Raw genomic sequence first — 72089 nt, 5'->3', positions numbered from 1 at the left:
CAATGGTAACAAATCCAAGGGAGTAAGTGGATTAAAACCATAAACAAGCTCAAAAGAAGAGTATCCACTAGATGAATGCATAACCCTATTATATGCAAATTTTATGTTTGGTATGCATTCCTCCCAAGACTTTAAATTTTGTTTCACTAAGGCTCTCAAAAGTGTGACTAAGGTCCTATTCACTACTTCTATTTGGCCATCAGTTTGGGGATGGCAAGTAGTAGAGAAAGTAGTTTAGTTCCCAATTTTCCCTAAGGAACCTTCCAAAAATGACTCAAGAACTTGACATCTCTATCACTCACAATGGTTCTAGGTATACCATGTAACCTAACAACCTCCCTAAAGAATAGATTAGCAACATATGTAGCATCATCATTTTTGTGACATGGGATAAAATGAGCCATTTTTGAAAACCTATCCACAACAACAAAAATTGAATCATGACCCCTTTGTGACCTAGGCAATCCCAAGACAAAGTCCATGGACAAATCAACCCAAGGATGCTTAGGCACGGGTAAAGGTGTGTTTAGCCCATGAGGCATCACCTTAGACTTTGCTCTCTTACAAGTCTCACATCTAGCACATAGTCTCTCAACATCTTTTCTCATGTGGGGCCAAAAGAAATGCTCCCTAAGGACATCTAGTGTTTTGCCAACACCAAAATGCCCCATAAGGCCTCCACTATGACTCTCATTTACATGCAATTTCCTCAAAGAACTTTTAGGCACACACAATCTATTTTCTTTAAACAAATATCCATCATGCCTAAAGTACTTTTGGAATGCAGATTTCTCACATGCATGGAATATGGCAGCAAAGTCATCATCATGCTCATATAATTCTTTAACATACTCAAATCCCAATAATTTAGAATCAAGAGTAGTAAGAAGATTATACCTGCGGGAGAGTACATCAGCTACCACATTCTCTTTGCCCTGCTTATATTTCACAACATAAGGAAAAGACTATAAATTCTACCCATTTAGCATGTTTCCTACTCAACTTATGTTGGCTTTTGATATACTTCAAAGACTCATGATCATAATGTATGACAAATTTCTTAGGCCATAGATAATGTTGCCATGTCTCTAATGCCCTAACTAATGCATACAATTCTTTGTCATATGTAGAATAATTCAATATGGTACCATGCAACTTTTCACTAAAGTAAGCAATTGGACGTTTCTCTTGCATGAGAACAGCTCCAATTGCTACTCCTAATGCATCACATTTAATCTCAAATGTCTTGTCAAAATTAAGCAAAATGAATAAAGGTGCAGAACACAATTTCTCTTTAAGCATGGCAAATGCATGTTCATGTTCTTTACCCCAAACAAATGTCACATTCTTTTTGACAAGTTCATTTAATGGAGCAGCCAATGTACTAAAGTTAGGTACAAATCTCCTATAAAAACTTGCTAATCCATGAAAGCTCCTAATTTCAGATGCATTTTTAGGTGTTGGCCAATCTCTAATTGCCTTAACCTTTTCAACATCTACTTCAACACCTTTGCTACTCACAACAAATCCCAAAAACACAATTCTTTCTAAGCAAAAAGAACACTTTTTCACATTTGCATATAATTTTTCTTTTCTCAACACATCAAACACAAGTTTCAAATGATGCAAATGATCATCAATGTTTTTGCTATAGACAAGAATATTATCAAAGTAGACAACAACAAACTGTCCAATAAAAGCTCTCAAAACATGATTCATAAGCCTCATGAAAGTACTAGGGGCATTAGAGAGACCAAAAGGCATCACTAGCCACTCATATAAGCCATGTTTTGTTTTGAAGGCAGTATTTCATTCATCACCAACTCTCATTCTAATTTGATGGTAACCGCTCTTCAAATCAATCTTACTAAAAAAGCAAGAACCATGCAATTCATCCAACAAATCATCCAATCTAGGAATAGGGTGGCGATACTTTACAGTGATTTTATTCATAGCTCTACAATCCACGCACATCCTATATGTTCCATCCTTCTTTGGCACGAGCAAAATAGGAACCGCACAAGGACTCATGCTCTCACGGACATGTCCCTTAGCCAAAAGCTCATCTACCTGTCTCTGAAGCTCCTTAGTCTCAGCTGGACTACTCCTATAGGCTGGTCTATTAGGAATTTGAGCACTAGGAATGAAATCTATTTGGTGTTCAATACCCCTAATAGGTGGTAAATCCGAAGGTATCTCATCCGGAAACACATCTTGGTATTCCTGTAAAAGAGACACAACAGAAGAAGGAAGATTGGGGTCAAGGTCAGAAACATTTAAATAATTCTCCCTATACATGAGAATGCACAATGGCATCCCACCCCTCAAAGCTCCTCTCAACTCCCTTCCCCCAACATACAAGCTCATCTTTTTCTCTCTTCTCTCCTTTTGTCCTGAGCCCTGTCACACCTTACCCCTCTGTAAGGCATAACATGATCCCGTAAAATACCTAATGAACTACTGAACTTCACCTATCGATAATTCATTAAGTACACTACAAGGGATTTTAAAACTATTTTCTTGCATTTTGGAAGTGGTGAGCATTTAGGTAGGAATTAAAGTCATTTATTCAAAGCTTATAAACTAGTAAAAATTTTGTCCATTTTAATTTTACAGCAAATTTTATAAAAAATTTGACAGAGTTCTGTCTGTATTTTGAGAAAGCAGTTCTTCAAATACCTATGAAAAACACTTCCAATAATTTTACACAACTCTCAACTACCAAATAATTTCAAGTCAACTCAAAATTTTGAAAACAAACTATTTCAAATAATTCCATCAACATAGTATGCACAAATTAAATTTACAGATATAAAATCCAAAAATAATATTATTACAATTTATTATACAACTGCTCACTTTACATTGATACTTATGACATTACAGTATTTACATCAAAATAATTACAATGGTATAAAACAATACCCATACAAAAGGGATCAAAAAGTTCTTGTCAATCCCGCAGCTCACTCTGCTGCTTTCTCCTTGCTCTTATCTGCGACAGTAAATTAAACTATCGCTGAGTATAAAAATACTCAATGGTGAACAATAAAAATTCAAAATACAATACATAAATTATTCATTGACAAAATACAATTTAAATATTTCTCAAATTATCAAAACTCATAATAACACAATTTAGTCAAATAATTTAATAAACACAGTGTTGCCAATTCATACACAACTTAAGCCATGACACAAAATTTTCGATCAATGCCGCGTTGTACACCACGACAAAGCAATCTACAACCCCACTAATCGAAATAAATGAGGGAGGTGGCTCACTAGCTAATAAGTACTCATCCAATCTACAACCTCAACTGGTAAACCAGAGAGGGAGGAAAATAATCGATCTCACCCCATAAATGGAGGAGGAGTAATGTGATACTGTCATGCTAAGTGTGAACACAAAATCAATTCAAAACAATTTATTCAAATAATTCATGAGAAATCCAATAAATTTCCAAAGTCATAATTTCATTTTCAAGATGGCAACACAATTCATAATTAACTTCAAATTTTCATAAATCACACTAAATCAATTTTTCAATGACAAATGGCTCAAATAAGGTTTATTGTGCACAAACCTGATGTGAGTCGCCTCTAGGCCTTGACTCAGTCTCTCAGAACTTCCAAGTCTTTTTCAGCTGAAACACAGAGTTTCACAGTGTTTCAGTACCATAACTTAGCATAAATCCAAAAATAAATTTAACTTCACTTTTACCTAGCACAAATGTGCTAAACTCGACGTTCTTGGAAATTTTTGTGTTTCGGGTTACTATTCACTACTCTATTCAAGTCAAATTGTTGACTTTCTAAGGTTTAATAGGTATGGGAATTCCAACTTCACCCACATACCACATTTTGGTCACCAAACTTGTTGGTTTTGGTCATTTTCTCAACACTTAAGTCTTTTAGGCAAAATGGTCAATTTTCAACTTTTGGTGTCTAGGTTGCACTGTTCCATTGGTTACTTTTCTGTTGAAATTTGGCAAAACTTCCTCAATAGAAAATGTTCCCTATTGTCTTAAGTTTATTCTCCTTTTTGAATCACTCCAATTGGAGTTTTGTAGCTCAAGTTATATCCAAATTATGGTTACTGTTCATGCTGCAGAATTTAGTTCTATAGATTTATTGATCCAACTTCGTTCAGCAATTTGATCAAGTTAAGTCCATAATTTGATCTAATTTTCTTCATATGAAATGTTCTATTATGTCTTAGGTTTCCATCGGTTTAAGAATCACCTAAATCGGAGTTTTCTAGAGAGATTTATAGCCATTGAAACTTTACTGTTCATATGGTAAATCTGCAGTTCTGCAGATTCAGTGAGTCAACTTTGCTCACTAATTTGATTGGGTTAATGGCATAATTTGGGTTTGTGTTCTCCATAAAAGTTTTAGGTCTATATCTCATATAACTACTGGTAAAATTTCAGGTCGTTTTGACTTGCCTAGCTCGAGTTATGACCAAATAAAAAAACACTATTCATTTGGTCAGTTTGTGCAGGGTAGTCTGTAATTTTTCAACTTTGGTCAATTTGTTCACCAGGTTTTAGTCACTTTTTGGGCATACTTCCTAAATGAAAATTGTGTCATTTAGTGCCTATTTTCATCCTTAATTGGTCCCATATCAATTGGACTTGGAAATTTTTATTTTTGATCCTTCAAAGTTGACTTAGTCATGCTGCAGCAGCATGACCACACTCCCTCTAAATTTGACTTTAATTCCAACACTTCTAACACACTTAATTAGGTCACAAATGACCATTTCTCACTTCACATTAGGTCAAAGACACCATTTATGAGTTTTTCACATTTTTAGTCTCTAAACCCTAATGTCCAAAACCCTAAGTTTGTCCAATCTTCACAATTCATGTAATCTAAATATACAATTCACATATATAACATCTATTCACCAAGATTCCATGTTTAACCTAACTAAATACCATTAAAACCTTAAGGTTCCATGGCTGCCACATTCTCTCTTCCCTTATTTAAGCATGATTTCCATTATTTCTAATGCAATTTCACCACACATAAACTTAAATTCATGAATTCAATAAGAATCTAAACTTGAAATTGCACTTACCTCAATTTGAATTTGAATTCTTTAATTTCCCTCTTCTTTTCTTCTTTCTTTGATGACCAAGTTCCTTCTCAAGTGACTAAATTAAGTTTTTGTGAAGCAAGTATGGAAGGATTTGAGGTTTCATGGTGGTTTCAAAGCTTGAAGACAAGCTTTAATGAAGTTTGCAATGGTGTGGGAGAGAGAAGAATGGGAGGAGGCAACAAGGAAAAAAAAGATGACCAAATGAATTTTCCTTTTTTTTTTAATTTATTTTTCTATTAGTTCTTTAATTTAATTCTCGATTCTGAAATTTTCTTTTCTCCTATTTTATTTGACAGTTAGGTCAGGAGTCAGCTCTCGGGGTCAATTGACCAAATTACCCCTCGCTAGTTCATCCTGGTTTGTAATTAATTTTATATTTCTTTCGGCTCCTTGACCTAATTATTTGACTGGCTTAACAGTTCTTTTCGTGATTTTCTCTTTTCCACTGTGTTCGTAATGGTTCTAAGGACCGCGGTATCACATTTTACTGTTCGAAATTTGAGTTTAAAACGACTTCACAGTCGTTCCCGATAAGGTCACCCATCGCTGTGACTCTCGTCTCGTTTAACTTCTTATGTTCTGTTTTTCTTATTCATACTTAACTAATTGACAATTACTAATTATTTGTGTTTATGGCTTGTCTAGTTGTCTTAAGTGTGGTTCTAATCTCCTTAATTGTCCGGACTGACTCCGATCACCGGAACAGTGAAATATACCAGGCTATACAAATGGGGGTGTTACAAGCCCTCTCCCTTTTCCATTACACTCACTTTCTTTTCTTTCACTTCTTTCTTTTTCTCTTTCCCATCACTCTTTTCTTTACTTTCTTCACTCTTGTGCTCGGCCTCTCTTAATTTTTCTCTCCAACTCTCTTTTCTCTCCTCAACAGCCCTCAATATTCTCATTTGGTCCTCATGTGCTTGTGATGGTAACAAGGGCACCAAGGCATGTGTGCGGCCACCTTTCTTCAAATTATAGTGATTCTTCCTCCCATCATGAATCACATACCTATCATACTGCCAAGGCCTACCTAGCAAGATATGTGTAGCTATCATGGGCACTACATCACATAAGACCTCATCATGGTAGCTCCCTATAGTGAAAGGCACCACTACTTGCTTAGTTACCTTCACTTTGTTACAATCATTTAGCCATTGTAACCCATAAGGTTTAGGATGCTTAAGGGTAGGCAATCCTAATTTCTCCACAAGTAAGGAACTAGCCACATTGCAACAACTACCCCCATCTATAATCATGCTATAAAACTTCTCCTTCACCACACACCTAGTATGAAAGATGTTTTCCCTTTGCAACTTATCACTACCCACAATAGGTTGAGCACTCAAGGTCCTCATGGTAACCAATGCAAAGTCATACCCATCGGATGGCTCTTCAACGAGCACATCCTCTTCATTTTCATTCCCCTTAACTAACATCAAAGGTTCGACCTCATTTTCTTCCTCACTCTCTACCTCCCCATCTTCCCTAATCACCATGACTCTCTTGTTAGAACATTGTGAAGCATAATGCCCGTATCCCAAACACTTGAAGTGCTTCACATCTCTAGTCCTAGTAGTGGCAGTACCCCCCTTCTCCTTATCTTTACTTTCTACCTTTTCTTTCTCCATCCACTCTTCTTTCCTAAACTTAGGAATTTCTTTCTCACCCTTAGAAGTCTTATCTACATTTGGTTTCCAAGGGGCCTTTGGAGCTGAATGGAAACCACTACCATACTTCAAAGCTCTCTTCATCTTCAATTGTTTTTCTATTTTAATGGCTATGTGCACCAACTCAGTCAAATTAGTGTAAGAGTGCAACTCAACAATATGTGCAATCTCCATGTTAAGACCAGCTAGGAAACGTGCCATAGTAGCCTCTAGAGGTTCATCTAATTGTGCCCTTGCTAAGGCTATCTCCATTGCCTTATAGTACTCCTCTACACTCTTCCCTCCTTGTGTCATCCTTTGCAACCTTTGGTGGAGTTCTCTAAAGTAGTGTTGGGGAACAAATCTCTCCCTCATTGCTTCTTTCATAGCCTCCCAAGAAGCAATGGGTCTAAGACCTAAAGTCCTTTTCCTAACCATCAATTGGTCCCACCACACAATAGCATACTCCTTAAACTCTACGGCTGTAAGCTTCACCTTCTTTTCTTCACTATAGTTATGATACTAAAAAATTAGCTCAACTTGCCTTTCCCATTCCATGTAAGCATCCGGATTCTCCTTCCCATGAAAGGGAGGAATTTTCATCTTGATACTACCCACATTAGTGTCTACCCTCTCTTCTGGGCCTCCATATCCATAATCACCATATCTATACTCCCCAAATCTAGGCAACCTACCTCCTCTTCTACCTCTAGCTCCCCTGCCCCTAGGTGGTCTATAACCCTTACCACCATAGTTATAGTTCCCAACCTCAAATTCTTCTTCTATCTCTTCCTCAAACTCTTCCTCAACATGCACTTCACCCTCAAGGTTCTCCACTCTTGGTTCCCCTATATTTCTCACTTCTTGCCTTATGTCCCTAGCATCATCTCTACCCCTTGCTCTTTCTTCCCTATCCCTTCTCATCTCCTCCAAAATCCTATTCATGTTATCCCTCAATGTATTCATGCCCAAGGTCAACCTCTCAAATTGTGCAGCCACGGCGTCCCTATACATAGCTTCATCAACTAGGACTCTCTCCCCACTACTACCAGTTTCATTTGACATGATTTTGAGTTGCAAGAAAATAAGTTAGTAGGAAATGGCTAACCCTCTTTAGGTGTTTCACACAAACAGATGGCTTTTACCCTTTAATGCACTCACACCCTCAAGCCTTTTACCACTCACTTCTTCTTGCTTGGTTCCCTTGGAACTAAGATACCAATGGCAATTCAAAAACTCACAAATTTTAAACAAAATGATCAAGAACGACAAGGAACAAGACGTGACACAAGAACAAGCAATGTGACACTGGGGTCAAAATAAGATATAGACACCAAATGAAGAGTTAGTAAACTGGAATGAAGACAACCTAATGAAATGATATCAAGCTCAAATATCAAATTTCATAATCAATGTAGCACATATACCAGCAGTTCACATAATTTACCAAAAATATGCTCCAATTTTGGTTCACCGCACAAACGACTATATTTTGATCTGAAATTTGGTACACACTGGAAACCCAATATGGACTAACTATTGGTAAAATTTCAGGAGCTTCTGAGGGGGTTTACTATGTAAGCTAAATTTGATCAGGTCAGTCGCAAAATTTTAGTTCAGTAAGAGAACAGTGTCAAATGACCCCCAAAATTGATATGGGAACTACTGAAATGGGGTATAAAAAGCCTGTAAATTTTCAGAGTTTTTCTGGGTTGGTTTGATATGTGAACTAAAAATAGTCCAGTTTCTCTACAAAATTTGGTTCGATAGGCAAATAGTGGTGTTTTCACCCCAAATTTGGTATGAAGAACAATAATTATACCCAAATGATTCTGGTGAAATTTCAAAACCAAATTCAAACTTTAACCCTACGTTTCTATAATTTCTCCTAATTCAACAATGGTAAGAAATCACAATTTCCAGCACAAATACCACAAACTCCAATAGTGCAGCAGATATATCATCAAAATTGCACTGCTATCAGTTACTAATCATGTCAATTCCCAATTTCAGTCATCAATTCATCAATCTCTTGTAAATCAAAATTACTGCAGTAGGCTCAACATGCTTGATATTATGCAAGAGTTCAAAGAAATTAGCTAGCACAAAGATGGTATAAGCTGGAATATAGATTAAACCCTAAGACAAAACTAAAATAAAAAACAGATTTCAAGAAAATTCTCTAAAACCCTAGATGAAGATTTCAGCAGCAAGTATTAGAAACAGAAATGAAAAGCATGGAAGATAAAGAAAAACAAAAACCCTAGAAATGTTTTCTTTGGCAAAATGCCTTAGAAGCTTAAACCAAACAGAAAAATCAACTTAAGGAATATAAAGAATGAAGGATACTTACTTGATTTGATGCCCTAATGCTCTGATACCAATATGATAAACACCCAAATGAACATTGCCTAAGGATGCAGACCTCTAATGGAACCCAAGGATCATCAACACCAAAACAAGTTTTCTTTGAACAAAATAAGATGCAATCTCTATAGAAAAAGAAGCACCAGAATATATATTTCAAAGAGGAACAGATCAAGTGTCAACACAATAACCTAACTTGTGGGAGATTACATTGATCATCAAGTAAAATAGGCAAGTGATCAAGTTGCTTAAGTTCTAGTTCTTCCAGAAACTAGCAAGAAAGAAAACTCAAACTCTTTCTAAGGGAGGCTCTCATCTATAGCAAAAAATGAAAAACTTAAGGAAGAAGATGGTATTCTCTTCCTTATAAACCTAGGGTTACATAAACACAAGCTAAAATTGTTAAGACAAAAGTTACAAATAATTGTGCCATGTTGGCTATCCTAATAAGAATAGTAAGTGTATTAATTATAAAGACAAAAGATGGCAGCAGCATTAATTGCAAAAGGGCAGAAGGTGGCAGCAATTAATCCCTCTTTGTGGCAGAATATTGGGGCCCACTTGGTCAAAAAGTAGCTCTCTTTAATTCAAATGAATCAATGAGCTCCCTCCACGTGGCTTGAACCCTACAAACACCTAGGTGGCATGAGGCATGTCCAAGGTGGCATGAGGCATGTCCAAAGTGGCTGGTGACGTGGCAATGGAATCTGACGTGGCAATGGAATCTGACGTGGCTGGTGACGTGGTAATGGAAGCTCCAGCTTGGCACATGGTGATCCACTTAGATTCTTGGAGCAAGCAAGTTAGGCCTTCCTTATGCAGCTCCCCTCCTAAGCCGAAAATCCTTTTATGGTCCATGAGCATGCTTTGAAGTTGCTTAGCTCTCGCCCTAGTGATTGCCCCTTTGAAGGGTGGTGGTGCTCCATGATGATCCTCATCAGGTATACGTTTTTGGTGGAAAGGGCAGGACTCTGAACTCTTCTGCACTTTCACATGATATTAGGCTTGCGGAGAGACTTTGGACCACATCATGCAATCTCTTTGAAGAGATGAAACTTGCTTTCGAGGATAAAGAGGACAATTTTCATGAATGACTGGAAAAAGATAGAGGGGATTTTTATCAAAAGGGTGTAATAAAAAAAATAAATTATACTAAAAAATGGTGGGTTTGAGTTTAATTACCGAAAAGGGGTAAATTATGTTGAGGTGAAAGCGCTGAGGGCGGAACGCTAATTATAATAGCGTTTCAAGGGTCCGGACGCTATTTATAATAGCGTTCACCATTTAAAGAAAATAAAATATAAATATTATTTTAATAAATAAAATTATAATAATTAAAATTATATATTATAATATTTTTATTATGAAAAATTATTATTTTTATTTAAAATTAAATTAAAATAAATAAAATTATAATAATTAATATTATATATTATAATATTTTTATTATGAAAAATTATTTTTTATTTAAAATTAAATTAAAATTTAATGATATAAATAATTAAAATAAAAAAAATTAATTAAAAAATTTAAAGAAAAGTTGGATTTTCTTTAAAATTTTTAATTATTTTATTTTATATTTTAAATAAAATATAAATATTATTTTAATAAATAAAGTTATAATAATTAATATTATTTATTATATTATTTTTATTAAAATTTATTAATTATTTTATTAAAGTTGGACGTTAATTTATTAAAATATTATTATTAAAATAATATTTTTATTATAAAATTTAAAATAATTAAAATTTAAAATTTAATGATATAAAAAATTGAAATTAAAAAAATAATTAAAATATTATTTTTTTTAATTTCAATTTTTTATATCATTAAATTTTAATTTAATTTTAAATAAAAAATAATTTTTCATAATAAAAATATTATAATAAATAATATTAATTATTATAATTTTATTTATTAAAATAATATTTATATTTTATTTAAAATATAAAATAAAATAATTAAAAAATTTTAAAAAAAATCGGACGCTATTTACAGTGGCGTATAACTTTTCTTTCAATTTTTTAATTATTTTATTTTATTTTTAATTTTAATTTTTTATATCATTAAATTTTAATTTAATTTTAAATAAAAAAATAAATTTTCATAATAAAAATATTATAATATATAATATTAATTATTATAATTTTATTTATTAAAATAATATTTATATTTTATTTAAAATAAAATAATTAAAAAATTTTAAGAGCGTTCAACTTTTTTTTATTTTTTAATTATTTTATTTTTTTTTATTTTAATTTTTTATATCATTAAATTTTAATTTAATTTTAAATAAAAAAATAATTTTTCATAATAAAAATATTATAATATATAATATTAATTATTATAATTTTATTTATTAAAATAATATTTATATTTTATTTAAAATATAAAACAAAATAATTAAAAAGTTTAAAGAAAAGCTGGGCACTATTATAAATAGCGCTCAGCTTTTTTTTTAAAATTTTTAATTATTTTATTTTGTTTAAATGGTGCACGCTATCATAAATAGCGTTCGTACTCTCAAAACGTTATTATAATTAGTGTCTTACCCTCAGCTCTTCCACCTCAGCATATTTCACTTTTTTTTTGTAATTAAATTCAAACCCACTATTTTTTTATATGATTTTTTTTATTACACATTTTTATTAAAAATCCCAATATAGAGTGTGCTTGCACGATGAGTAGGTAGATGCATGCTTGCAACAGTTAGGAGCTCATGGGCCAATAAACTGTTTGGTGAGATGAGTTACTGTTCTGTAGTGGTTTCATGAATGAATATTTTCATATTCTGTGTGGAAAAGCGATAGCTGGAGCTGCAGCATATCATAGTAGAAAGTCCTTAACTTATAAATCAAGCCTCTCTAGTCCAAATCAAAGAGCCAAGTTATGTTGGGAATGTCAAGATTTACATGTTGAGTTTGAAGTTGTTAATTGAGGATAAATTTTAATAACTTTCAAATATTACACAGTAAAATTCCTCTAACTTTCAATTATCAGTTTTTCAGTTAGACGCTGATCTGGACAGTTTCAACATAGAGCTTAGTCAATATTTCTCTTTTTTTTTTCTTAAGTCATGTGTAAATTGAATTATTTTTCTCTTTATAAACAGAATAATTTTTCATACGTAAATAGAATAATTTTACACTTTATATAAGAGAGGAGAGAGAAATATTGACTAAGTGTCGTACGGAAGCTATTGACATCAATTTCTAATTGAAAAATCAGTAATTAAAATTCAAAGAGATTTTACTATATAAAATTTAAAAGTTTAAAAGATTTTATATTACATTTTAAAGTTAAAAAACTATACTTCTATAACTATATAAGTTTAAAAATAATTATTAAAATTTATCCCGTTAATTGATGGTAATTGCTTGTTATGTTTGTTAGATAAGCTAGTATAGGCTATTATTAGGGTGACCAAAGTCAGCTATGAGATATATATATATATATATATTAAAACAATTTACTGTTCTGAGGAATAATGCAATTCCATTGGCGATTTTGTTGTTTTGTCCAACTTTGTGCTTTTTTTTTCATTCCTTCATTAAATGCTGCTGTTTTATTTTTTTTTTCCCCTTTCCTGTACGTGCAATTCCTTCCCTATTCCCCATTTGATGTGCTCTCTTCACAAAACGACGTTGTTCCAGACTGCTAGTTGCCATTTCACAGGTTCCTTCTTCCTTCATTGCCAATTTCTTCTTCATTTGTTTTTATTGTTTTCCTTAATCTCATATCAGCAATTTATATTTTGCTCAGAAAGCATCTGCTTCTTGGTTTTGCTCCTTCAAGTGGGTTTTTCTCCTCGATTTGATGGGTAATAATTAATTATCTATTCCTTTCCATTTGCAAATTTTATATCTTCCATTTTTTTTTAATTATCAATGATTGCATGCCAAATAGTGAAATCATCATGCCAAATCGTAAACTCACTATTCTTCTTTTAGGCCTGCTTTTAGGGTAATTATGTTTACCCCCACGCTTTGGTACAGTTTGTGCATGTTTTAATAATTTCTTTGTATGGTTGTATGTCTTTTAATCTTTCTTTGTTTTTCTATTTATTATTTCAGTGTTCCTTTTGTTTCCTGTCATTCAGTTTTCCTTTTCTCTCTTTAATTATGGGTATGTGATGTATTTTTTTCTTCTTCTTTGTTATAGTTAATTTTATATCTTTTGTGGATTTGTTTCTCATGGTGTTTTTTTTTTGTTTATTTCCAAAATTATCTTCTCATAATTTTAGTTTTACCTTTGTTCAATCTGCTGTTCTTCGTTTTGATGGAGGGTTGAAGGGTCTTATCATTTTGAGTTTTTACACTAATTTAACATAGGAATCAAATATAATACAATTTTACACTAAGCATCATTTTCCGACAAGGACTCACTCCTGAGAAATTATGAGTATTTCTAGCAATTATAAGAATTATTTTTAAAGAGTTTCTGATATTGAAGGCCATTCAGCTGATGTCCAACTCGTTGTTCCCTTATGAACTTCAATAGATTGTTCATGGCAAGTCTGAGGTATTTCTTTTTGTTTCATTTGTTTCTTTCTTAGGTTAGAATTTAGAGCCTGGTATGAAAGACTGGTGATGGTGGTTTTGGGAATTTTAAGTGGTACGAAATTCACTTGACAAATTTTTTTTTACTGAACGAGCAGAATGAAATCAAATTGTTTTGAATCACTTATCGATATAAAAAAGAGAGCTATTTGTCACTCCAAGGCTTCATTGGTTTGCCCTGGAAGTGGAATGTGTATCCTCAAAGCTGAAATAGGACTCTGTTCTGTCCTTTGGGAAGGAACTAAGTGCATTCTAATTGAACTTGGGAATGAAACGCATCTATTTTCGGTATAATTTTGAAACTTCCATTATGTTCAGGCAAAATGAAACAAGAAGGCAAATATGGGAATGCATTCATTTATATTTTAATTACATTTTCAAGGGAAACGTAAGTTCTCATATGTAAATTTTGTTTCTCGACCGACCCTAGCAGGTCTCTTTCTCATAATTTATTGGATTTGGAGGTTTAATAGGTAGTAATTTTGGGAATATCATGTTTAATGGTGATTGATGTTGCCCATCTGAATTTTCTTCTTGATTTCCCACCCCTTCCCATAAACCCCTTTTAGTTAATAATTGTGGACAGGTAGTAGATGATCATGCAAAATTTGAAATGCTTCTTCTTCTTTGTTATAGTTAATTTTATATCTTTTGTTAATGTGTTTTTTATGGTGTTTAATTTATTTATTTCCAAGATTATCTTCTCATAATTTTAGTTTTACCTTTGTGCCAAGTGAGATCTATTAGAGTTCTATTGCATCTAAAGTAAGCTAACTTGTACAAAGCTGCTTTTTGCAAGTGATTATAATCAACCAGAAGTATGGAAGAGAGGAAAAATTTATGAAATGGTAACATGGCAGCACATAAGGAAATGGACATCAAACATGAGAGGTTTCTTGGTTGCAGCACTAAGCACATAAAATACCTGGCTTGAACTGCAGTTGGGGCTCATAGAGATTTAATACAGCAAAAGTCATAAATTTTCTGCAATGGCTCAATCAAAGATGAATTTCATTTCTAATTCTTTCTTCCACTTTTTGTGTGATTGGATATCCTATTTCCATATTTCTTTTGTTAGAAATTCTTGGTATATATTTGCTTATCTTTCAATAGATGAAAAGAAAATTGGGATCATTGAAAATTCCTGTTGTGGATTAGAAATTATTTTAATAAGTAGAATTAAGAGATAGATGTTACATATTGTAGGAGAAAGAAGAGAAATAATGATAAACAAGTAGGGGGCTCGGGTAGTTAGTAATTGGAGGGAAATATTGTTAGCTTGGAGGGGAAGATTAGTTTTGGATAACTGAATGGGTTAGCTGGCTAGAGGCAGTTATGCCAGCTCTGTATAAAAGGGAGAATCCCTTTTGCATTCTGATATCTAGTAGTTGAATCAATAACAGAATACTTCTCATCTTCAATCTCTACTCTCTTCTCATCTTTAACCTCTATTTTCTTTTCTCATCTAGTCTAATTCTCCTATTTTTCATCTCATTTCTAAGTTTCTAGGAATAATGTCTCTAGGTTGTTACCTAACAATTTGGTATCAGAGCCTTGTTTCAAAGGGGATTAGCTCAAATCTGAGGGTATTGAGGTCGCAATAATGACCAAATCTGGAGCAGTTATTCAAGATGCAACTAGGATGGCTGAGATGGAAGAGCAAATTAGGGTTTTGCAAGCAACTGCGAAGAAAGATAAGGAGGAATTAAGGGAGGAGATTAAGCAATCTGCAATTGAGAACAAAAACATTATTTTGGAAGAATTCTGATCCCTATTTGGTGCTGTTATGGTGGATAAGGGCAAAGGCGCTAGCTCAGGAGATAATGATGAGGTTGGAAACTCAGTTGCCTCTCTTGGATGAAAGGGGATTCTGCCTAAACCTAAAGAGAATGGGAATCAGCCAAACAGAGATCTTAATGGCACTGGATCTACAGCTGAAACTGAAGGTATGTCCAAGATTTTACCTAAAGTTAAGCTAGTCACTTGTGATGGTAAAGAACCTAGGGCTTGGCTTAGGATGTGTATTAAGTATTTTGAGTTGTATGGGGTTCCAAAAGATCAGATGGTGGGAATAGCCAGCTTGTTTTTAGTTGACAGTGCAAATGCTTGGTATCATAATTGGGTGAAAGGGGAAGGATCTCATTCTTGGACTGATTTTGAGAGGGATCTTTGTGTATGATTTGGGGAGGAAGGTTTAGGAGATATAATTAAGGAGTTTATGAAAATGAGGCAAGAAGGGTCACTTGAGGAGTATCAAGATAAGTTTGAAGACATAAGAGTTAGACTGGAGAGGGTTATGCCAAATTTAGGGAAAGCCTATTTTTTGTCTGGTTTTATTGGAGGGTTAAGAGATGATATTAGGCCTATGGTGAGGATGATGAGACCCACTACTCTATCCCATGCCATTGAGACTGCCAAATTTCAAGAACAACTCTTGAATTGCAATAAAAAACCTAATTCCTACCATAGATCTTATCAAGGAAATTTCAAAACCAATTCTTTCACTTCACCGGCATCTTTTTCTTCTAAACCTAACCTAAACAACCAAAATTTTTCATATATACCTAGACCACCTAATTCAGAGAATGTTAATACCCTAAAACAACCTTTCACTACTCAGAAAAACCTTCCCACTGCTAGCCAATCTTCTATTAACCAACCTGCAGTTAAAGCTAATACTAATATCACTACAAATTCCAATACCATCAGGCAGCCAAGGCCTTGTTTTAAGTGTGGAGATAAATATTTCCCTGGGCATCAATGCAAGCAACAGAAATCAGTAATGGCAATACAAGGTTGTGAGAGTGATGGAACAGTTTTTCAAGTGCAAGGACAGGACATGGAAGATGGTGATGAAGTATGGCATGATGTTGGAGAAGGAGAGGGAATAGGTTCTACATAGGAAATGACATTATCTGTGTATGCAATTGAGGGCAGATAGGGGACTGAAACTGTGACACCCCTTACCCGTGTATAGTATACCCGAGTAAGTAATGCCACACGGTGTACTGGCACACTCTAATATACCTTACTTAATTTGTGTCATGCTTTTGAAGCTAATTTATGAAATATGATTTATTTAAGCCATTTATCGAAATTATTATTTATTTGGGGTTCCGAAAATTTTAAAGGAAATCCGGCGGAGTACCGGCTAAAAATGGAGAAAACAGTTCTTCGGAACCTGTTTAAAAACACTTCCAAATAATTTCCAAACAATCCCAACCTCAATTTATCAACAAATTCTCAACAACATTTCAATTCCAGTTCTCAATCATCCATCACATGTGATGATCACATATAAATCACAAGTAAACATTTACATTTCCATTCACAAGCACAATTTTCATAATTTACATAAACATCAATATACATTACACAAGTTTAATTACATATGAGAAAACAAAATTAAGTTACAAAATGTCAAAATGACACCTAGTGTCCTACCAATGCACAGCAGAAGTTGAGGTGACACGGACACTGAGCAGAACTGCCGGATGGACTCACCCAGTCTGTGGTCTACTGGGCTCACGGTCGGTATCTCCAGTACCTACGCGTGGCAAAAGCAACGCGCTAAGCAATAATGCTTAGTGGTGCAATAATATAATAAAAGAAAATAGCAAGAATTTAAATGTGTAGTGAATGTATATGTTTCATTTGCTTGGTATTTGTATATTATTTACTTTGTCCACTTTTATTCATTTGGTTGCCCCAAGTAACCTACACTAGACAACTGGACTGGATAACGGGTAAACTGGCACTGGGTATCTAATACCTCGGGCCGTCACACCATCGGTCGCATATGCATCACCCGGTGTGCAAATGCAAGCCTACCAAGTCAGAATAATCTCAGGCACAAGGCCAAGTCTCAATACAAAGTCAGAATGGCTAAACGCCATGAAATCACGGAATGGCATATTGCCATGTGCAGTACTGCTAATTGGACCCTATTGGCATGCCAAACTATCCAAACCAATCTTGTTAGGTATACTAGGGCATTTGAAACTTTTAAATTCTTCAATTTGTGAATTTCATGTTTTGGTGTTACTATTCACCTCATTGGTCAACAAAAATGTTGACTTTTGGATAGAAAATATGTACATTGACTTTGGCACTCCCAACATACCACATTTTGTGTTTAAAACTTGTTGGCATTAAGTGTTAATACCATTTCAAGTTTAAACCAACACAAGCAGAATTTTCAGTTTTGATGAGTCAACTTCACTGTTCCATTGGACACTGTTACTGTGAGAATTTGAAGAAATGTAAAACATGAAAGTTGTTCCTTATTTTGTCTAGTTGAATTTCTTTTTTTGAATCACTCCATTTGAAGTTTTGTAGCTCTAGATATGGTCCAAAAACCACAGCTGGCTGGATTTTCCATTCTGCAGAAATTACCATATCTACAGTGCATGAACAGTGACTGGAACCACTTGTTTGGATGGGTTCTGGCCATAATTTGGGGTAGGTTCCTTCATGAAAGTTGTTTCTCTATGTCTTAACTTGTTGTTGTAAAAATTTCAGGTCAATTGACCAAATCTACAGTGAGTTATGGCCAAATACTGTTCATTTGGTCAATTCTGCAGAATCAGTGCAGGGTGTCCGGATTGGGGCCAAGTTTTGGTCATCTTGCTTTGGTCTTTTGGGCATGGTTTCTTCAGCAAAAATGTGCCATTATAAGCCTAGTTTCATGTTCAATTGGCCAAACACCAATTGGACTAACACAGCCCAAGTTATGGCAGTGCAAATGGACTGAATTTTCACCCTATGTCGCTATCCTAGGCGACTGCAACCTCACTTTGGAATCCTATTTTTCAGTCCCTTTATTGGTCAAATTACCTAAAATGGTCACTAATTGACCATTAAAATGCTCTCTAATAATTTCCTAAGCCAAGTCACATTTTCACCTTTCCAAACCCTAATTCAAATTCATGGTTTATGCCATGTATCTTAGTAGCTACAAATGCATTACTCATATGTTTATCACTTCAACATGGTTTCTATTTCACTCTAAGCTCATCAAAACACTTCCCCCTATTCCATAGCTAGGGCAGTCGAAATTCAAGATGTTATACACATAAGTTTTTGTTAATTTAAATCACAATTCTTACTAGTTTCAAGTCCCAAACCATGAAAATAAAGAGTTTAATGGATATAGGTGCACTAACCTCAAGTGGCAGAATTTTTCCAAGTCCCAAACTTCAATTTCTTTCCTCTTGTTGGCTGCCAAGAGCTTGTTTAAGATGTGGGGTAAAGCTTTAATGAAGAGAAGTTAGGGTTTTGTGGTGTAAACAAGGGAAAAAATCAAGCTTTTGATTGAAGATTAATGGAGGGAGAAAGGATAGGGATTTCGGCTGGAATGGGAAAGGGGGTGGCTGCTGGTTCTTTGATGAATTTAGTCTTCAATTTGTCTCTTTATTAGTTAGTCAAATAAGGGCTTAATTGTGATTGGTTGGAAATTTTAAATGACATCACATTGATGTCATTATTTGCATTATTTTGCATTTTCTTTTCTTTTCTTTCACTACTCATTTCCAATTTCATTTTTAGTAATGTTTCTTCATATTTTATGTCATATTAATTATTTACTCAACTGGACAAGTCGGCCAAAAATCACCTCTGAAGGCGAAATGACCAAAATGCCCTCCGTTTGGCTTAACGGGTCAAAATTGTCTGTACCGATTGAAAAATTTTTCTAGGTATTTTCTTGGCATTCTAATGCCATAGGAACCTCAATGACCCTTCTCTGGAGTCCCAAAAATTATTTTATAATTTTTCCCCCGAGTCTAGGGCTCCTCGTTGCGAGAACCGCAACTTCCCTCCGGTTACCCATCGCTTGGGCACCGGCTAGTTTGACTTGGTTGTATTTTATTTCTAAAATTTTTACTAAGTGTTTCTTATTAATATTTGAGTTAATTATGGTCCCTCTCTTAAGTTTAATTATTTTTCCGGACGTTCTAGCTGTCCGATGACACCCACCGAATAAAGAGGGATGTACTGAGTGGTTAATGGAGGGTGTTACAGAAACAATAAGAGTTTTGGGCAAGCATAAGAGTAGAGAATTATTGATTTTAATTTACAGTGGTAGCACCCACAGTTTTCTAGATGTTAAGGTAGCAAGAGAATTGAAGGTGCTTTTGGTGGATATCGATGTTTTTGGCGTAACAGTGGCTGATGGAAGGAAAATTTTAAGTACCACCATGTGCCCTGCTTTTAACTGGAAGATTCATTAACATTCTTTCAATTTTGATTTTAGGCTGTTGGAAATGGGGAGTTTTGCTATGATATTGGGTGTGGATTGGATGAAGACTTTTAATCCCATATTATTTGATTTTCAAAATTCTTCAGTTAGTTTTCACAAGGCAGGAGTGAGGATAGTATTGCAGGTATTACGATTTAATTTCTCGGTCGCAATTGAATTGTGTGAATGGTGATCAATTGGGACATAAATATGGAGGATTTCCAAACTCCATTATTTTCTATTCAATTTTCTCACCGCCATTTTCCGTTACTCGGTGTCTTTGCTCGCAAGGTCTCCTAGCTTGTCAATTTTCCACCGAATTGCATTTATTCTTGGATAGATATCATGGTATTTTTCAGGACTCTAAGGTCTTGCCACCATTCAGAAGTCATAATCACTGTATTCCCCTATACCTTCTGCCCAACCTGTTAATATTAGGCCATATAGGTATCCTCATTTCCAAAAAAATGAAATTGAAAAGTTAGTGAAAGAGATGTTGGATAATGAGGTTATACAACCTAGTACTAGTCCTTATGCATCTCCAGTCCTTCTTGTTAAAAAAAAGGATGGTACTTGGAGATTTTGCATTGATTATAAAAGGCTTAATGACCTTACCATTAAGGACAAATTCCCGATTCCCATAATAGATGATCTTTTGGATGAACTTCATGGTGCTACAATCTTTTCTAAGATTGATTTAAAAGCTGGGTACCATCAGATAAGGATGAATCCTCCAGATGTTCACAAAACAGCTTTTAGAACACATCATGGGCATTATGAATTTACTGTCATGCCTTTTGGCTTGACCAATGCCCCTGCCACATTCCAAGCATTTATGAATCATATATTTCAACCCTTCCTTAGAAAATTTGTTTTAGTTTTCTTTGATGACATTCTGATTTATAGTTCTTGTTGGGAAGATCACTTGAAACATTTAGAAGTAGTTTTTAAGGTGTTGCAGCAGCAAAAGTTGTATGCTAAGCTTAGTAAGTGTTTTTTTAGGAAGATGGAAATTGATTATTTGGGGTATATTATTTCTGGAAAGGGAGTGTCTATAAATCCAGCAAAGACACAAGCAATGGTATCTTGGCCAGTTCCAAAATCTGTGAAGGAATTGAGGAGTTTTTCGGGGTTGACTGGGTACTATAGAAAATTTATGCATCATTATTGATTAATTAGCAAATCACTTACTGACATGCTAAAAAAGGATGCTTTCTTTGGGATGATAAGGCACAACAGGCCTTTGGGCACCTTAGAGTTGTTATGTCACAAGCTCCAATATTGGCCTTGCCTAATTTCTCTAAACCATTCATAATAGAAACTGATGCAAGTGGGACTGGTATGGGGGCTGTCCTACAACAAGAGGGGCATCCCATTGCCTTTATTTTTAAGGCACTTGGTCCAAAAACAAGGTCATTGTTAGTGTATGAAAGGGAGCTACTGGCCATCACTTTTGTTGTTACAAAGTGGAGGCATTATTTGGAGTAGGGCCTTTTTTTCATTAAAACTGACCACAAAAGTATTAAACACTTACTTAAGCAGAGGTTACATACAAATTTACAACTTAGAGGGGTTTCTAAATTGCTAGGGTTGCAATACAGAATTTTATATAGAAGAGGAGTTGAAAATAAAGCAGCTGATGCCTTATCTAGAAGGCCTGCAGATCTGGACAACACTCTATTGGCCATTCATCACTCCTCTCTATAGCCCACTTGGATGTCACAGCTGCTGCATAGTTATACTGATGATGCTATAGCTACTGAATTGATTTCCCATCTTTCCATTGATGACAAAGCCCATCCTGGTTCTTCATTCAAAAATGGGTTATTATTCTATAAAAATAGGCCGTATGTAGGTAGTACAGGCCTTTTAAAGGAGCATCTATTAGCTCTTTATCACAATTCCCACTTGGGAGGCCACTTTGGTATCAATGCCACATATCTAGCCTGCTATGTTAAAATCAGTGATAGAATGGGTGAGAAGTTGTGACACTTGTGCAAGATGTAAGGCTGAAACCTGTACTACACCAGGATTATTGCTGCCTTTGGATGTCCCAACTCAAGCTTGGCAGCATGTCACTATGGACTTTATGGAGCAGTTGCCAAAGTCCAAGGGCAAAGACACCATCCTAGTAGTAATCTGCAAGTTCACTAAATATGCTCACTTCTTAGCACTGCAGCACCCTTTTTCAGCTTAGATGTTGCTAAATTATTTCTGGAATCAGTCTTCAAGTTGCATGGTTGTCCTGTGACAATCATTTTTGATAGAGATAAGATCTTCACTAGCCTTTTTTGGAAAGAACTTTTTAAGATGTTGGGAATTAAGCTAGCTTATAGCACAACATACCATCCCCAGATAGATGGACAATCTGACAGGTTAAATCAGAGCTTGGAAGGGTATTTGCGGTGTCTTTGTTATCAACATCCCCATTCCTGGTTCAAATGGTTATCCTTAGCTGAATGGTGGTACAATACAAGCCATCATTCTACTTTGAAAATGTCTCTTTTTGAAGCTTTGTATGGGTGTAAGCCAGCTCCACAGATATTTCTACCTTTGGGAACTACTTCAGTAGGTGCTGTGTCTGATTTTGTTCAAGAGAGGCAGCGTATGTCTCAAATTATTAGGGACAATTTACTGATGGCCCAAAATAGAATGAAACAATATGCTGACAAGAAAAGATCAGAAAGAAGTTTTGAAGTTGGGGACTGGGTCTATCTCAGACATGTAGTATAGTGCACCTTTTGGCTATGCGGGAAAGTTTTAAGTTGGCTGCTAGGTTTTATGGTCCATTTCAAGTAATAACTAAGGTGGGATCTGTTGCCTATAAACTTCTGTTGCCTGATAAGGCCACTATACACCCTGTCTTTCATGTCTCACTTTTGAAAAAGAAGGTTGGGCAAGGGGCTGTTATTTTCCAAGATTTGCCCTCTTTTCAAGATGACATGGTAGTGGTAGCCTCTGAGCAAGTCTTGCAAGTCAGAACTAAAACCAGGCAGAACCAACAAGTGCTGCAAGGGTTAATTAAATGGCTTCACTTGCCTGCAGAAGAAGCTACATGGGAGGACAAGTCTTTTATTTAGACTCAATTTCCTATATTTCAATCTTCTTGGAGACAAAAAGATTCTAGGAGGGGAGGTATTGTTACGTATTGTAGGAGAAAGAAGAGAAATAATGATAAACAAGTAGTGGGCTTGGGTAGTTAGTAATTGGAGGGAAATATTATTAGCTTGGAGGGGAAGATTAGTTTTGGATAACTGAATGGGTTAGCTGGCTAGAGGCAGTTATGCCAGCTCTGTATAAAAGGGAGAATCCCTTCTGTATTTTGATATCCAGTAGTTGAATCAATAACATAATACTTCTCATCTTCAATCTCTACTCTTTTCTCATATTTAATCTTTATTTTCTTTTCTCATCTAGTCTAATTCTTCTATTTCTCATCTCATCTCATTTCTAAGTTTCCAGGAATAATCTCTCTAGGCTTCTACCTAACAATAGACATTTGTGTTATGATGTTTGGAGTGATGGCAAGGGTATTCAATCTTTATTTTACTGGTAAGTACGTCTCTGATATGCAAAATCAAATCTCCTTGTTATAATGAAAAAATTGTATTTGCTGACTTGACTCCTTATTCCCCTGGATTATCTGATTGTTGGACATTTGTGATGGAAAGGTAGCAAACTTGTAGAAATGCCCAAGGGCTGTTCTACAATAACAATTAATGCATCAAATATCTTGTACTAGTGTGTATTGCAACTCCGTCTATTTGCATATTTGACTCAAATAAAAAATATATATTTTATTATGTTTAAAATATCAATGCTATGTGCATATATAGTAAAGAGATACACATCCAATTACTGAATAGAAACTGTTCAATTGCAGTGATATACCCATCATAAATGCATTGAAGACAGATGTATGAGTGGCAGAGTTTGATGTATGGTCAAATTCGACCAAGGATGGCATACATGTTCAAGTTTAAGTCAAACTGTCCGTTAAAATGATTTTAGCCATTATGAAAAAAAAAAAAAAAAAAAGATTTTAGCCATTAGTTTTACCTGAAAAGACTAAAAAAAACCATTCACGATTAAATACCCTTCAATACTTCCAACCCTTTCACTCTATCGGTATCCCCACCTACCACAAAGCTCCTTGTGTCCTAATCTTTCTAACGCTCAGTATTCTCCAATCCTCTCTGCTTCTTGCTCATCTCTGCCATGAATCAGTGCAATCATCTGTGTATTCTTCTTTATCTTCGCTCTCATCCATTTGATTGAATGATAAGTCTACATTGATTTTGCAAGTGGTTTAGTCTTTATAGACAATTACAAAGAATTGGCAATGGGTATACTCTTCGTGATGCAGAAGTGGTCTCGCCGGGTTTCTACTATGCTACCTTGGTTAGTTATTCCTCTTGTAGGATTGTGGGCTCTTCCACCGCTTCTGGCACCTGCTATTCGATTTGAGATCACCTCACCTATGATCGCTTGGGTTTTTGTGCCTTTGGTAACTCTGTCTGCTTGGCGTGTGCGGATGAATGTGCAGTCAAGATTTGGTAGAAAATGGCAATTGGGTTGGTGGGTCTATTGCAGGGAAATCGGTGGAAGAACGGGAATAGGTATTTTGGGGGCGATGGGAATTATTTTGCTGAGAAATCTAATTCAAGTATTGTCATGTTTGCATGCAAGCTGTTGACATGTTTTTTCTTGAGTATTAGGTGGATTTGGAGAAAGAATTTTAGAATTAGTTCATCAAAGGATCATTCTTTCTTTTGATGCAGATCATAGGGGCGTATGTAGGAAGAAATATTAGCTAATTTTTTTTTTAATAATAAAAAAATATAAATTAATGATTAATTTTCTACGATTATTCAATGGATGAATTAATAAATTGAGGCATTAATAAATAAAAATTAATGGATATCAGTTCCATTGGACGCGAGTGAATAGAGTCGCTCATCCAAAATTTTTCCTGTTTTACCTGGTTTGATGTTTTGGAGCTTCAACTGAAATAGGTAAGTAGTTTATGCAAAAAGAAAAGTAAGATTTTGCTCTTCTAAATGTTGAGTTGATGAGTTTCATTTCATCTCCATTTTAATTCTGAATTTGCCCAATTAAAATGATGAGAGCTAGCTTGTGAAAGTGGAGTTAGGATGAAATGGAAGTGAATTTTAGAAAGTATAATGCTACGTAGATATGGGATTTTCTTGGTGTGCTTATGCTGTATTCTTTATTTGAGTTCCAGTGTCTCATGGCGTGTATAATGATTTATTCAGTTTCTGATTTTTTTTTGAGCTAGTCATTGTGCACTTGTTGACTGTTGTTATGAACTTGGTGGGATTCACAATTTATGTGCCTTTGCCCATTTTGATTTCTCATTGCTTTTAATTTACCTGAGCTCTGCATGTTCCATGACATTTCTCCTATTTCTTTGCACAGTGCTGATTTTAGATTAAAACTTGAGGTTTATGTTTGAAAATGCCTTCTGTTTCATTTCTTCAATCTTTTATCTTGTACACTTGATATAATTTCTTTCTACCTATCTAGTTCTCAACATCTTGAGGACTAGCACTGTTTTAAATAAATTTTAAGCCTCCTAGAAATGGGGAATAGAATATGTGGTTCTCAATTTTACTTTCAAAGCTGTCTATTATTTATGGCAGCAATTTGTTAGGGTTTTGAAGCCCTAACAGGATTTAGAAAGAAAAGAAAAAAGAAACAGAAGAATAGAAAGAAAGAGCAGAAATGAGAGAATTTGGAGTAGGAATAATGAGAATTTTATTAGGATTCTTGACAATGTTTCAAATGTTCCAATACCTGTTCGTTTGGCTGTATTTATACAGCCTGTCAACTAATGCCAGCCGTTTCAGCTAAAATGGTGTATTCGCCTAAAAAAAAATAATTTCAATGTCCTTACTAATTCAACTTTTGACTCTAATTTCAATATTTAAGTTTGATCAAATTTAGCATGTAGTTTCAGTTTCAATTTTAACTCAAATTTAATCAAATTCTCATTTTAGTTTTGAAGTTTAAATTTCTCAATCAAATCTTAATTTTAAATTAAACTCCTTTTTTAATTTGGAATTTAATTTTTAATTTCACTTTCAATTTCAATTTTAATTTAAATTTAGTTTTAGTAAAAGAGGAGAGAGAAAAAAAAAGCTCTAAAAGTAGCCATTGATTTTAAGGTTCCAATTCTAGCTATTAGATTTAGGTTTTCTTAAAAATACAAGAAAAAGGTACTTTTTAATCCTGGTCCTCAAATATTTTAGGAATTAATTTCGGATCATTTAATGAAATGTTTGTTAAAGAAAAGAAGAAAAAAATTTGGACTCCCTAATCTTGATCGTTGAATCTTTTTGTAAGGATAAATTTTTAACCCTTGAATAAAAAAGACAAAAAAATAAAGTAGTCCTCATTTGATCTCAACCATTAATCTTTTTATCTTTTTTATTTGGGACTGTTAGATTAAAAGAAAAAGAAACAAAATTGTCTAAATTGATCTTGGCCTTTTATTTTTTTTTTTATTTTAATTTTTGATCATTAGATTTAGGAATTTTCATAAAAGCTCTTTTGCCATTTCCTATCAATGCTGTTTCACCCAAAAGCGCAAATAGCCTTTTTCTAACCTAAAGCAGGATGCCACTTAGCTCCATCCTCACCTCCTGTGATGCCATCACGGAGACAACAACTCCATTCAACCCAGCTCTCCCTCAACGTCAGCCACCATGCCCTCTCATGCTTTTTGAATCCTACTCGCCTCCAGATCATTTTGAATCCATCACTAGCAATGCCAGTAAGGACCCATAGCTTTTGAACATCTACTTAATTGGTCGACTTAGGGACCCATTTTGGCTTAGCTTATTTCCTTTGGTCAGACCCATCAGCGACGCAACCTCGAACTACTACGTGTTGCAGATTGCGTCCTTTTCCCAATAGCTTTTGAGCACAACAAGTTTCTGCTGAAACTTGCACCCATTACTCCACACGACGCAGCTCAAACGATGCTCTCCATTTCAATAGGTGACTGCTGCCCTGCCTTTACACATAGGAGTTCATTTGAATCTCCTCTTCAGAAGTTTAAAAACTGCTTTTAAATATTCTTGTAGGTAAAAATCATGTTTTGAGCCCTTGATGTTGATATGAGTGCCATTCTATGATTTTAATAATTGTTCGTAGTGCTTCAATGCACAAAAGATTATATTTCTTTGTTTGTTAATGGAAATTATTCCTTCTTTATCTTCGCTCTTATCCATCTGATTGAATGATTAGTCTACATTGATTTTGCAGGGGGTTTGGTCTATATAGACAATTACAAAGAATTGGCAATGTGTATACTCCCTGTGATCCAGATGTGGTCTCGCCGGGTTGCTACTATGCTGCCTTGGTTAGTTATTCCTCTTATAGGATTGTGGGCTGTTTCACCGCTTCTGGCACCTGCTATTCGATTTGAGATCACCTCACCTATGCTCGCTTGGGTTTTTGTGCTTTTGGTAACTCTGTTTGCTTGGCGTGTGCGGATGAATGTGCAGTCAAGATTTGGTAGAAAATGGCAATTGGCTTGGTGGGTCTATTGCAGGGAAATCAGTGGAAGAATAGGAGTGGGTATTTCAGAGGCGATGAGAATTATTTTGCTGAGAAATCTTATTCAGGTATCGTCATGTTTGCATGCAAGCTGTTTTAGAGTTAGTTCATCAAAGGATGATTCTTTATTTTGATGCAGATCATAGGGGCATATATAGGAAGAAATATCAGCTAATTTTTTTAATAATAAAAAATATAAATTAATGATTAGTTTTCTGTGATTGCTCAATGGATAAATTAATAAATTGAAGCATTAATAAATAAAAATAATGCATATAAGTTCCGTTGGACTCTAGTGAATAGAGTCGCCCATCCAAATTTTTTCGTGTTTTACCTGGTTTGATGTTTTGGAGCTTCAACTTAAATAGTTAAATAGTTTATGCAAAAAGAAAAGGCAAATTTTGCTCTTCTAAATGTTGAGTTGATGAGTTTCATTTCATCTCCATTTTAATTCTGAATTTGCCCAATTAAAATGATGAGAGCTAGCTTGTGTTTTTCTTGGCTCAATTTAGTTAAAAAATTTATCCCCAATATATTTAAAATTTAATTTTAAGTAATTAAAAAGAACTTAAAAAGAATTAAATTATGATCGAGATATATAAAACACCTAGGTCTAGTTGTCATATACGTCATTGGCCCCTATATATTTAAATGTTATAATCGTCATTTATTAATATTTTTTATTAGTCTAAAAAAGTAAAAATTTTAATGAACTAATATTTTAATAATTTAAAAGTTTTTTCAATGGCCAAATTAAACAAAGAATCAATGAGTCCATATTCTAATTTTTTAAAATTAGTATTTATTGATTGACAAAATTAAAAAAATTAGCGGCCCTATATTTTTAAAATTTTCCTTTAAGACATAAAAAATATTTTAAAAAATTCAAATTGTAATTCAATACACATAACACCTAGCTCTAAATATTGCATCTATCTAATACCAAAGTCGAGAATTAAAAATGAGCAACAGTCTCTCCAAAATTTTAATTTTTAATTTAGAAGACTTTAAATGTGGGTATGCTCTTAACTGTTTCTCACATTTAACCTTTATAAAAATATTAACAAAATTTTAAAAGGTGGATTTTTTTATTAGCCACATTCAATAAAAAAAATTTTACGAACCATATTTTAATAAATTAAAACTTTTTTTTGTTGGCTCAACTTACTTGGAAAATTGGTTGCTAATATTTTTAAATTTATTTTTAAGTAATATAATAGAATTTTAAAAAATTAAATTTTGAGCGAGGTACATAAAACATTTAGGTCTATTTGTTACATCTGTCATTAGCCTCATATATCTAAATGTTATAATCATCATAATTTGATTTTTTTTTATTGACTCAATAAAGTAAAAAAATTTAATGGGGCAGTATTCTTGTAATTTAAATGTTTTTCAGAATGGCTCAATTAAACAAAAAATTAATGAGCCAATATTCTAATTTTTAAAAGATTACTTTTTATTAACTTAACAAAATTGAAAAATCAGTTGCCTATATTTTAAAAATTTCCTTTTTAAGTGAGAAAAAAATATTTTAAAAAGATTCAAATTGTGAGTTCAATACTCAAAACATTTAGGTCTAAATGTTGTATCCATCTAACACCAAACTCGAAGGTTGAAATAGAGATACAACTGCTCCAAAATTTTAATTTGTAACTTAGAGCACGTTAAATGTGGGTATGTTCTTAATTGTCTCTAACGTTTAGTCTCAAGAAAATCTTAATAAAATTTTAAAAGGTTATTTTTTAATGCTCAATTAAATAAAAAATTTAATGAGTCCTTATTCTAGTATTTTGAAACTTATCTTTTTATTAGCTCAACTTATTTGAAAAATTAGTCACTGATATTTTTTAAATTTATTTTTATGTAATAAAAAAGAATTTAAAAAGAATTAAATAATGATCGAAGTATATAAAATACCTAGGTTTAGTTGTTATATTCGTTATTAGCTTATATATCTAAATGTTATAATCATTATTAATTGATATTTTTTATTGGCCTAATAAAGTAAAAAATTTAATGGGTCAATGTTCAAGTAATTTAAAGTTTTTTATTGGCATAATTAAATAAAAAATTAATGAGTCCACATAAAAAAATAGTTTTTATTGACCTAAAAAATGGAAAAAGTAGTGGTCTACACATTTAAAATTTTATTTTAAGTAATAAAAAAATGTTTTTGAAAGATTCTAATTACGAGTAAATAGAAGTGAAGTTTAGAAAGTATAATGCTATGTAGATATGGGATTTTCTTGGTGTGCTTATGCTGTATTCTTTATTTGAGTTATTGTATCTTATGGTATGTATAATGATTTATTCAGTTTCTGATTTTTTTTTTTGAGCTAGTCATCGTTTACTTGTTGACTGTTGTTATGAACTTGGTGAGATTCACAATTTATGTGCCTTTGCCCATTTTGATTTCTCATTGCTTTTAATTTACCTCAGTTCTGCATGTTCCCTAGACATTTTTCCTATTTCTCTGCACAGTGCTGATTTTAGATTAAAACTTGAGGTTTATGTTTGAAAATGCCTTCTGTTTCATTTCTTCAATCATTTCTTCAATCTTTTATCTTGTACACTTGATATAATTTCTTTCTACCTGGCTATTCTCGATATTTTGAGACTAGCACTGTCTTAAATAAATTTTAAGCCTCCTAGAAATGGGGAATAGAATATGTGGTTCTCAATTTTATTTTCAAAGCTGTCTATTATTTATGGCAGCAATTTGTTAGGGTTTTGAAGCCCTAACAGGATTTAGAAAGAAAAGAAAAAAGAAATAGAAGAATAGAAAGAACTTGCGGAAATGAGAGAATTTAGTGTAGGAATAATGAGAATTTTATTAGGTTTCTTGACATTGTTTCAAATGTTCCAATAGCTGTTTGTTTGGCTGTATTTATACAGCCTGTCAACTAATTCCAGCTGTTCCAGCTGAAATAAACTGTTCCCGCCAACTATCTTCTTCTTAAACAACTTCTGTTGCACTCTCCAGATATCTAAACAGTCTCTAACTTCCTTCTAATTGTTACCAGGTTTCGTCTAATACCTATTCCAATATGTAACAAAATTCCTTTCAATTTTCCTTATCACTTGATTGCTATTTCACCAATTTTTATTAATTTTAAAGAGTGGATGAAATTCCATCACATTTGTATCATTATTTTAATTTGCCAGTAATCATTAGTCCATACCTATATTACTTGATATCTAAGTTGAAGATAGTGCTATCTATGACTAATGTAGACAATCTAAGTGCATCAAAGATAAACCACAATATTAGAGGCTAGATACAGATTTTAATCACATATATGGATGTTGAATTGCCTTTCCTTTTGCTGTGTCTTTTGGGAATGGATTGACTGTTAGTTGATTTTTGCTTCTTGAGGAATAACCAGCACTCGCTTGCTTGTTGGATGATTTGGTATGTAGCCTTCCTCCTTCTTTCAGCTTTGTTTGCTTACTCCTTGTTGATTTGTCTTGGGTGGATTATCCTCCTTGTTTAATCCTATAGGTTTTACTTGGGAAAGTAATTAGGGCTCACTTGCTGCTTTTCCTTGATAGTTGTAAATTTCAAGCTTGCCTTGCTATCTCGCAAGTGAATTTTTGTGCAGAATTTTGATGGATTAATTTTAGAAAACAATGCAAAATAGAACTCTCTCTTGTTAGACTTTTAAATGTGTTTTGAAAATGTTTCTGGGTTTTGTAATCCTCTTCTTTTCCTTAGATAGCAATCAGATTGCTTGTTCTCTCACTTTCATTTAATCCACATTTTCTTAATCTGTTGCATATTTTGTAAGTCTTTGGTTATAGTTTGGAATCACTTGAGGTAAGGAAAATTTATACTGACTGAAGATTGCTAATTTGGATCTTAGAGCATACGTTTGATATGAATCCCATTTAAAATAATTGGTATTTAAGTTCTTACATACATGTGACTAGTGTTTTAGTTGTTGATAATGAGAGGTTTGTAAACACTCTTGTTATTTACCCATGTCCATCCCTTGCCAGGATAAAACGATTTCATTTAGAAAATTTATGTTACCAGATGATGTTTCATGCTAGAAAGTTCCTTACAAACTCAACATTACCAAAAGTGGTCTAGGCTTCTTCATGCAAATCCTTCAAAAGTAAACTTGTCAATGGTCAAATTAGAGTTTTAACTTAAAAGAAAACATGCTAAAATGTACATGAAAAGGATTATTGTTGTAGACTTCATATTTTGTCTGGTCCCTTTTTAAAAAATCCAAAAAAATTAAAAAAAAAGGAAAAAAAATGAAATAAATAAAAAAGTTATAAGAGATTAAAAAATGGCTGAATACATAAGTTTAACCTTGAACTTTACCCAAAAAAAACTTAATGGCACTAAACTTTTAAACCGTTCTATGACGCGCCTTGACTCCTGTAAATGTATCATGAAACACCTCAACTCCTGTAAACGTACCGTGACATACCTTAATTTCTGTTAAAGTAGAATTAAGATACCATTTGGAATCTAGTTAGCAGATTGCTATATCAGCGCGATTGGAGTTCACGCTTTTTAGTTTAGGGTCTTTAGGATATCTTAATTTCACTTTATAGGAGTTGAGGTGTGTCATGGGGTGTTCTAAAGTTTTGGATGTCACAAGGTTTTTTTGATAAAGTTCAGGTGTGAAATGGTGTATACGGCCTAAAAAAAATTTTAATTTTAATGTCCTTACTAATTCAACTTTTGACTTTAATTTCATATTTAAGTTTGATGAAATTTAGCTTGTAGTTTCAGTTTCAATTTTAACTCAAATTTAATCAAATTCTCATTTTAGTATTGAAGTTTAAATTTCTCAATCAAATCTTAATTTTAACCTCAACTCCTTTTTTAATTTTGAATTTTATTCTTAATTTCACTTTCACTTTCAATTTTAATTTTAATTTAATGTTTAGTAAAAAGGAGAGAGAAAAAAAAGAGACTACTATTAGCCATTGATTTTAAGATTCCAATTCTAGCCATTAGATTCAAAAATGCAAAAAAAGGTACGTTTTAATCCTAGCCCTCAAATATTTTGGGAATTAATTTCAGAGCATTTGATGAAACATTTGTTAAAGAAAAGAAGACAAAGATTAGTACTCTCTAATCTAGACCGTTGATTCTTTTTTGTAAAGATAAATTCTTAACCCTTGGATAAAAAGAAATAAAGACAAAGTAGTCTTCATTTGATCTCAACCATTAATCTTTTTATCCCTTTTATTTGGGACCATTAGATTAAAAGTAAAAGAAAAAAAATTTTCTAAATTGATCTTGGCCTTTGATTTATTTTATTTTATTTTAATTTTTGACCTTTAGATTTAGGAATTTTCATAAAAACTCTTCTGCTTAAGCCCCAAAACGTCTCCCATCAATGCCGTTTCACCCAAAAACACAAATAGCCTTTTTTTAACCTAAACTAGAATGCCACTTAGCTCCATCCTCACCTCTTGTGATGCTATCACGGAGACAGCGACTCCTCCATCCAACCTAGCTCTACCTCAACGTTTGCCACCATCACATTTCATGCTCATTGAATCCAACTCGCCTCTAAATCACTTTGAATCCATCCTTAGCAATGCTAGAAAGGGCCCATAGCTTCTGAACATCTCCTCAATTGGTTGACTTAAGGACCCATTTTGGCTTAGCTCATTTTCTTTGGCCAGACCCATCAGCGACGCCACCTCGAACTACTGCGTGTTGCAGATTGCGTCCTTTTCCCAATAGCTTTTGAGCCTAGCAAGTTTATGGTGAAACTTCCACACATTACTCCATATGACTCAGCTCAACCGATGCTATCCACTTCAATAGGTGATTGTTGCCCTGCCTTTCCACATAGAGGTTCATTTGAATCTCCTATTCAGAAGTTAAAAAATTGCTTTTAAATATTCTTGTAGGCAAAGATTATGTTTTGAGCCTTGATGTTAATATGAATTCCATTCTATGATTTTAATAACTGTTTGTTATGCTTCCATGCACAAAAGATTGATTGAGTTCTATTATTGCAGTAGTGTACACAGTGATATGTTTTAAGAGCTTTGTCCTATGTCCATTTTGTTTCATAATGAATCTCTCTTTGGCTATACTACATTTTCTACTCCCTTGATTCTTGTCTCGAGAATGAACCCTGTTATGGGCGTGCAATAATGAGAATCAATTGTATTTATAGATCTACTAATATTGGTTTGTGATGAATTTGTAGCTTTGCATTTTTTGTTGTTACAAATTGGTGTTCTCATAGTTTTGCTTATGATAGATTTTTACCCGAAGTTCATGTTCTAGTATGATAAATATGAAAATTATGATATTCTTGTCTTTAACCCCTGAAATACATTTTGCTGTTTCTTTTGTTATGGTTTATATTTCTTTGTTTGTTAATGGAAATCATTGCCTTTTTTTCTGTTAATTATTATGAGATGGTTTTGTTGGTATTTTTGAAGTAGAGAAAGATGCAAAGATAATATTGCAATAAGAGAATGCTTGAAACAATGCGGTGTTTGTGGCCCGGGAAATTCATTTCTATTACATGTACATGTTGTACTCTCTGTGAATTTTCTTAATAATCACTATTACCATTACTTTTATTAAAAAATCTTTAGTGGTTCTAGGGGGTTCGCTTTTAACTACCTATTTTTTTTTTGGGGGGGCGGGGGGTGGTGTTGCCCCTTGAATTGTCAAAATTAATGAAGTATAATTAATTAAAAAAATTTATATAAAAGGGATATTTCTTTATAGTAGTTATGGGGGTACCCCTTGAATTATCTAATTTAATAAAGATTAATTATTTTAAAAAAGTTACTAAAAAAATAATTTTTCAGTTAAAAAAAGTTTTGAATTTTTTAGTGGTTAAGGGGGTATCCTAAAGCTACTTAAATAGGGGTACCACTTGAATTATCTAATTTAATAAAAATTAATTAATTAAAAAAGAAGAATTTTTTTTTTCTATAAAAAATATCAAATTTTTAGTGGTTAAGGGGGTTCCCTTTAAACTACTTATATAAGGGGTACCCCTTGAATTTTCTAAATTATTAAAAAATAATTAATTGAATAAAAAAATATTTTTATCGAAATCACTAAAATCATTTCACAAAAATCCCCTCTCACTTTAATAGTTTAGGGGTTTTTTGCGTCACCTAAAAGAAAATTCTTATAAAATTCTGTTGGTGAGGTCCCCTTGGGTCTTTTTAATTTAAACTTCTTCTCAAAGCTATCTTCCAAATGAGAATTCCCTATCCCTTTTCATTTAGAATTTAGTTTTGGTAAAGTAAAAACAGATAAAAATAATTTGCTAGATGGAATTGCAAGTAGTTGCATTTTAAATTTAGTACTTTTAGATTAAAGTCTTACTTGAAACCTAGGACAATCTTTAGTTGAGCTTAACGCCAATTATAGTTTTATGCTTGTGTGTTTTATACTTATGTGTGCAAGAAGATGTGTGAATAAGTGTGCGTGCCAGGATGACAATTTCTGTGCAGCAGGTTTTGAGTTTGATTTAAATTGGGAAATGTTTGATTTTTAGGGGAGATTTTACCAAATTTTTGGCAAAATCTGTAACTAACAAATGTATATTTAATATGTTGTGCTTGGTTAATATGAACTAAAATTGTTTAATTAATGCTGATGATGAGAATTTGATTTGTTAAGCTGGAGTGCCTACTAATGGGTCAAACTCTTTAGTCATTAATTAACATGTTTCCTTTAAATGAGGTACAAATTAAAATAAATGGAAGTTGTGGTCCATATTAATTCAATTTCTTGTTTACAATAAATACATTAGGTTTAACAAAATCTATGGATAATAAAAATGTACATGCATGTTTGCTAGGTAATTGAATTAATAGGGATTAAAATTATGGTTAATCATTGCCAATGATGAGACTTTGATTTGTTAAGTGAGAATACCTGCTAATGGATTAAACTTTTTAGGCATAATTTGACTCTTGATCCAAGTTGATTCAATGTCTTGTTTATAATAATTGAATCATGTTTAGCAAAAAATCAAAATTTCATGTTTTATCTCTATTTTCTAAAAGGGCTTTCACTTTTGACGGTATGGCTTAACCTTCAAAATCCATCTCTTCTAATTTTAAGCAAAATTTAATTTTAACTACCAAAGGACTTAAGGTCTACTTTTTGTTTTTTGTTTTTTTTCACGCCCATTTTCAATTTAAGCAAATTTAAGTTTTCAGTAAGGGATTCCAAATTCAATTTTATTTTCCTGCAAAATTACTTCTATTGTCATCTTTAAAACATTTTAGAATCATGGTTCTCTCTTGTCAAAATTCATCAATTATCAAATTTGGAAGCCCCTTTTTTGTATTCATTAACTTCGTTATTTTAATTATTTTCATGTACTTTTTTTAAAAATAATATTAAAATATCAACAACCTTTTTTTTTTCAAAATTATTAAGACAAAATAAAAATGGAGTCAAAACTCATTTTTACGGTCTCTTCACTTACTATTTTATTTAACTTATCTTAATAGTGAAATATTTATGTGTTCCTGCATTGATGGATTTTATTTCTAAACAAACAGAAAGAACAAATATCATAATTTAAGCTCTATTTTAAAATTATAATCATTAATTTTTTTTAGCATAAAATTAAATCTACCTGCTTTATTTAGGGACGATTGTGGAGGTGTTTAACGCTTTTCCCACACGTATGAGTACCCTGTACCTTGGATCTCTGGAGTAGAAGTGGTAAACTTTTTAAAATTAAAATTTCCACAATAAATGGTTTTCTTTAATTTTTCCTTAAAATTAAAGTGCATGTATTTAGTAGATCTCCAGGTCGTATTCATTCATAGGGAAAGAGGGTTGCATGCAACAAAAATGGTAGTTTGTCGTTGTCTATTGCCATGCTAGAGTACGCCTACACTTTTGCTATCTATTTTTGTTCTTGATCTGTCTTTTTTTGTTCTTTCTTTCTATTTGGTTGTTACTTCATCTGCAACAATACATACATAGTAATGGTCTAAGTCACATCTACAATAACTTATCTGGGTTTCTTCACGTTTGTAATCAGCAATAATGTATCAGATAGAAATTCTTTCATGCTTTGATCTTGTCCTTAAATTTATCCAATATGCTTAGCTGCTTTTACTAGTGAATTGTAATATCAAAGGCAGTTGGTCTTGGAACCAGGTTAGTCAGCCCAAAGTCCAAGATACATACCTTATAGCAAAGTCATCATTTATGCTTAGGACGATGAGAATGAAGATGGTGATGAGGGAACTGGCGCAGCCTCTGCATTTCATGTACTCGGTGGAATTTTGGAGGATGGCCGTGTTTTGGACAATCTCTCTCCTTGCCTCATATTTGCAATTGTTTTGCCAAAGGGCATTTAGGCAGAGTTCTGATGCCTATCCCCATTGCCGTCCTCCAAGAAATGGGCCCAGCAGACCCCTTTGCATCATTACTGGTGTAAGCTATCCTTGCATTCCTGTATAAATGGTAGCTTTCTTATTGTTGCACAAACTCATATACTTGCACGCATAATAATTCACATATTGCATATTTTTCTTTTGTTTTAACCATTGCTATAGGCTACATCTGGTCTAGGTGCGGCTGCTGCATATGCTCTTTCAAAAGAAGGTTTTTTTATTGTTCTTGGTATTTGCCTGTCTCTCTTTTCCTCTTTATGTTATTTTATTTGTATAGCTATTTATATGTTAGGAATTGAGCTATGGTGGTGACTGAGCTGGAAGTAAATTATTACTTCTGTTGTTTTGATTGTTTTATTTTTTTCAGAATAGTTGTAATTTCTGCTGTTTATTAACAAATTTACTTTTGCGTTCCAAAAATAGCCGCTATAAATGGCACATATTGAACTGTATTTAGCATGTGATTTAAAATACAATAAGCTTCTAGTTCTTTCCTCTTCTCAACTTCTTAGTTCTTCTCATTTTCCTCTTCTTTCTCACTATTCTCTAGTTTCCAAACCATGGTTTTAAATTGTGGTTGCGGTCGAGGTCGTAGTCGCAGTAGTAGGTAAAGGAAACTGGTTTCTAATGGCCATAATGTAATGGTAATAGCCTGGTGCTACGTAAATTTTTTTTGAAAAATTTATAAAGTTCATGAAATGAGTAGATATTGGTAGATACAAGTAAAACTAAGATACACAACTATATAACAAAAGCATAAATACATCAAGTTAGATGTTATTTTGTAATTAATAATGTATCTTAGTAAAATTAATTCTGAAGGATAGTTCAAATTAGAAAAAAGAAAAACATAAACCTATAGATCAGGCAAACTAATGCTTCATACTATGAATTTAACAACAAATCTAACATCAAATCTAAGTTTCTTCAACAAAAATGCCAAAAAAAAATACTCACCTTTTACAAGTAGTAGAGAATAGAAATATTTATTATGACCTCAGCTTTAAAAAGAAGGGAGTGATTTGTTGTAGAAAGAAGGAGAAATTTGAGTGAAATTTTGAGAGAAAATTTGATAGGAGCACTGGTTGGCAAGCTGGAATACACAGAATGAAAACAAATGAAGAAAGCTTACCTGTTGTCCTTTTGAAGCTGCTGCATTATTGGGCGTAACAGCCATTAGCATTACTTAACGGTAAATAATTGCTGTTACCATTACATAAAAGTGGTAATGGCCGATACCAATGCAAACCAGGATTTGCCTTCAGGTAATGGCTTAACAGGTGATGGGGCTTCTAAAAACCTGTAAATATTTAAAGCTATGTTCTAAACACTATAAGTTAGACCTGTAATTTTAGATTCTAAAATCTTGGTATTAGAGCCAAGTTGGATCCTGAGAGACTATCGCTTTTTAGCTAAAATGGCATATGAAGGAAACAATGATGTGAATGACAAATCAAAGTTGTTGGATCCTGAAATTGCAGGCCTGTCTTATGGTGTTTAGCCGCTTGGAAATAGCATGAACAGAGAGGAAAATGAGAAGAAATAGGAAGAACAGATGGGGAAAGATTGAGAGAGAGAGAGAGAGAGTTTTTTGGCAAGGAATTAATGATTACAACTCAATACTGGATATTAATACATGCTGTTCTCATAGAGCATAAGCAAGTACATTGGATACCAGAAAAATAGTATTAGCAATCAATCTGACAAAATCAAAATGACATAAGTTACTACTATTCTGAAAAACAACAAATTAACTTCCAGCCATGTCACTATAGCTCAATTCCTAACGTTATAATACCTCAGATGACTATATAACCACCAACACACCAATAATAATTTGACCATGTGAAAATTTAAGGAGACTGTCTTGGATTATGCTAAATATCATTCTGTAAGTTGTAATTGCTTTTTGTTTAGAGATAAATATTGAATTGTTTAATCTATGTTTATAGAACAATATCAGTTGTGTGATTAATGAAGTGTTGAAAGTTTGAAATACATTCTATAATGCTTTATTTTTGCTTTATTTTTGTAGTCATGATAAATTACTCTGATGCTTGACACAACATATGGTAGTTATTTGTCAAATCATGATAGAAACAGTTTCTCCACCTTTGAACTAGAAAAGATTTTTATATAAGTTGTATGAATAGTAGCTGAACTCAATACTTTTTCTGCAGTTGGACGGTCATCTAAATTGTTACGTGAGGTATATCTCCCATCATTAACTTATCTTTATATATCTGTTTTTAAAATTGAACTTTTCTTTATGTTTCCTCATATTAGTTGTATGACAGACTGTGGAGAGGATAAAAAAACAGAATGAGGATGCCCAGCTCAAAGTTTTTGAGGTTGACATATCATCTTTCCAGTCAATCTTAAAGTTCAAAAGCTCACTGGAGAAGTGGCTCTTGGATTCCTTTATGCATTCTTCCATCCAACTCCTGATAAACAATGCTGGGATATTGGCAACATCACATCGTCTCACTGTTGAAGGCTATGATCAGTAATTTTTTTTTCTCCATTTTCGTTTCAGATGAGAAGCTTTCTTCATGCTAATTGCTAAAAGATTGCTCTATGCCTTTATTTCTTTTCCTTGCTGTTTCTTATATTTTTCTTTTTCTTCCCATTTTTCCCCCACAACCCTCAAAAAAGTTTCTTTTCTCTTCTTTCATTCTTTTTCTTTTTCCTTTTTTGTTGGCCCTTCATCTTTTTTGAATGTAAAGGGTAGGGTTGAGAGGCTAGGGCTGTTTTATTATGCCTAATGTCACCACTTCCATGACCCTCAACCCTTGTTAAGCCTTTAAATCCTAAAAAAGGGTGTTCAGTATGCTAATGAGCCCCTTCATCCCAGCATTGGCCAGTTCGGTCACACATGTTTTTCATGGAGCTGAAACACCCTTGCATCAAAGTACTCTTTTCCCTGTTTGAGTTGTTTTTGTAGGCCTATTACTTTTGATTTCTTTCATGCATTTTGGCATTGCATTCTTTTATTTTGTATTTGTGCAAATGTATATAGGCTGTTTTAAATAATAGAAATGCAAATGTTATATTTTTAGTGCATTAACCTTATTGATTGATAGATTACTTCTTGCTGACATGGTTTTTCCCAGGATGATGGCTGCAAATTACATCGGTGCATTCTCTCTGACCAAATTTCTATTGCCACTTCTGAGAAACAGCCCTGTTGGTTCACGGATAGTGAATGTTACATCCTTTACACATCGAAGTGGTAAGAATTTTTCTAATCAGTTTATGTGTAACATATTTGTTATGTGAACAAGTTTACATCAGCTACTGTTTGTCATCTATTCTATAAGAAGATATGTGTCTTACTATCTTCGGATGGTCCTGTTCATGGTTTTAAAGAATAACCGTTACGTCGCATAATGGCCATTATTTAAAGGTTTTTTAGCTTCCCGTGACGCAGCGAAGCTAGATAAATCACTCACACACACACGTGAGAGAAAGAATTTGAGATTAAAATCTATACTGAAAATTTATTAATTGAAATCTGAATCTGAAATTCATAGATTTGGGAGTATTTATAGAGTTTTAGACTCCCAATCATAATAGGGAAACATCTCTACTAAATAGAAATTTAAACTAAATCCAAATACATTTGGAAAATGAAGATAAAGTCGGAAATTAACTAGTCCTACCCTAAGTAGGAGACATAATTGAGTGCTAAATAGAACAGAAAAAGCCTCAAAATTAATTTCGGAATAATTACTGCATTGTAGCTTGCTGAACAGGGAGTCCATGTTGATTTAGGACTGCTGGAGATAAAAAAATAATAATTAAAAAATGTAGCTCCTCTTACTGCCCACCCAAACTTGCCTCAAACTTGTTTTTCTCCCATCGCTCTAGAATGCTTCATTTGTTTTTTCCTTTGAACCTTCTCCCATTTTTCAATAAAATTGTCATTAATACATTCCACATCAGTCTTCTCCACTTGGGAAAAACTTGACCTCGAGTTTGAGTTATTAGCAGGATACAAAGGCTCATCCGTGGAGTGGTATGGATACAAATCAGCTACATTGAAAATTTGCGAAATTCTCATGCTATCTGGCAAATCAACAACATATGCATTGTCATTGATTCGTTTGACAATTTCATAAGGTCCATATTTCTTCAGTTGGAACTTGCTATAAGAACCCACGAGAAACCTTTTACGCCTTAGGAACACCATCACCTTGTCACCTATCTCAAACACTTGCTTTCGCTTGTGTTTATCAGTTGCTTCTTTCTACTTCTTGTTAACCTCTTCTAACTTCAACTTCACCTCTTTGTGCATCTCAACAATTTGTTCCACCATGTGCTTGACTGCTACACTCTCTTTATCTTCTTTAGGCAATTTGACCAAGTCAGGAGCATGTTGACATACTTTTGTGTATACCACTGAAAATGAAGACCTTCCAATAGCGCTATGAATGGCACTATTGTTGGCAAATTCAGCTTGGAGCAAAGCCACATTCCATTGCTTGGGTTTATCTCCACAAATGCTTCGAATTAAATTTCCCAATGTACGATTGACTATTTTGGTTTGGCCATCACTTTGAGTATGTGCTATTCTATTGAAATTCAAAGATGAATAAAAAAGTTTCCACAAGTCCTCCAAAAGTGTCTCAAGAACTTACTATTTCAATCTCAAGTGATTGATTTAGGCACCCCATGCAAATAAACCACTTCCTTGAAGAACAATTTTGCAGCTGAATTGCATTGGAAGTCTTTCTACAAGGAATAAAATATGCCATCTTGGAAAATCTATCAACAATCACAAATACTAAATCCACACTCCTTTGTATTCTTGGCAATCCCAACACAAAATCAATGGACAAATCTTCCCAAATATTTTCAGGTATAGGCAAAGACATGTATAAACTAGTATTTTGAGATTGACTCTTAAAAGTTGACAAGTAAAGCACTTCATGACAAACTTGGTTACATCCTTGTGCAATTGAGGCCAAAAATATTGTTAGAATTTCTCAATTTGTGTAAATCCCTTAATTAGTATAAATTAGTTGTAAATTAAAATATAATTAGGAATCATTGTATTTATTGGATATTATTAGTTTCCTAGTTAGTCCTAGCCTTTGTATATAAATTAGAATGCTTGTAAATCATTTTTGTATGAAGAAATATAAAAGATATTCTCCAAATTCTCTGTCTTCTACATGGTATCAGAGCAGTGCCAAAATTTTTTGGCGTGAACAGTGTAGTTATGGGTAATTTTTTTTTTTGTGGGTCTAGCTTCTACATCGTTCTAGGAAGGGAGGTGCTTGTCACCACCCACCTGAGGAGGAAGGACACCAGCCGATCGGCCTACGCCCGGAGTCTAGCCGCTGTCTGGTGAAGCGCGTGAGCTCACGCGCCTCCAGAAGTCTAGCGTCATTCTTTGCGCACCGGCTCGTGCACCCTTTTTCTGGTGATTTCTCCGACTGCGCCTCTTGCCGATGACTTTCCTTGTCCGGCGTGCCTTTGACCAACGTGTTTCCATACCTGGTTTGCACATTTATTTTTTTGGGTATCTTTCATTGCCCAGTTTCTTACTTTTTGTCTTAGTACTTATTCTTTTAATTGAAAAATGACTGATGAAAAGAAGGAAGCCTCTGAAACAAAGGCTGGATTTATTGGTGATAATCCCTCTTTATAAATTAGTTCTGTAAAGTTGGATGGAACTAATTATTTGGCATGGTCTAGATCTTGTCTACTGTTCATTCAGGCTAGAGGACTGTAGGGGTATATCACTGGAGATAGAAAAAAGCCAGAAAGTGCTAGTTTTACCTACAGCCATTGGGAGTCGGAGAACTCTCTTGTTATGTCATGGCTCATTAATTCTATGCAACCTCATATAGGTCGTGGGTATTTACTGTTGGACAGTGCAGCTACTATTTGGAGTGCTGTTTCTCAGACTTATTCTCAAGTTAGGAATGATGCACGAGTTTATGAGCTTGGGAACAAGGTTCATGGAATGAAACAAGGTGAATTGACTGTTGCTCAGTATTATGCGGAATTGAGTGGTCTATGGCAAGAGTTAGATTTCTATCAGGACTTTCAGGCTTCATGTTCGGCTGATGTAGTTAAGTTCTAGAAATTGGTTGAGAAGTAGCGCATATATGATTTTCTTGCTGGGCTAAATGTGGAGTATGATCAGGTTTGGGTTTAAGTGATTGGTAAGGATCCTTTGCCCACCTTAAAGTAGACATACTCTTATGTTTAGCAGGAGGAGAGCAGAAGGAATGTTATGATCAATTCTACAGCTGTTGATAAGGCTGGACTAGCTGCTAACTCCTTACGAGAACAATCATATGGTCCATCAGATAAGGATCACTTGCATTGTGACTATTGTGGGAAATCTCGGCACACTAAAGAACAATGCTGGAAGCTGCACGGCCGCCCAACTAAACGGCGTGGAGGAAAAATGATGGGCTCTGCTAGATCACAAGCAAATGTATCTGAGGCTGTGAGTGTTTCTGCAGATACTGCTATCACTAGGATGTTTTCAAATGAAGAGGTATAGACTCTGAGATGATTCCTATCACAGCTTGAATTACAATCCACTACTGTTGCCTTCTCTAACTTTGTCAACTCAGGTAATGCTTTTCTTGCCAATCATAATAATTCATTTTGGGTTATAGATTCTGGAGCAAACAAATATATGACAGGCTCTTTGAATAAATTCATATCCTATTCTCCATGTTCAAGCAAAGAAAAAGTCCGCATTGCGGATGGATCCTCATCTAATTATTCTGGAACAGGTTCCATTAAATGCACTCCTACTATAAGTGTTGGTTCTGTCTTACATGTGCCTAGCTTTCCTATTAACCTTCTGTCTGTCAGTTCTATTACAAAAGCTCTCAACTGTAAAATTGAATTTTTTTCCCACTTACTGTGCATTTCAAGAATTGATAATAGGGAGTGTAGAAAGAGATGATTCTCATTGATTTCAATTAATTTGTACATGGGTATTTATATACAATTGATTCCTATAATTGTGTTATACTAATTAGGAAGAAATCCTAAATAAGAAATCCTAAATAGGAATACAGAATACAAAATATACACAGAAATAATATAATGATTGACTTTCCATAACACTCCCCCTCAAGTTGGAGCATAGATGTTAATCATGCCCAACTTGTTACAAATGTAGTCAATCCTAGCTCCATTCAGAGCTTTTGTGAAAATATCTCCTAATCGCTCTCCGCTTTGATATGTCCTGTTGAGATGATCTGTTTTTGAATCTTTTCACGAACAAAGTGACAATCAATCTCAATATGTTTGGTCCGCTCATGAAATCTTTGGATTAGAAGCAATATGGAGAGCACTGATTATCACACCACAATTTCGCAGTGGGGTCTTAAAACTGTCTCATCTAGTAATTGAAATATCCACATTACCTCACATACTGATTGTGCCATGGCTATGTATTCGGATTCAGCACTAGATCGAGAAACTACACTCTGCTTCTTGCTTTTCCAAGACACCAAATTTCCTCCAACAAAAACACAATATCCAGTAGTTGACCTCCTATCAACCTTAGATCCAGCCCAGTCGGCATCGGAAAAATATTCAACATTCAAATGCCCATGATTACCATATAACAAACCTCTTCCTGGAGCTCCCTTCAGATAGCACAAGATTTGTCCCAAGGCTTCCCAATGAGCAGCAGTTGGGGAAGACATAAACTGACTTACCACACTAACGGCATAAGCAATGTCAGGACGAGTGACAGTAAGGTAGTTCAATTTTCCTACCAATCTCCTATATCTCTCTGGATCTTCAAACAACTCACTATCCCCTGCTAACATTTGTAAATTTGGAGTCATTGGTGCACTACAAGGCTTAGCACCTAATTTTCCTGTCTCTGTCAATAGATCGATGACATATTTTCTTTGAGACAAGAAAATACCCTTCTTACTTCTCATAACTTCAATACCCAAAAAATACTTTAATAATCCCAAGTCTTTAGTCCAAATCTGGTTTGGAGGAAGGTTTTAAGAGATGAAATACTGCAGAGTCACTCCCGGATGATAATGTCATCCACATAGACTACCGGGAGAATTAGACCAGCCTCAGATTGCTTATAAAATACTGAGTGATCACACTTACTCTTTTGCATACCAAATTCCTGTACTGCTTCACTGAATCTCCCAAACCAAGCCCTAGGACTTTTTTTTAAGCCATAAAGAGACTTTTGTAGCTTACAAATTTTACCCAACTCCCCATGAGCAACAAAGCTAAGTGGTTGCTCTATATACACCTCCGAAAGATCACCATGAAGGAAAACATTCTTGATATCCAATTGGTGCAGGGCCAATCATATGTAGTTGCTAAAGAGATAAACAAGCGAATGTATAAGTTTAGCTACAGGAGAAAAAGTGTCGAGTAATCAACCCCATATGTCCGAGCATATCCTTTGCTACAAGGCGTGCTTTTAACCTAGCCACGTAACCATCAGATTTACTCATCAGAATACCCATTTGCAACCAATAGCTTTCTTACCGGTGGGCAAAGGCAATAGTTCCCATGTACCATTAGCATCTAAAGCCTCCATTTCCTCTTTCATAGCAAGACACCTGGCTAGGATGAGACAAAGGCCTCACCAACAGATTAGGGATAGGAACAGAGTCTAAAGAAGTAACAAAACACCGAGAACAAGAAGACAATTGATTATAAGAAACAAAAGAAGAGATAGGGTAAGTACATGAACGTTTACCTTTACGAAGAGCAATGGGTAAATCTAGATCGTAATCATGATCGATGAGGTACAGGATCTCTCAACGGCGAATCGTGGAGGATCTCGAGTCGAATCTCCAATCTCCTGGAATAAACATGAACAACGGGAGGCCGAGTAGGTCTAGAAACAAGAAACAGTGTGAGAGAGGACTAGACATTGGTTGGACAAGATATATTAAGATATCATCCTCCTCCCCGACTCTCATACCCGGATGATTGAGAAAAAATGGAGTGGACTCAAAAATGTGACATCTGCAGAAACAAGATAACGATTAAGAGTAGGAGAGAAACAGGTACCCTTTTTGAACTGGGAGTACCCAAGGAAGACACATTTGAGAGACTTTGGATCCAATTTAGTAACTGCGAACGAACATCACGTACAAAACAAGTACAACAAAAATACGGGTTCAACAGAAACAAATATTTTGTAGGAACAAAGCGATAAGGAATATCCCCATTAAGGATGTAAGACGGCATACGATTGATCAAAAACATGCCGTAGAAAGCGCATCCGCCCAAAAGTGTTTAGGAACTTTCATCCAAAAGAAGAGCACGAGTTACCTCAAGAAGATGTCGATTTTTTCTTTCGGCCACGCCATTTTGGGATGGGGTATCCACACAGGAAGACTGATGAAGAATGCCATTTTGTGTCATGTAAGATTGAAATTGTGCTGAAAAATATTCTTTAGCATTGTCACTTCTTAATATGCGCACAGAAATATTAAATTGAGTTTTCCTCTGAAGTTGCGGACAATTATATTTTGTATGGCCAGGCTCATGACAATAATAACAAATGACTGCTCTTGAGTCCTGATTAGAACTAGCCTCTCCATTACGCTGATTACATTGCTGTTCGTAATTCCTCCTCTACTTCCTCTTCTATTACCCTGTTGTCCATTTGGATTACGGCTAATAAGAGCACTACTGGCAGGCTGTGAAGATTGGGTACTCTCTGTACGAAGGACCCGTGTGAATGTTTCATGCAAAGAGGAAATCTCAGAACTGGAAAGAATCTGAGATTTAGCGATCTCATACTCAAGGAAGGCTGCAAGAAAACTCATAATACGGTTGCTCCGTTGGGCTCTTTGAACTTTCACATCGTAACTAAAAGGCAACAATACATTAAGTTCCTCATATACCCGCTTAAAATCCATAAAATAAGCCGTGAGAGACTTATTCTCTTCTCAAGACTTGAGAATGCCTTACAAACATCATAAATACGAGATATTCCTTTACGAATACGTAAAATCTAAGTAATCCATCAATTCCTTAACAAATTCACGGTGATTAATTAAACTAATTACCTCACCGTGAATCGAATTCAAGCCGCAAAAACAACCGAGCATCCTCCCTTAGCCAAGTTTGTTGTGTATCATCGAGGTGGATCTTTAGTAAGGTGATCATCCTTATCAATGCTACGCAAATAGACCCTAGTCTTACTCCACCTGTAATTCGAACCATTAAGTTTGTGTTCCGTGATCTTAGTCATCATCGGAATCACATCAGAAATAACATTCTTATTGTCTGCCATTTGATGAGACAAAGAAAGCTAACCGAAACACTTATCCAAAGTGCTGACAGCAACAAAATAATCCAAAATCACAAATCAAGTAAATACCGAAATAGGATCTGAGAGCCAAACCTCAGAAGCCCTTTAATGGTGTACTGGATCAGGCAACAGCACACAGTGGTGGAATGAGAGGATTGAGGCGACATCGCTATGTTGATCGAGTCGAAACGCCGGCCATGCCAAGGTCTCTCCTGAGCTGGGTGTTGAGAATAAATAGTCACCCTAGATGGCCTGCTCTGATACCATGTAGAAAGAGATGATTCTCATTGATTTCAATTAATCTGTACATGGGTATTTATATACAATTGATTCCTATAATTGTGTTATACTAATTAGGAAGAAATCCTAAATAAGAAATCCTAAATAGGAATACAGAATACAAAATATACACAGAAATAATATAATGATTGACTTTCCATAACAGGGAGAATGATTGACAGTGGTACACTGCAAGATGGGCTATATCTATTGAATGATTGTGTTAATCAGGCTATGTTGGGGCAGTCAATGGGTGCTGAGGAAGAAATTATCCAGTGGCATAGGAGACTTGGACATCCTTCATTTACTGTTTTAAAGAAACTTTATCCTCTTTTGTTTAAGCAATGCAAAACTGAATTGTTAGTATGTGATGCTTATGAGTTTGCCAAACATACTAGACAATCTTATCCTGCAATAAATAATAAGATTTCAGTTTCTTTTATGACTATCCATTCTGATATGTGGGGACCTACTCAAACTGTGTCTTTATCAGGTTATAGATGGTTTGTGACCTTTATTGATTGTTGCAGTAGGTTAACTTGGGTATATCTGATGAAAGGAAAAAATGAAGTATTTTCATATTTTCGGCAGTTTCACAAAATGATTAGCACCCAGTTTGATACTCATATTAAAATACTGAGAATTGATAATGACACAGTATATGAATGGAGTTTTTCAAGAATATTTGAAGTCACACGGAATTTTGCATCAGACTAGTTGTGTTAACACTAGTGCTCAAAATGGAGTGTCTGAGAGAAAAAATAGACATTTACTTGAGGTTGCTAGGTCTCTTATGTTTACAATGAATATTCCCAAACCTTACTGGGGGGATGCAATTTTTTCTGCTGCATATCTTATTAACAGGATGCCACTGCAGACTTTGGAATTTAAGAGTTTTTTTGAGGTTTTGCAAGGTAAAAATTCATATATTGTTCCTCCAAAAATTTTTTGTTGTGTTTGCTTTGTTCATCAGCCTAATAGGGGGAAGTTAGAACCTCGGGCCCTCAAGTGTATCTTTGTTGGTTATTCCAGTACTCAGAAGGGGTATAGTTGTTATCATCCTCCTACACGGAAATATGTTGTGAGCATGAATGTTACCTTTAGGGAATTTGAATCTTATTTCCATCCACTTCTTTAAGGGATAGGAAGGAAGAAGATGTGTCTTTCTCTTCTTCTTTGTCCTCTCCCAACTTTCAACTTCAAAGGGAAAATCTGGGTTTAAAGCCTATACCTCATAATGATACTCAGGGGGAGTCATCTAAATCTCGAGGGAGACTGAATGGACCACATTTAGAATCTATACTCGGCGGAACAAGACAGATATAGCCATCGAGTAGGAGACTGCTGATCAATCGGAATCTCTAGATTCAATTCTTGAACATCCTGAGGTATGTGATGAGTCTCATTTGGTTCCTGAAGAGTCTAATTTTAATTCTCAGTCTGCTCTTCCTTCTTCTAATAATGATCTTGATATTCTTATTGTTCTCAGAAAAGGTGTTAGAACCTGTACTAAACATCCCATCTCTAACTTCATTTCCTATGATTCTTTGTCTCCATCCTATAGAGTCTTTCTATTGTCTGTTTCCTCTTTTTCTATCCCACAGAATTGAAAGAAAGCAAGTCTTGATTCAAAATGGAATGCAGCCATGGTGGAGGAGATGAAAGCTCTTGCAAAGAATGAGACATGGGAACTTGTTACTCTTCCACATGGGAAAAAACCAGTTGGATGTAAGTTGGTGTTCACTGTGAAACATAGAGCAGATGGTTCAATTGAAAGGTGTAAGGCTAGGCTGGTAGCAAAAGGCTTCACACAGACGTATGGGGTAGATTACCAGGAAACATTTGCTCTTGTTGCTAAAATGAATACCATCAGAATTTTACTATTATGTGTAGTAAATCTTGAGTGGGATTTGCATCAGTTTGATGTAAAAAATGCCTTTCTACATGGTGATTCAGAAAAAGAAGTATATATGGAAATTCCTCCAGGATTTGAGAATGGGAAGACCAAAAGAAAAGTTTGCGGATTGAAGAAAGCACTGTATGGTTTGAAACAATCACCTAGGGCATGGTTTGACAGGTTTAGTAAGGCTATGGTTTCTTTTGGATACTGCCAAAGCAACACTGATCACACCTTGTTTATAAAACACTATAGGGGAAAGATCACTGTGCTTATTGTCTATGTGGATGATATTGTGGTAACTGTTGATGATAGGGAAGAAATGGTTCATCTAAAGGAGCAACTAGCACAGGAGTTTGAAATCAAAGATTTGGGAAGGCTAAAGTACTTTCTTGGAATAGAGGTTGTCAGATTAGACAAAGGAATCTTTATTTCTCAAAGGAAGTACATACTAGATCTGTTGGAGGAAATAGGAATGCTAGGCTGTAAATCAGCAGAGTTTCCCATTGAGGCAAATCACAAATTCCAAGCTGGAGTTGGGGAATCCGTGGATATTTGGAGATATCAGAGGTTCGTTGGCAGGCTGACTTGGACAGTTTCAGTACAGAGCTTAGTCAGTAATTCTCTTTTCTCTTTCAAGCCATGTGTAAATTAAATCCTTTTTCTCTCTATAGACAGAATAATTTTTTATGCATAAAGAGAATAGTTTTACACTTTGCATAATAGAGGAGAGAGAAATGTTGACTAAGAGCTATGCGGGAGCTATTCACATCAGTTTCTAACTGAAAAATCAGTAATTGAAAGTTAGAGGGACTTTACTGTGCAAAATTTGAAAGTTTAGGGAGTTTTATGTTACATTTTAAAGTTAAAGGACTGTAGTGTTACAACTATATAAGTTCAAGGACAATTATTGAAATTTATCCCGATAGAATGTGGCTAACCCAGGGAAACTTCGAACCTCCGAAATAGTAGTGGGGTTGGCCACTTTTTGATTGCTTTGACCTTTGCCTCATCTATTTGTATGCCTTCTGCGCATATAACATAACCCAAGAATAGTATTTTGTTGGTCAAGAAACTACACTTCTTAAGATTGATGTATAGTTTGTTCTCTTGCAAAACTAATAACACCTTCCTCAAGTGCATTAAGTAGTCCTCTTCTGACTTGCTATATATTAAACTGTCATCAAAATAAACAACTACAAAGTGTCCAATAAAAGGCTTCAATACCTGGTTCATTAATCTCATGAAGGTACTAGGTGCATTTGACAACCTGAATTGCATGACAAGCCACTTATAAAGCCCCTCTTTTGTCTTGAATGCTGTTTTCCATTCATCACCAGGTCTTGTGCGTATTTGATGGTACCCATTCCTCAAATCTAGCTTGGTGAATCATCTAGCACCATGTAATTGATCCAACATATCATCCAATCTAGGAATTGGGAATTTATAGCCTACCGTAATTTTGTTGATGGCACATCCATCTACACGCATCCTCCAACTCTCATACTTCTTAGGTGTTAGCAATGCGGGAACAACACATGGACTCATGCTTTCCTTGATAAGCCCCTTTTGCAAGAGCTCCTCCACTTTCTCCTTGAGTATCTCACTCTCCTTAGGACTTATGCGATAGTGTGTGATGAAGGGTTGATATTGTGTTGAGTGGATGCAAAGTTTGCCTTGTTAGATGGATGAACTTGGGTGCTATTTGTGAGTGCTTATCCGTGTGGTGAATTTGGTAGGCTAGCACCCGGAATAAGATCAATGTGATGTTGGATATCACGCATGGGAGGCAATCCATCCTGTGTGTCATCTGGCATCAACTCCTCAAACTCCTTCAACAATGATCTTACTACCTAGGGAGGCTCCTCCACTTGGGATTTTGACTCCCCCTTAAGGATTTACTTCACAACCAAAGCATGGACTTGCTTTGTTTCCCTGGCCTCCATCTCGAACTCTTTAGTGCTCCCTAAGAAGATCCGTGCCTCCTTCTTTGTTGATTTGTTCTTTAATGGGAAAAGAGAATACTTCACCCCTTCCTTCTCAATCCTATTGGTATTGGTTCTTTCGGAGCATTGTGCATTGACATCATATTGCCATGGCTTTCCAAACAACAAATGGCACACATTCAGGTCTACAACATCATAATACACCTCATCTTTGTATTGGCCAATGGAGAAGGGAATCTTGCACCTTTCATTCACCTCAATAGTACCGGTTGCTGTCTTGATCCACCCTAAAGTGTATGGGTTAGGATGCTTTTTGGTTTATAAACCCAAACTCTTCACAGTCTCCGTCCCTACAATATTTTCATAACTACCACTATCAATAATAACACCAAATATTCTATTATTAATAGCGCACCTAGTTCGGAATAATTGGTGACGTTGTGTTTGATCCTCTTGCTTTGGAGCTAGCATCATCCTTCTAACCACATAGTTTTGCCCCTCATTAAGCTCCTCTTCATATTCATCTTCTTCCCTTTCGGCTTCACAACAAATTTCAGCCTCATTTTCCTCTTCTCTTGTAGCAACATTAACTGTCTTCCTCAAAAGGACAATCACTAGAACGATGCCCTTGCTAGTTGCACTTAAAACACTTCTCATCGATCAGTCTAGCATAAGGATTGGCAATTTTAGGCTGCTTTCTCCTCTTGGACAAGCTTCTTGCTAGTATGGTTGCTACCATACTTCTCATAAGATCCACCATAATCATTTGCTTTAGCTTTGGCACTCGGACATGTGGTTTTATAAGAATCAAAACTCTTCCTTTGCATCATCTTTGCCTTCAAGGCCATATTTTTAGCCTCGAATAAGGTCCGCAATACTTGAACTCTAATTCGATCCTTGATGGATGGCTTTAATCCCTCCAAATACGTTGCAATCTGTTGCCCTTCAGATTCATAAAGGTTGTTTCTTTCAATCAGCCTCATGAATTTAACTGTGTAGTCATGAACCGTTCGGCTACCTTGTTGGCACCTTTAGAATTGTTGGAAGAGAATTTGCTCGTAATCTGGAGGTAAAAACTCTTGTTGTAGCAAATACTTCATCTGGTACCAAGTTCGAATCGGTCACTTACCTTCTTGCCTCCTCCTAGATTGCAATCTCTCCCGCTTAGCAGAGGCATCCACCCTTCAATCGACATGCTACTACTTTCACCCTCCTTTTTGGAGCTGTCTCCATGTAATCGAAGAATCTTTCCATATCAGCTATCCAATCCAGAAATATCTCAATGTTGAAGCTCCCATTGAAGTTGGGAATATCAACTTTGAGCCGAAAATCCTTATTTTCCCGCTCATCATAACCATGAGCACCTCTTCTCCCATATTCCCCTTGCTGTTAATGTTTAGGGAATTCATGGGGTTCATATTCATCCTTCTCTTCAGAGTCCTCATTGTAGACAGGATGTCTATGTGCAACAATTGGCCGTTCAATAGCGTCACCATGGGCTGCATTATCCCTTGGCCTTCTATTGTTCACCCAATCCCTATTGCCAGTGATTTCTAAAGCATCAAGGCGATCCGCAATTTCTTCGAGACGTCTTTCCATACGCCCGAATTTGTGGTCCACCCATTGCTCTAGTAATTGCTCCAAACGTTGCAACGCATTGTCCCTTGGTTCAAGGCTCTAGCTCTCTGATCACCATCGCGAGGGCTATTGTCACCATCATTGTCAGTTGCCATCCTTGCTCTGATACCACTTGCAGCGAAACTAGATAAATCACTCACTCTCACACACACACACATACGTGAGAGAGAATTTGATAGTAAAATCTCAGCTGAAAATTTATTAGTTGAAATATGAATATGAAATACATAGTTTTGGAAGTATTTATAGAGTTTTAGACTCTCAATCCTAATAGGGAAATATCTCTACTAAATAGGAATTTAAACTAAATTTAAATACATTAGGAAAATAAAGATAAAGTAGGAAATTAACTAGTCCTACCCTAAGTAGGAGACATGATTGAGTCCTATATAGAATAGGAAAAGCCTCAAATTTAATTCTAGAACAATTACTACTGCTATAGCTTGCTGAACATAGGGTCCAAGTTGATCTAGGACTGTCGGAGATTAAAAAAACATAATTAAAAAACGTAGCTCTTCTTACTACCCACCCAAACTTGCCTCAAACTTGTTTTTCTCTCGTTTTCACTCTAGAATGTTTTCTTTATTTTTTTCCTTTGAATCTTCTCCCATTTTTAAATAAAATTATCACTAATACATTCCACATAATCCCGTTACCATTGCACCTGTTATTAAAGGCAACAAAAAAAAAAAAAAGCATCTGTAACGACAGTAATGACCTTTATTTAATGGTAATAGCTGGTATTTACTGTTAAGTAATGGTAACGGTCCGTTCTCACTTTCTTTTTTTTTGGTCCAAATGGGGCCACTAGCTCTTCCCCATGATTTGCTTCTTGTTTGGGGGGTTTAAAGTTGCTATGTCTCACTTTCTCTCTCAACTTTCCATCTAAAATTTTCTATCTTTCTACGAATCTTTCACTTCTTGTCTCTTGAATTAATATCATCTAGTAGTGAGCTAAGATCATAACCTATATTCTAATTGTACAAATCCATATTTTGCAAAAGATGAGTTATTTATCTATTTTTTGGTTTTTTTGTTTATTTGTTGACGAAAATTACGTTTGATGCTAGGTTTTTTTATTAAATTTATAGCATTAAGCATTAGTTTGGCTGATCTATACATTATTATTTTTTTTTTCTAATTTTGAACTGTTTTCAAAATTAATTTTAGTAAAATACATCAATAATTAAAAAATAACATCAAAGAAATTTTTAGGCTTCGTTAATGTTTATTAAGTGTAGTGTTAGTTCTTTAATGTCTACATGTTATTTTAGTTTTAAATAGATTAATGCTAATGATGTCTAACAATGATAGATTTAATGTCTTTGTTTGATATATTTATATTTATTATTTAGTTGTATATCTTAGTTTTACTTGTATTTTATATATCTATTCATTTTGTGAACCTTGCAAATTTTTCAAAAAAATTTGCATAGCTATAGGTAGTTACTATTACGTTACGTCTATTATAGGGCTGTTTTTATTACCAGTGACCGTGACTACAAACGCGGTCCATTGTCCTGATTTGTTTGGATGTATGTTGTGTTCTTAAATCTCTATTTGCTTGAATGTCTTCGCGTCCAGGAGTTTAACTGAAGTACACAGCCATCATCTGGTTTTGAATAAAATTCTTTCATGAGCATATGGTATAAAATGTAACTGCTCTTTTGCCTTTAGTATTTTCCATGCAGGTTGACAAGGAAACTGTTGCTGGGAAGTGCTTCTCTAAATCGAAACTATATCCATATGCTCATATCTATGAGCATTCCAAATGTAAGCCATAGCTGTCACATAATTTGCTAAGATATTATACCATTTCTAATAATCACACACTCTGGTGTTGGTAGTATGCATACTGCTGTTCTCATACCAGCTTCATCGGCAACTGCTCTTGATGGATAAATCTTGTCGAGTCTCTGTCAAGTACGTATTTTATGACCTTAATGTTTTGCTTGGTTAATTTATGAGTCAGTGTTCACAAACTTAAGTAAAAGTTATTCATTGATTCGGTTGTCACCTATTTTTTGAATGAAATCACTGATTTTATCCTTAATATCTTTTGGGATTTTTGCACCAGTTGATTTATATATTTGTATGTATAATCCATACTAACTACTTGCAGATGCTCTTATGCATGGTTAAATAATTTTCTCTCAAGGAAATATCTACTCTTAACATTTTGGAAACTTGTTCATTTCAGTGATATTGTTACTAACTATAACATTTCATCCAGGAAGGATGTTATATTGGTGTTTGTTTCAGTCTCACTTGTTCAATTTGCTTTCGGTTTTGTTGCATATTTCAGTGCTGCAGATCCTGGGGCAGTGCAAACCAATATCATGAGAGAAATTCCTTCTTGTCTTTCACATGTGACATTTGTACTATTGAAACTTCTCGGCCTTTTGCAGTCACCTAATAATGGGGTTAGCTCTATTCTTGATGCTGCCCTTGCACCACCGGTAAGTTTTCCCAAGGAAGTTGGTGTGTTTCTTTCTTTATTGCCTTTCTTCTCTTGTTTATCCAATTGTAAAGAGATGATTGCAATATTATGTAATAATTGAACTAAATTTCTTGTTGGATGCTAATTAGTAGATGATTCCTCTCAGGAAACATCTGGGGTATACTTTTTTGGTGGAAAGGGCAGGACTCTGAACTCTTCTGCACTTTCACATGATATCAGGCTTGCGGAGAAACTTTGGACCACATCATGCAATCTCTTTGAAGAGATGAAACTTGCTTCCGAGGACAAAGAGGACAGTTTTCATGAACGACTGGAAGAAGATAGAGTTTCCTTGCACGATGAGTAGGTAGATGCATGCTTGCAGCAGTTAGGAGCTCATGGGCCAATAAACTGTTTGGTGAGATGAGTTACTGTTCTGTAGTGGTTTCATGAATGAATATTTTCATCTTCTGTGTGGAGAAGCGATAGCTGGAGCTGCAGCATATCATAGTAGAAGGTCCTTAACTTATGAATCAAGCTTCTCTAGTCCAAATCAAAGAGCCAAGTTATGTTGGGAATGTCAAGATTTGCATGCCGAGTTTGAAGTTGTTAATTGATGATAGTTGCTTGTTATGTTTGTTAGATAAGCTAGTATAGGCTATTATTATAGTGACCAAAGTCAGCTATGTGATATATATATATATATATATATATATATATATATATATATATATATATATATTAAAACAATTCACTGTTCTAAGGAATAGTGCAATTCCATTTGCGATTTTGTTGTTTTGTCCAACTTTATGCCTTTTTTTTCTTTCCTTCATTAATGCTGCTGTTATATTTTTTTTCCCCTTTCCTGTACATGCAATTCCTTCCCTATTCCCCATTTGATGTGCTCTCTTCACAAAACGACATTGTTCCAGACTGCCGGTTGCCATTTCACAGGTTCCTTCTTCCTTCATTGCCAATTTCTTCTTCATTTGTTTTTGTTGTTTTCCTTAATCTCATATCAGCTATTTATATTTTGCTCAGAAAGCATCTGCTTCTTGGTTTTGCTCCTTCAAGTGGGTTTTTCTCCTCGATTTGATGGGTAATAATTAATTCTCTATTCCTTTCCATTTGCAAATTTTATATCTTCCATTTTTTTTAATTATCAATGATTGCATGCCAAATAGTGAAATCATCATGCCAAATCGTAAACTCACTATTCTTCTTTTAGGCCTGCTTTTAGGGTAATTATGTTTACCCCCACGCTTTGGTACAGTTTGTGTATGTTTCAATAATTTCTTTGTATGGTTGTATGTCTTTTAATCTTTCTTTGTTTTTCTATTTATTATTTCAGTGTTCCTTTTGTTTCCTGTCATTCGGTTTTCCTTTTCTCTCTTTAATTCTGGGTATGTGATGTATTTTTTCTTCTTCTTTGTTATAGTTAATTTTATATCTTTTGTGGATTTGTTTCTCATGGTGTTTTTTTTGTTTATTTCCAAAATTATCTTCTCATAATTTTAGTTTTACCTTTGTCCAATCTGCTGTTCTTCGTTTTGATGGAGGGTTGAAGGGTCTTATCATTTTGAGTTTTTACACTAATTTAACATAGGAATCAAATATAATACAATTTTACACTAAGCATCATTTTCCGACAAGGACTCACTCCTGAGAAATTATGAGTATTTCTGGCAATTATAAGAATTATTTTTAAAGAGCTTCTGATATTGAAGGCCATTCAGCAGATGTCCAACTCGTTCCCTTGTGAACTTCAAGAGATTGTTCATGCCAAGTCTGAGGTATTTCTTTTTGTTTCATTTATTTCTTTCTTAGGTTAGAATTTAGAGCCTGGTATGAAAGACTGGTGATGGTGGTTTTGGGAATTTTAAGTGGTACGAAATTCACTTGACAAATTTTTTTTACTGAATGAGTAGAATGAAATCAAATTGTTTTGAATCACTTATCGGTCTAAAAAAGAGAGCTATTTGCCACTCCAAGGCTTCATTGGTTTGCCTTGGAAGTGGAATGTGTATCCTCAAAGCTGAAATAGGACTCTATTCTGTCCTTTGGCAAGGAACTAAGTGCATTCTAATTGAACTTGGGAATGAAATGCATCTGTTTTCGGTATAATTTTGAAACTGCCATTATGTTCAGGAAAAATGAAACAAGAAGGCAAATCCGGGAATGCATTCATTTATATTTTAATTACATTTTCAAGGGAAACGTAAGTTCTCATATGTAAATTTTGTTTCTCGACCGACCCTAGCAGGTCTCTCTCTCATAATTTATTGGATTTGGAGGTTTAATAGGTAGTAATTTTGGGAATATCATGTTTAATGGTGATTGATGTTGCCCATCTGAATTTTCTTCTTGATTTCCCACCCCTTCCCATAAACCCCTTTCAGTTAATAATTGTGGACAGGTAGTAGATGATCATGCAAAATTTGAAATGCCTCTTCTTCTTTGAAATGCAGGTATAGTAAGCAAAATCATACGAAAAGAAAAAGGGGGGTACGAAATAACCATAACGGATGCGTCAGAGGGACGTCAATTGATTGATATTATACCTCTAGGACCAGAACTTCTTGTTTCAGAAGGCGAATCCATCAAACTTGATCAACCATTAACGAGTAATCCTAATGTGGGTGGATTTGGTCAGGGGGATGCAGAAATAGTACTTCAAGACCCATTACGTGTCCAAGGCCTTTTGTTCTTCTTGGCATCCGTTATTTTGGCACAAATCTTTTTGGTTCTTAAAAAGAAACAGTTTGAGAAGGTTCAATTGTCCGAAATGAATTTCTAGATCTGTAAATTCATCAACATGAAGTTCTTAAAAAGAACAAAAATTTTGTTGGTAATTATGTATGATCAAAAAAAATTGTGAAAAGCTCTTTGCTTTTTTTTTATATTTTTTTTATACCAGATTTTGAGAATTACTTGTACCTCATTTCTAGTTATAATCTGTATATTGGTAAGAAGACTATTTGATTTTATCCTCTCTTTTCTTTTGTGTTTTTTTAATCTAAAAAATGGGAGCGGTGTGATTTTTACTATTGTCGATTTAATCGTCATAGAATGGATTAATAGCTTTTCTAATCTAATAGAATACAATTTGACTAGATACTAATCATAAAATAAGTTTGCGGAATAGCAAAGGCTAAATTAAAGGGGAACAAAGGATTCTAGGAGGTATTATTTTATTCGTCTTCCTAGTCTTCGACACAAGAAAAGGAATTTTCCACATCCCTTTCTTGTGGCAAAATAAAAATAAAATAATAATGATTCTTGATCCCATTCCTCAATACTATTCTTAGTTTATATTTTTTTCTAGGATTATCAAAACTTCATTTTCAATTTTATATGTATAAATTCGATTTATTACTTATAAAAAAAATTTTAATTAGTGTAAAAAAAAATAAAAAAATAATTGTAAATTTTTTGATCTAATAGAACTTCTTCGATGAACTTCTAAAAAAATTTCAACTTTGATGAGATACTAAAATAAATAGAGTAAGGTTCTATTAGTATAGAAAAATGGATATGATATGGGATCGACAGAAATATATATAATATATATTATGCCATCTAGGAAAAAGAAATCGAGTAATTCATATAATAACTTTGATTTGAAAGTATCGATAGATACGTCGAGGAACAAATGTTCTAAATCAATTAATGGAGTTACTTTTTCAAAAATACCATCCAAAAGTGTAATAGAATTTTTGAAATATTTGAAATATCAAAAAAAAAGGCAATCTATTTTGTCACTTAATCTATTTTGTCACTTATACAAATAAAGTATTATGATTATTAAAAACTCAACGGACCCCTCGAATCGGGCAGAGAAAGAGGGGTCCATTGAGTTCTTACGTTTTATGTCTACAACTCGGTTCACCCGATTACTTACGAGGATGAACCCAATCCGAATATGAAGCATAAAAGATAATGCCTATTAAACCGATCACAAGAATACCATTCATGATCTACTATCCAAAGAGGAATTCTTCCAGAGTATCGCCATTTATCCCACTTCCCTCCACATTTAATCAAGTGGTCATGCTAGAGACATAACAGTCATAGATAATTATGAGATGATATCCTTCCGATGGGATAAGAGAATTTCTATTATTATTTATTTTATTATTTTATTATTTTCTTTTCTTCTATTAATTAAAGAAATAATTAAAAAATAAAACAACAAGTACAAAAATGAGTAATAACCCTAGTAGAGACTGGTACGATTTAATTCAACATTTTATTCGTTCGGATTTGATTGTATCATAGTTCTATAATTAATTGAGAGTAGATTTATCATTGGATGAACTGCATTGCTGATATTTACCCCAAAAAAGAAACGGTAGGTACAGCTAGTCCGTGAACAGCCAACCATCGTACTGTAAAAATTGGATAGGTTCGATCTATGGTCATTGGGCCTCCTAAAAAGATTTACTAAATTCATCGATTTGTTTCAAAAGATCAAAGTGGCCAGTTATTAATGGAATTCCTTGTCGGCTTTCGGTAAAATATTCAGTTGGACGAGGGCTTCCAAATACATCGTAAGCTAAACCCGTGCTGACGAATAACCAACCTGCAATGAATAGGGAAGGTATAGTAATGCTATGAATGACCCAATATCGAATACTGGTAATAATATCAGCAAAAGAACGTTCTCCTGTGCTTCCAGACATACTGATCTGATCATGCAAAATTTGAAATGCCTCTTCTTCTTTGTAATAGTTAATTTTATATCTTTTGTTGATTTGTTTTTTATGGTGTTTAATTTATTTATTTCCAAGATTATCTTCTCATAATTTTAGTTTTACCTTTGTGCCAAGTGACATCTATTAGAGTTCTGCTGCATCTAAACTAAGCTAACTTATACAAAGCTGCTTTTTGCAAGTGATTATAATCAACCAGAAGTATGGAAGAGAGGAAAAATTTTATGAAATGGTAACATGGCAGCACATAAGGAAATGGAAATCAAACATGAGAGGTTTCCTGGTTGCAGCACTAAGCACATAAAATACCTGGCTTGAACTGCAGTTGGGGGCTCATAGAGATTTAATACAGCAAAAGTTGTAAATTTTCTGCAATGGCTCAATCAAAGATGTTTCATTTCTAATTCTTTCTTCCACTTTTTGTGTGATTGGATATCCTATTTCCATATTTCGTTTTTTAGAAATTCTTGGTATATATTTGCTTATCTATCAATAGATGAAAAGAAAATTGGGATCATTGAAAATTCCTGTTGTGGATTAGAAATTATTTTAATAAGTAGAATTAAGAGATAGATGTTACATATTGTAGGAGAAAGAAGAGAAATAATGATAAACAAGTAGGGGCTCGGGTAGTTAGTAATTGGAGGGAAATATTGTTAGCTTGGAGGGGAAGATTAGTTTTGGATAACTGAATGAATTAGCTGGCTAGAGGCAGTTATGCTTGTTCTGTATAAAAGGGAGAATCCCGTTTGTATTATGATATCCAGTAGTTGAATCAATAATAGAATAGTTCTCATCTTTAATCTCTACTCTCTTCTCATCTTTAATCTCTATTTTCTTTTCTCATCTAGTCTAATTCTCCTATTTCTCATCTCATTTCTAAGTTTCCAGGAATAATGTCTCTAGGTTGTTACCTAACAATTTGGTGTCAGAGCCTTGTTTCAAAGGGGATTAGCTCAAATCTGTGGGTATTGAGGTCGCAACAATGACCAGATTTGGAGCAGTTATTCAAGATGCAACTAGGATGTCTGAGATGGAAGAGCAAATTAGGGTTTTGCAAGCAACTGCGAAGAAAGATAAGGAGGAATTAAGGGAGGAGATTAAGCAATCTGCAATTGAGAACAGAAACATTATTTTGGAAGAATTCTGATCCCTATTTGGTGCTGTATGGTGGATAAGGGCGAAGGCGCTAGCTCAGGAGATAGTGATGAGGTTGGAAACTCAATTGCCTCTCTCGGAGGAAAGGGGATTCTGCCTAAACCTAAAGAGAATGGGAATCAGCCAAACAGAGATCTTAATGGCATTGGATCTGCAGCTGATGAAGGCGCAATGGAAGCAGTTTGAAGGTTGGATTTCAAAATTTTTCTAGGGTTTCATGCAAACATACAATATGTTTTATGATCCTAACCAACCTCAAATACCCAAGGCATGTTAAAGCACACTTTTAACATGCATGATTCTTTCATTTGCCATTAAAGATTGTAGTTTAACAATTAAACTAATTCAACCTTAGATTAAAAGGGTTTGAAGACGACTAATCTCAAAGGCGCAGAATTACACTTCTTGCTCCCTTTGGTAGTCTCCAAAGCTCCACTTGTAGCTCCTCTAGCTTGTCCACGACAAGCTACCACCAAGATCACCTTTGGCAACCCAAATCCTCTCTTAGGTGTTTGCCAACCACTAATAATTAGGGTGTTTTCTTTTAGGTGATTTATGTTGCATGTACATTACTAGAAATAATTTCTAGTAATTTTGATTCAAAGAAAAACAAGCTTTTTCTATTGAATCAATGGAAGAAAGTTGAGAGAAAGGAAAAAGCTTTCTTTGCCGTCCAATAAGAAAGAGAAGGAGAGAGAAGAATCACACTCTATTTAGTCTTCCTTCTTATCTTGTATTTATATACAAGAGATAAAATAGTTAATAGTGTGCCACACGTCATGATCCTATTCCATCTTGCTTTTAGTGTGTCTTAATCTCATTAAGACAAGTGTTAATGCAAGATTATATGATCAAATATCATTTTTCATCACATGGAAGACAAATGGCACACATCTCATGGTGCCACGTGTCATCATGTAAAATTACCATTTTGCCCTTGTATTGAAATTTGAGTTCTCAACTCAAAACAGTAATCTCTCTCAAATTAATTTATATCACATATAAATTAATTTATTAATTAATCTCCATTAATTAAATTCAATTTACATCATACATTTAATGTCTAAGATTTGGTTTCAAGTAATGCTAAGGACTTTACAATCTTATTGCAAACTAAACCTATTTAATTAATTAATTAAACTCTAATTAATCAATTAAATAATAATTTAGTTAGTGGTAAAACTTGTGTAGGTGTGTGATTTACTAGGCTCATTACTAATTAGCAATAAGAAATGATATTAACTCTTAATATCATTAGAACTCTTCCAAACCGCAAATGATTTCGCCAAATCATTTTAGGTATCTCATAGACCATGGTTGACACCTAGCATAGCATGTAATGGCTTCCCAATTAGCAACAAGAAATATCTTAAAATGAACCTTTAATCATACATGATCATGCACTAAAATCCTTCCGTATTATGTCCCAATCCCATTAAGGGTCATGGTGGAGTCAAATCCCTCATCATGGAATCTTATGCACTCATTTGAAATCTGATTCTTGACATATAAGACTTTACCATTAGGAAACACCTTTCCTGACAAAGTCATTCGTCCTGGCTAGGAACTTAATCCTGTCAAGAACATCTCAAATCCACATAGGACTTTTAAACCTGTTTACTCAAGGCTACAGATTCCCTCTTGACTGAACACTTGTCCCAACATATAACTAATTTGAGTCAACATACACCAAAATATCCGCACACACCAAAATATGTAAGTGGTATTAAACTCAAACCACCCATATAAGAGACAAACGTGTTATCTCAGGTCTGAGGATTATATGTACTAGTATGACAGATAACATTTTATTGACTCGAGTAAACGCCATGTTCATGTTATCTGCACGTCACAAGTTCGACCTACTTGTCTCATAAGTGTCCATTGTATTTATCCCGATATCTCATATCAGATGGCACGTGACTCACTATTCCATATATATCAGTATTTCATACTGATTAATGGAGAAAAAAAGAGGTGACAGCTCTTTGGATATAATGTGCCCACCAAAATATCCTTTAGCTGCGAACTCTGACTTATAGCAAATGTCCCATATATTCTGTCACTCATATTCTTATCTTATAAGAATAGAATATATGATATATTGCTAATGGACAATTTCAAATAAATATGTTATTAAATATATAGAACATTTAAATGAAATGTTTATTGCCATTAATATATCTACAATGTTATTTACAAATTACAAGATTAGTACATGCTCTAGGGCACACATAACTAACAGTTGAAACTGAAGGTATGTCCAAGATTTTACCTAAAGTTAAGCTAGTCACTTGTGATGCTAAAGAACCTAGAGCTTGGCTTAGGATTTGTATTAAGTATTTTGAGTTGTATGGGGTTCCAAAAGATCATATGGTGGAAATAGCCAGCTTGTTTTTAGTTAACAGTGCAGATGCTTGATATCATAATTGGGTGAAAGGGGAAGGATCTCATTCTTGGACTGATTTTGAGAGGGATCTTTGTGTAAGATTTGGGGAGGAAGGTTTAGGAGATATAATTGAGAAGTTTATGAAAATGAGGCAAGAAGGGTCACTTGAGGAGTATCAAGATAAGTTTGAAGACATAAGAGTTAGATTGGAGAGGGTTATGCCAAATTTAGGGAAAGCCTATTTTTTGTCTGGTTTTATTGGAGGGTTAAGAGATGATATTAGGCCTATGGTGAGGATGATGAGACCGACTGCTCTATCTCATGCCATTGAGACTGCCAAATTTCAAGAACAACTCTTGAATTGCAATAAAAAACCTAATTCCTACTATAGATCTTATCAAGGAAATTTCAAAACCAATTCTTTCACTTCACCGGCATCTTTTTCTTCTAAACCTAACCCAAGCAACCAAAATTTTTCATATATACCTAGACCACCTAATTCGGAGAATGTTAATACCCTAAAACAACCTTTCACTACTCAGAAAAACCTTCCCACTGCTAGCCAATCTTCTATTAACCAACCTGCAGTTAAAACCAATACTAATATCACTACAAATTCCAATACCATCAGGGAGCCAAGGCCTGGTTTTAAGTGTGGAGATAAATACTTCCCTGGGCTTCAATGCAAGTAACAGAAATCAGTAATGGCAATACAAGGTTGTGAGAGTGATGGAACAATTTTTCAAGTGCAAGGACAGGACATGGAAGATGGTGATGAAGTATGGCATGATGTTGGAGAAGGAGAGGGAATAGGTTCTACATAGGAAATGACATTATCTGTGCATGCAATTGAGGGCAGATAGGGGATTGAAACAATAAGAGTTTTGTGCAAGCATAAGAGTAGAGAATTATTGATTTTAATTGACAGTGGTAGCACCCACAGTTTTCTAGATGTTAAGGTAGCGAGAGAATTGAAGGTGCTTTTGGTGGATATCGATGTTTTTGGCGTAACAGTGGCTGATGGAAGGAAAATTTTAAGTACCACCATGTGCCCTACTTTTAACTGGAAGATTCATAAACATTCTTTCAGTTTTGATTTTAGGCTGTTGGAAATGGGGAGTTTTGCTATGATATTGGGTGTGGATTGGATGAAGACTTTTAATCCCATATTATTTGATTTTCAAAATTCTTCAGTTAGTTTTCACAAGGCAGGAGTGAGGATAGTATTGCAGGGTATTACTGATTTAATTTCTCAGTGTCAGCAATTGAATTGTGTGAATGGTGATCAATTGGGACATAAATATGGAGGGGATTTCCAAACTCCATTATTTTCTATTCAATTTTCTCAGCTGCCATTTTCCGTTACTCAGTGTGCTGCTCTGGCAAGGTCTCCTGCAGTTGTCAATTTTCCACCTGAATTGCAGCTGTTACTGGATAGATATCATGGTATTTTTCAGGACTCTAAGGTCTTGCCACCATTCAGAAGTCATAATCACTGTATTCCCCTATACCTTCTGCCCAACCTGTTAATATTAGGCCATATAGGTATCCTCATTTCCAAAAAGATGAAATTGAAAAGTTGGTGAAAGAGATGTTGGATAATGAGGTTATACAACCTAGTACTAGTCCTTATGCATCTCCAGTCCTTCTTGTTAAAAAAAAGGATGGTACTTGGAGATTTTGCATTGATTATAAAAGGCTTAATGACCTTACCATTAAGGACAAATTCCCAATTCCCATAATAGATGATCTTTTGGATGAACTTCATGGTGCTACAATCTTTTCTAAGATTGATTTAAAAGCTGGGTACCATCAGATAAGGATGAATCCTCCAGATGTTCACAAAACAGCTTTTAGAACACATCATGGGCATTATGAATTTACTGTCATGCCTTTTGGCTTGACCAATGCCCCTGCTGCATTCCAAGCACTTATGAATCATATATTTCAACCCTTCCATAGAAAGTTTGTTGTAGTTTTCTTTGATGACATTCTGATTTATAGTTCTTGTTGGGAAGATGACTTGAAACATTTAGAAGTAGTTTTTAAGGTGTTGCAGCAGCAAAAGTTGTATGCTACACGTAGTAAGCGTTCTTTTAGGAAGATGGAAATTGATTATTTGAGGCATATTATTTCTGGAAAGGAAGTGTTTGTAAATCCAGCAAAGATACAAGCAATGGTATCTTGGCCAGTTCTAAAATCTGTGAAGGAATTGAGGAGTTTTTGGGGTTGACTGGGTACTATAGAAAATTTATGCATCATTATGGATTAATTAGCAAATCACTTACTGAAATGCTCAAAAGGGATGCTTTTCTTTGGGATGATAAGGCACAACAGGCCTTTGAGCACCTTAGAGTTGCTATGTCACAAGCTCCAATATTGGCCTTGCCTAATTTCTCTAAACCATTCATAATAGAAACTGATGCAAGTGGGACTGGTATGGAGGCTGTCCTACAACAAGAGGGGCATCCCATTGCCTTTATTTTTAAGGCATTTGATCCAAAAACAAGGTCATTGTCAGTGTATGAAAGGGAGCTACTGGCCATCACTTTTGTTGTTACAAAGTGGAGGCATTATTTGGAGCAGGGTCTTTTTTTCATTAAAACTGACCGCAAAAGTATTAAACACTTACTTGAGCAGAGGTTACATACAAATTTACAACTTAGAGGGGTTTCTAAATTGCTAGGGTTGCAATACAGAATTTTATCTAGAAGAGGAGTTGAAAATAAAGCAGTTGATGCCTTATCTAGAAGGCTTGCAGATCTGGACAGCACTCTATTGGCCATTCATCACTCCTCTCTATAGCCCACTTGGATGTCACAGATGCTGCATAGTTATACTGATGATACTATAGCTACTGAATTGATTTCCCATCTTTCCATTGATGACAAAGCCTATCCTGGTTATTCATTCAAAAATGGGTTGCTATTCTTTAAAAATAGGCCTTATGTAGGTAGTACAGGCCATTTAAAGGAGCATCTGTTAGCTCTTTATCACAATTCCCACTTGGAAGGCCACTCTGGTATCAATGCCACGTATGTCAGGCTTAGTAGACATTTTTTCTAGCCTGCTATATTAAAATCAGTGATAGAATGGGTGAGAAGTTGTGACACTTGTGCAAGATGTAAGGCTGAAACCTGTGGTACACCAGGATTATTGCAGCCTTTGGATGTCCTAACTCAAGCTTGGCAGCATGTCACTATGGACTTTGTGGAGCAGTAGCCAAAGTCCAAGGGCAAAGACACCATCCTAGTAGTAATCTGCAAGTTCACTAAGCATGCTCACTTCTTAGCACTCCAGCACCCTTTTTCAGCTTTAGATGTTGCTAAATTATTTCTGGAATCAGTCTTCAAGTTGCATGGTTGTCCTGTGACAATCATTTATGATAGTGATAAGATCTTCACTAGCCTTTTTTGGAAAGAACTTTTTAAGATGTTGGGAATTAAGCTAGCTTATAGCACAACATACCATTCCCAGACAGATGGACAATATGAGAGGTTGAATCAGAGCTTGGAAGGGTATTTGCGGTGTCTTTGTTATCAACAACCCCATTCTTGGTTCAAATGGTTATCCTTAGCTGAATGGTGGTACAATACAAGCCATCATTCTACTTTGAAAATGTCTCTTTTTGAAGCTTTATATGGGTGTAAGCCAACTCCACTGACATTTCTACCTTTGGGAACTACTTCAGTAGGTGCTGTGTCTGATTTTGTTCAAGAGAGGCAGCGTATGTCTCAAATTATTAGGGACAATTTACTGATGGCCCAAAATAGAATGAAATAGTATGTTGACAAGAAAAGATCAGAAAGAAGTTTTGAAGTTGGGGACTGGGTCTATCTCAGATTACAGCCGTATAGGCAGACTTTTTTGGCTATGCGGGAAAGTTTTAAGTTGGCTGCTAGGTTTTATAGTCCATTTCAAGTAATAACCAAGGTGGGATCTATTGCCTATAGACTTCTCTTGCTTGATAAGGCCACTATACACCCTGTCTTTCATGGCTCACTTTTGAAAAAGAAGGTTGGGAAAGGGGCTGTTATTTTCCAAGATTTGCCCTCTTTTCAAGATGACGTGATAGTGGTAGCCCCTGAGCAAGTCTTGCAAGTCAGAACTAAAACCAGGCAGAACCAACAAGTGCTGCAAGGGTTAATTAAATGGCTTCACTTGCCTGCAGAACAGGCTACATGGGAGGACAAGTCTTTTATTTAGACTCAATTTCCTAAATTTCAATCTTCTTGGAGACAAGAAGATTCTAGGAGGGGAGGTATTGTTACATATTTTAGGAGAAAGAAGAGAAATAATGATAAACAAGTAGGGGGCTTGGGTAGTTAGTAATTGGAGGGAAATATTATTAGCTTGGAGGGGAAGATTAGTTTTGGATAACTGAATGGGTTAGCTGGCTAGAGGCAGTTATGCCAGCTCTGTATAAAAGGGAGAATCCCTTCTGTATTCTGATATCCAGTAGTTGAATCAATAACATAATACTTCTCATCTTCAATCTCTACTCTTTTCTCATATTTAATCTTTATTTTCTTTTCTCATCTAGTCTAATTCTTCTATTTCTCATCTCATCTCATTTCTAAGTTTCCAGGAATAATCTCTCTAGGCTGTTACCTAACAATAGACATTTGTGTTCTGATGTATTATGATGTTTGGAGTGATGGCAAGGGTATTCAATCTTTATTTTACTGGTGTACGTCTCTGATATGCAAAATCAAATCTCCTTGTTATAATGAAAAAATTGTATTTGCTGACTTGACTCCTTGCTCCCCTGGATTATCTGATTGTTGGACATTTGTGATGGAAAGGTAGCAAACTTGTAGAAATGCCCAAGGGCTGTTCTACAATAATAATTAGTGCATCAAATATCTTGGACTAGTGTGTATTGCAACTCCATCTATCTGCATATTTGACTCAAATAAAAAATATATATTTTATAATGTTTAAAATATCAATGCTATGTGCATATATAGTAAAGAGATATGCATCCAATTACTGAATAGAAACTGTTCAATTGCAGTGATATACCCATCATAAATGCATTGAAGACAGATGTATGAGTGGTAGAGTTTGATGTATGGTCAAATTCGACCGAGGATGGCATACATGTTCAAGTCAAACTGTCCGTTAAAATGATTTTAGCCATTATGAGAAAAAAAAAAGATTTTAGCCGTTAGTTTTACCTGAAAAGACCGAAAAAAAACCATTCACGATTAAATACCCTTCAATACTTCCAACCCTTTCACTCTATCGGTATCCCCACCTACCCCAAAGCTCCTTGTGTCCTAATCTTCCTAACGCTCAGTATTCTCCAATCCTCTCTGCTTCTTGCTCATCTCTGCCATGAATCAGTGCAATCATCTGTGTATTCTTCTTTATCTTCGCTCTCATCCATTTGATTGAATGATAAGTCTACATTGATTTTGCAAGTGGTTTAGTCTTTATAGACAATTACAAAGAATTGGCAATGTGTTACTCTTTGTGAAGCAGAAGTGGTCTCGCCGGGTTTCTACTATGCTACCTTGGTTAGTTATTCCTCTTGTAGGATTGTGGGCTCTTCCACCGCTTCTGGCACCTGCTATTCGATTTGAGATCACCTCACCTATGATCGCTTGGGTTTTTGTGCCTTTGGTAACTCTGTCTGCTTGGCATGTGCGGATGAATGTGCAGTCAAGATTTGGTAGAAAATGGCAATTGGGTTGGTGGGTCTATTGCAGGGAAATCGGTGGAAGAATGGGAATGGGTATTTTGGGGGCGATGGGAATTATTTTGCTGAGAAATCTTATTCAAGTATTGTCATGTTTGCATGCAAGCTGTTGACATGTTTTTTCTTGAGTATTAGGTGGATTTGGAGAAAGAATTTTAGAATTAGTTCATCAAAGGATCATTCTTTCTTTTGATGCAGATCATAGGGGCATATGTAGGAAGAAATATTAATTTTCTACGATTATTCAATGGATAAATTAATAAATTGAGGCATTAATAAATAAAAATTAATGGATATCAGTTCCATTGGACGCGAGTGAATAGTCACTCATCCAAAATTTTTCCTGTTTTATTTGGTTTGATGTTTTGGAGCTTCAAACTGAAATAAGTAAGTAGTTTATGCACAAAGAAAAGTAAGATTTTGCTCTTCTAAATGTTGAGTTGATGAGTTTCATTTCATCTCCATTTTAATTCTGAATTTGCCCAATTAAAATGATGAGAGCTAGCTTGTGAAAGTGGAGTTAGGATGAAATGGAAGTGAATTTTATAAAGTATAATGCTACGTAGATATGGGATTTTCTTCATGTGCTTATGCTGTATTCTTTATTTGAGTTCCAGTATCTCATGGTGTGTATAATGATTTATTCAGTTTCTGATTTTTTTTTGATCTAGTCATTGTGCACTTGTTGACCGTAGTTATGAACTTGGTGGGATTCACAATTTATGTGCCTTTGCCCATTTTGATTTCTCATTGCTTTTAATTTATCTGAGCTCTGCATGTTCCATGACATTTCTCCTATTTGCACAGTGCTGATTTTAGATTCAAACTTGAGGTTTATGTTTGAAAATGCCTTCTGTTTCTTTTATTCAATCTTTTATCTTGTACACTTGATATAATTTCTTTCTACCTGGCTAGTTCTCAACATCTTGAGGACTAGCACTGTTTTAAATAAATTTTAAGCCTCCTGGAAATGGGGAATAGAATATGTGGTTCTCAATTTTTCTTTTAAAGCTGTCTATTATTTATGGCAGCAATTTGTTAGAGTTTTGAAGCCCTAACAAGATTTAGAAAGAAAAGAAAAAGGAAAGAGAAGAATAGAAAGAAAGAGCAGAAATGAGAGAATTTGGAGTAGGAATAATGAGAATTTTATTAGGATTCTTGACAATGTTTCAATTGTTCCAACACCTGTTCGTTTGGCTGTATTTAAACAGCCTGTCAACTAATGCCAGCCGTTTCAGCTAAAATGGTGTATTCGCCTAAAAAAAAATAATTTCAATGTCCTTACTAATTAAACTTTTGACTTTAATTTCAATATTTAAGTTTGATCAAATTCAGCATGTAGTTTCAGTTTCAATTTTAACTCAAATTTAACAAATTCTCATTTTAGTTTTGAAGTTTAAATTTCTCAATCAAACTTAATTTTAAACTAAACTCCTTTTTTAATTTGGAATTTAGTTCTTAATTTCACTTTCAATTTTAATTTTAATTTAAATTTAATTTTAGTAAAAGAGGAGAGAGAAAAAAAAGCTCTAATAGTAGCCATTGATTTTAAGGTTCCAATTCTAGCTATTAGATTTTGATTTTCTTGAAAATACAAGAAAAATGTACTTTTTAATTTTGGTCCTCAAATATTTTAGGAATTAATTTCGGATCATTTAATGAAATGTTTGTTAAAGAAAAGAAGACAAAAATTAGGACTCCCTAATCTTGATCGATGAATCTTTTTGTGAGGATAAATTTTTAACTCTTGAATAAAAAAGACAAAAAAATAAAGTAGTCCTCATTTAATCTCAACTATTAATCTTTTTATCCCTTTTATTTGGGACTGTTAGATTAAAAGTAAAAGGAACAAAATTGTCTAAATTGATCTTGGCCTTTTATTTTACTTTATTTTATTTTAATTTTTGATCATTAGGTTTAGGAAATTTCATAAAAGCTCTTCTTCCATCTCTTATCAATGCTGTTTCACCCAAAAGCGCAAATAGCCTTTTTCTAACCTAAAGCAGGATGCCACTTAGCTCCATCCTCACCTCTTGTGATGCCATCATGGAGACAACAACTCCATCCAACCCAGCTCTCCCTCAATGTCTGCCACCATCCCCTCTCATGCTTTTTGAATCCTACTCGCCTCCAGATCATTTTGAATCCATCACTGGCAATGCCAGTAAGGACCCATAGCTTTTGAACATCTACTTAATTGGTCGACTTAGGGACCCATTTTGGCTCAGCTTATTTCCTTTGGTCAGACCCATCAGCGACGCCACTTCGAACTACTGCGTCTTGCAGATTGCGTCCTTTTCCCAATAGCTTTTGACCACAGCAAGTTTCTGCTGAAACTTGCACCATTACTCCACAGCTCAACCGATGCTCTCCATTTCAATAGGTGACTGCTGCCCTGCCTTTACACATAGGAGTTCATTTGAATCTCCTGTTCAGAAGTTTAAAAACTGCTTTTAAATATTCTTGTAGGTAAAAATCATGTTTTGAGCTCTTGATGTTAATATGAGTGCCATTCTATGATTTTAATAATTGTTCATTGTGCTTCAATGCACAAAAGATTATATTTCTTTGTTTGTTAATGGAAATTATTGCCTTCTTTTCTGTTAATTATTATGAGATGGTTCTGTTGGTATTTTTGAAGTAAAGAAAGATGCAAAAGTAATATTGCAATAAGAGAACGCTTAAAACAATGCAGTGTCTGTGGCACGAGAAATTCAATTCTATTACTTGTACATGTTGTCTTCTCTGTG

The 72089-nt window shown here is 34.6% G+C and overlaps 1 protein-coding gene across 6 annotated transcripts; it reads left to right on the top strand.

Moving 5' to 3' along the window:
* Positions 1–12672: 12672 nt before the first annotated feature.
* LOC110671948 (uncharacterized) lies at positions 12673–56009 on the top strand. 6 transcript variants are annotated; one of them, XM_021834584.2, is made up of 12 exons: positions 12673–12801; positions 12889–12946; positions 27214–27575; positions 36647–36925; positions 37048–37114; positions 39066–39094; positions 39183–39391; positions 39999–40117; positions 54614–54709; positions 54784–54859; positions 55242–55395; positions 55543–56009. In XM_021834584.2, the coding sequence occupies exons 2-12, from the start codon at positions 12943–12945 to the stop codon at positions 55741–55743; spliced, it is 1596 nt and encodes a 531-aa protein (XP_021690276.2). In that variant the 5' UTR covers positions 12673–12801; positions 12889–12942; the 3' UTR covers positions 55744–56009. The 6 variants fall into 6 exon arrangements, with proteins under 6 accessions (XP_021690276.2, XP_021690273.2, XP_021690271.2 ...); XM_021834581.2 differs by lacking the exons at positions 12673–12801; positions 12889–12946 and adding exons at positions 24023–24163; positions 24290–24542; XM_021834582.2 differs by lacking the exons at positions 12673–12801; positions 12889–12946 and adding exons at positions 24048–24163; positions 24293–24542.
* The last annotated feature ends 16080 nt before the right edge of the window (positions 56010–72089 follow it).

The sequence above is a fragment of the Hevea brasiliensis genome, chromosome 3 (assembly GCF_030052815.1).
Source record: "Hevea brasiliensis isolate MT/VB/25A 57/8 chromosome 3, ASM3005281v1, whole genome shotgun sequence".
Taxonomy (NCBI): Eukaryota; Viridiplantae; Streptophyta; class Magnoliopsida; order Malpighiales; family Euphorbiaceae; genus Hevea; species Hevea brasiliensis.
Note: the sequence above shows the minus strand (reverse complement) of the source record. Positions and strands in the feature narration are given on the sequence as shown.

Excerpts from the sequence above, each read along its gene's own strand:
- LOC110671948 (XM_021834579.2), top strand. The coding sequence starts at position 24,266 with ATGGGTATACTCTTCGTGATGCAGAAGTGGTCTCGCCGGGTTTCTACT. Across the intron at positions 40,118-54,613 it reads ATCCTTTACACATCGAAGTG|TATTTTCCATGCAGGTTGAC; the intron begins GTAAGAATTTTT and ends TTTTGCCTTTAG. Across the intron at positions 54,710-54,783 it reads TATCTATGAGCATTCCAAAT|TATGCATACTGCTGTTCTCA; the intron begins GTAAGCCATAGC and ends TGGTGTTGGTAG.